This window comes from Salvelinus fontinalis, chromosome 42 (genome assembly GCF_029448725.1).
Source record: "Salvelinus fontinalis isolate EN_2023a chromosome 42, ASM2944872v1, whole genome shotgun sequence".
Classification (NCBI taxonomy): domain Eukaryota; kingdom Metazoa; phylum Chordata; class Actinopteri; order Salmoniformes; family Salmonidae; genus Salvelinus; species Salvelinus fontinalis.
The window spans coordinates 19,123,815-19,195,903 of NC_074706.1; the positions used below are offsets into that span (position 1 = coordinate 19,123,815).

At 43.7% G+C, this 72,089-nt stretch overlaps 3 protein-coding genes and 2 long non-coding RNA genes across 6 annotated transcripts in view; 4 read left to right on the plus strand and 1 right to left on the minus strand.

The window, feature by feature from the left end:
- Window positions 1-3,549: 3,549 nt before the first annotated feature.
- On the minus strand, window positions 3,550-11,645 carry LOC129841424 (uncharacterized). Its single transcript, XR_008757319.1, has 2 exons — window positions 11,560-11,645; window positions 3,550-9,560 (listed from the first exon to the last, which is right to left on the minus strand). It is a non-coding gene; the product is annotated as an uncharacterized LOC129841424 (long non-coding RNA).
- LOC129841417 (zinc finger protein 205-like) lies at window positions 11,646-27,028 on the plus strand. Of its 2 annotated transcripts, none has more exons than XM_055909682.1 (7): window positions 11,646-11,940; window positions 17,217-17,347; window positions 17,538-17,708; window positions 21,243-21,395; window positions 21,765-21,876; window positions 22,397-22,518; window positions 25,816-27,028. In XM_055909682.1, exons 1-7 carry the CDS (start codon window positions 11,646-11,648, stop codon window positions 26,731-26,733), a joined length of 1,902 nt encoding a protein of 633 aa, XP_055765657.1. In that variant the 3' UTR covers window positions 26,734-27,028. The 2 variants fall into 2 exon arrangements, with proteins under 2 accessions (XP_055765657.1, XP_055765658.1); XM_055909683.1 differs by having other exon boundaries at window positions 22,397-22,491.
- Window positions 27,029-30,085: 3,057 nt separating this feature from the next.
- LOC129841427 (uncharacterized) lies at window positions 30,086-33,552 on the plus strand. The gene is made up of 3 exons (XR_008757322.1): window positions 30,086-31,505; window positions 31,793-31,922; window positions 32,116-33,552. It is a non-coding gene; the product is annotated as an uncharacterized LOC129841427 (long non-coding RNA).
- Window positions 33,553-45,350: 11,798 nt separating this feature from the next.
- On the plus strand, window positions 45,351-52,296 carry LOC129841428 (uncharacterized). Its single transcript, XM_055909690.1, has 7 exons — window positions 45,351-45,851; window positions 45,926-46,041; window positions 46,220-46,387; window positions 48,418-48,582; window positions 48,703-48,814; window positions 49,051-49,172; window positions 50,564-52,296. Exons 1-7 carry the CDS (start codon window positions 45,587-45,589, stop codon window positions 51,494-51,496), a joined length of 1,881 nt encoding a protein of 626 aa, XP_055765665.1. The 5' UTR covers window positions 45,351-45,586; the 3' UTR covers window positions 51,497-52,296.
- A 6,347-nt stretch (window positions 52,297-58,643) lies between these two features.
- Window positions 58,644-72,089, plus strand: part of LOC129841445 (neurotrophin receptor-interacting factor homolog) — a 20,437-nt gene continuing 6,991 nt past the window's right edge. The window contains exons 1-3 of the mRNA XM_055909711.1: window positions 58,644-59,155; window positions 68,086-68,216; window positions 68,410-68,583. Of these exons, the coding sequence (XP_055765686.1) occupies window positions 58,861-59,155; window positions 68,086-68,216; window positions 68,410-68,583 (600 nt within the window). The 5' untranslated portion in view covers window positions 58,644-58,860. The remainder of the gene's footprint in view (window positions 59,156-68,085; window positions 68,217-68,409; window positions 68,584-72,089) is intronic.

Here is a 72,089-nt window from a genome sequence, read left to right on the forward strand (position 1 = left end):
CTATACGTCCAAATAGTTTAGTCAGGTTTGTCTGTCTGACAGGTTTGTCTGTCTTATCATAGTGGATTTATATTTACACACATCTCTACAATGCGTCAGACACATTAATGCATTGTTGTACAATTGACTAGGTATCCCTCTTTCCCATCATGATGGGTTTCACAACCATGAAGTCATTCTGTAACCAGGTTGTGGGGTTGGGTAAACGCTCCGATAGAATATTTGCACAAATTTGAGGTTAAATTGAAGCATCCGCCAATTAAAATCATTGACGTAGTTGCACATGATTAAAGGCTGTTAGCTGTTCCCATTACATAATCTTGCACATTTAGTCCTATGCTAATCTCACCAGGTGGCCTTGATTATTTCCTGTAATAATTTGTGTTTTTACAAATTAAAATCGTCAACGTAGTTGGATGTGTTTCAACACTTTTTCTTGGACGTATAACCGCATACTGATAATCATAGCAACTACATCACGTGTATTTGACTTACTGGTCAAATTGCTGTGTAGAGTGACTAGCTCGGTTCGAATCTCACTTGAGATTTTCCCCCCTTTGAAATTCCATTTATTTTGTGTTAAGAAGGGACGTAGCCTACAGCTTGAAATTTAAGATGAATAAATCATATAATAAGGACCTACCTTTTTCTTCAGCCTTGCAGACAAACAATCTGCTATGGCCTAATAATCATATTGCATAGGCTATATTATATGGACTTGTAAATGTAGACCTACGTTTTATATGTATATTTATAATAATCTACTTCGTCACGTTATTTGACTTGACGAGCATTCAAGTGTAATAGAGTAGGATTACAGGTTACACTCTCACTATCATCCAACAGATGGGAGTATTGCAGTTATTTAAAAATAATAATAATAATGTATTGTGAGTCCGGACCCGAACCCACACTTAGCCTACTGTATGTAAAATATTCAAAATCGACAGTCTTAATGGAGGAAGACACTTATCAGTATCAGATGGTGAATTACTTATATTTGACAAAGATATCCAACTCTGATTCTCATATTCTGTAATATAGGAATTCCGATCACGAATATAGCAATAGTCTACATTCATTCACGTCAGATAGTGTCCTCCTTATGCTTTAACGTATTAATGCATATGGGACTTTGTATGGTACAGTTCAATTTACTTCGACAATGTGTGAGAACCCTCATGTGAAATCCATTAATTCAATGTAAAAATGCAGACCGGTACATATGCTACTGGCACCGCTACATAAATAATCGATTCTACTATAGTATAAGCTCTATTACATAGACGTGTAGGCCTACACCTACATATACAATGATATGTGTATTATAATCATCCACTTCGTCACATGTGGAACAGCAGTGAACAGTATTTTCCTTACCGAAAAGGCTTGCAGCGAGGGGTGTTCGAACCCGCGGTTAATATACACTGGCGTTTACTAAACCGCTTCTGCGCTGTTTGCCAACTGGAAAGCAATGATGGTTACCTTACATGACAATTCCATGACACTGATTTTTGCTTCTTTTTTTTCAATGTACATTCAATTTAAATGTTGTACAGACCTCATCTTTTTTTTCGTAAAAGCACAAGGATGTATGTGAAACGGATAAGCAAAAACGTGGGACTTTGACATATATACAAAAATGTTACTTTAGTAAGTCTCCTAGTCAAGGATGCGACGATTATGTAATATTGTCAATCTACATTTGAGACAGACCAAGTGAAGAGGAACAAAAGTGAACCTTCAATTGAGGTTTAAATGTATTCCTCTGGTGGCCAAGTTGTCCTATTTTAAGAAATGCCATTGGTTTGTGGAGAAAAAGTTAAAGGTCTTGATAGGCTGATACGTTTTTTTTTTACAGGAAATAATCACTGCCACCTGGTGAGGTTAGCATAGAGCTAAATGTTCAAGCTTGTGTAATGGGAATCGCTAACATTTAGCTTTGTAAAGTGTTGGTTAACATGTAAACATTTGGTCCCATGTTTCATAAGCTGAAATAAAAGATCCCAGAAGTTTTCCATACACACAAAGCTTTTCTCAACTTTTTTGCACAGATCTGTTTACATCCCCATTAGTGAGCATTTCTCCTTTGCCAAGATAATCCATCTGACAGGTGTGGCATATCAAGAAGCTGATTTAACAGCATGATCGTTACACAGGTGCACCTTGTGCTAGGGGACAATACAAGGCTACTAAAATGCCACAAGTCTCAAGTTGAATGTGCAATTGGCATGCTGACTGCAGGAATGTCCACCAGAGCTGTTGCAGAGAATTAAGTTAATTTCTCTACCATAAGCCGCCTCCGTTTTAGAGAATTTGGCAGTACGTTTAATGGGCCTCACAACCACAGACCATATGTAACCACACGAGCCCAGGACCTCCACATCTGGCTTCTTCACCTGCAGTATCGTCTGAAACTAGCCACCAGGACAGCTGATGAAACTGGGTTTGCACAAACTGTCAGAAACCGTCTCAGGGAAGCTCATCTGCGTGCTTGTCGTCCTCAACAGGGTCTTGACCTGACTGGAGTTCAGCGTCGTAACCAACTATAGTGGGAAAATGCTCACCTTCGATGGCCACTGGAACAGTGGAGAAGTGTGCTCTTCACGGATGAATCCCAGTTTCAACTGTACCGGGCAGATGGCAGACAGCCTGTATGGCATTGTGTGGGCAAGCAGTTTGCCGATGTCAATGTTGTTAACCGAGGTCCCCATAGTGACGGTGGGGTTATTGTATGGGCAGGCATAAGCTACAGACAACGAGCACATTTGCATTTTATCGATGGCAATTTGAATGCACAGAGATACCATGATGAGATCCTGAGGCCCATCGTCGTGCCATTCCTCCGCCGTCATCACCTCATGTTTTAGCATGATAATGCACGGAATCATGTCTCAAGGATCTGTACACAATTCCTGGAAGCTGAAAATGTATCTGATCAACAGATGCAAATCTGTATTTCCAGTCATGTGAAATCTGTAGATTAGGGCCTCATTTATTTCAATTTACATATTTCCTTATATGAACTAACTCAGTTTAGAATATCTACACTGACCAAAAATAAACACAACATGCAACATTTTCTAAGATTTTACTGAGTTAGTTCATATCAGAAAATCAGTCAATTGAAACATTCATTAGGCCCTAATCCCAGTCATGTGAAATCTGTAGAATACAGATGGACACAGATATATTTTCAGCTTCAAACGCAACATGCAACAATTTCAAAGATTTTACTAAGTGTTTTGATTACTTTAAAATGTAGTAACAGGTCCATGTAGAATAAACCACCCTTTACATAACATCATAGAAGCAGTGTTCTGCTAATATAACATTGTGAAACTTTCATTGCTTATCAGCATTTTGTCTGGTAGTAATGGGGCTACCTTGGCAAACATGTCAGAGTGGTCATACCTTCCTGTGTGGTGTCCCATATACAACAGGAGTTCCCTAATCCTGGTTCAAAATACACAGGGTTTCTCCCTCCACATATTGACTGATACCATTCAATAATTTAAAAAAGGCAATACAAGTAAAAATTGTCTAGTAAAATGTTAATGCCAGGTCTTGCTTTATTCAGAGACATCAGTGTCAAGCCTGTCTGTTGGTCTGGACTTCATCACATCATCTTGCAAGTCTCCATGTGCTGACTCCATACGTTTCTGTGAACACATACAGTCACTGTTCTATTACCAATGGCAGTTAGGATAGGTAATATCGGACACACAAACAGGTAGGTACTATGTTGGAGTTTGAACAACTCAGATAAAACCTGCCCAATTATGGTCTCCCCATCAAACGACGGGCTGCCGTCTGGCAAAAGCATCTACAGTCCATCTGTAAAACTAGCAGAGTTGAATCAGAGTTTATTCGTGACAAATGGAATGAAAAGGGTGTTGCAAATACTGGACATTTCTGCTGTACTGTATTATTTGTGCTCACCTTCTGTCCCACATTGTGGATGTGTTGAGTGCCAGGTTTCTCTCCATTCAGAGACGTCAGTATCAAGCCTGTCGGTCAGGACTCCATCACATCTCTCCATGTGCTGCCACCATAGATTAATCTGTGAACACATACACAGTCAGTGTTCTATAACCAAATAGCAGTTAGAATAGGTGATATGACAAACTATGTTGAAGTTTGAACAGGTCAGACTAAACCTACCTAATTCTGGTCTCCCCATCAATGACCGCTGGTGAGCAGGCAAGAGGTGAGAATTGAGGTAAGGTCTTTGCCAGCACCCCGTCTGTGTTTGGTCAGTCACACACAAACAGAGCACTGATTACATTATCAATGGTGGTTATGACTCGAATGGTGGAACCAAGCTGCTCGCTGAAATAGAACGGTAAACATTTGACCAGGTCAAATGTCACCAACCCGATTCAAGCATCCTCCCTGTTCAAGCATCCACCCTGTTCAATTTATAGGAATGCTCACAGCGAGGGGATGTCTGCGTGATGCTGAGGGTCCCCTTGCTGGTCATCTCTATGTTGCATGTTTGGCAGCAAACTGGATATCTCTTGAACAACTGCTGCAAGCAATCCTCATAAACAATGGACTTCCTCATCTTATGAGGTGGTGTTAGGGTTATACAATAGACAGCCAAGTGGTAAATTGCATTTTGTTATAAAGAAATTACAAAGCTTTTTGATAATGCACTTCACAACCAAAATGACTGTACTACTTGTATCTGCTTGACTGGGTAATTCACCTAATAGTTTAACAAACCGTGCATTTTTTATACAACCTTTCATATAAAACACATATTACAGTTGTTGATGAAGCCGTCTGTCATCAGGGCAGTAACTCGGGTCAAGCTAATTCTAGGTCGTCACTAGTTACCACAGCCACAAAGTCAAACACCTCGCCTATTTCTACAATTTATCTTATTAAAATGTGATTTTAAACGTAACCTTAAAATAAGACCAACATACATTTTTAAATGTTACATTCATTTTTGCCATATAACCGATTGTGGATGTGGAAACCCTAATGATATGCTTTATAGATGTAGACTGACTGTAGCTCCAGATTGGATTCAGGCCAGTGACGCCATTGCGGGTTGTTGCTCCTAGTTCATCGTAGTAGTCAGACCCACACATGAGTTAACTATCACCATAGTTGCATTTATTATTTAGTTTTGCCCTTGTAAATAACGTACAGAAGACACTTGTAAATCCGACTTGTCAAATGATAACGTTATATAACCAGCAGTATGAACTATTGTAACTAGCTAGCTATGCTAACAATAGCTAAAACGTTAGCTAGCCTGCCTTGCTTTGTCAAAAGATAGCTACTTAACCAGCAGTAACGTTAGCTAAATTATGCCAGAGGTCATATAACAGTATCTCTGGTTATACTCACCACCACCGAACGTTGCACACCAAGCTAGCGTTACTATACTGGTGGTGCAGAGGGGACTGGCGAACTCCAACCGCCTTTCCGAATACTAGGATCCTTCGGCAGGGCATGCAAACCATATAACTTTGGGTGTGGAGTCATGGTCAATCCACACAGGGCTTTTTAGTCATAAACGGCGGCGATGGGGGAAAAAAAGAGCCCCATTCTGAAAAGCGGATGGGGCGAGTTGCACGTGGAGCTAGGCAAAATTGGGGATGATTTGTTGACATAATTGTAATCCAAAAAAACTTAATTTACTCGTTGTGACGCACTTGGTTCCAAACGTCGTTTTTGACAAGACTGATTGCCCTATTTTCACACTATAATAAATGTTTGTGACTCTTATCAATGCCACATAGGCCATTTAATGGGATTGGTTGATTTCATGGGCGCTCTTTAAGATCTTTTATTAGGCTGATACGGAAATTGTTACAGGAAATAATCAATGTTCACAAGTATGGCCCCTTACAAGTTTAAAGTGTATTTATTACCTGTGTGTATGTACCTGAGGGAGTGTATGTTGGTGTAATCTGTATCACCTCTTCCTTCCAGGAGGAGGAAGGTCCAGAGGTGCTGCTGGTGAAGGAGGGGGGGTGTGAAGAGGGTCTGGGGAACCCTGAGGGGAACATGTCATGGATGACAACCGGACTACACAACCTCCCAAAACCACAGAGGAACGAGTTGAACAGCACAGGACCACACACAGTCTCACTGAGGTGAGCCCACTGTGAACTACTGTCTGAATGGTATTAGGTCAGGGTCTGTATCCACAAAGCTTCTCAGAGCAGGAATGCGGATCTATGATCAGTTTATCCTTTTAGACCATAATGAATATAATTATATGGAAAAATCCTAGATCAGCAATTCTACTCTGAGACGCTTTGTGGATACGGGCCCAGGTATTGACTCAAATTGTCTTAAGTGTGGGACCATGCTTTTGAAATATCCAACCATTAAAGAGTATCAAGTAATCAAATCAACTAACATGTTTGCATAGTACTCATAGCAATCCCTCATTGCCCAATCAGAAGATGCTCATGTCAGATTTCTGGATCCAACATCCTCTCACTCTATCTCTTACAGTTAGTAGACATGGAGGATGGGAAGCCTGATCTGCTGCTAGTCAAAGAGGAGACAATAGAAAACGAACCAGAGAGCATTGATCTGCTGAGTGGACTAAAGATGGGGGAGCAAGGTAAGGGAGAAATACATACAGCCTACATACAGTAATATATCTTCAATGAGAATAGTGATGCACCTGGGAATTTTTGTCTGAATTTTCATCATTCATAAAATGAAATCAATACAACCTATGTTTACATCCAAAAACACATGTTATAATGTATAAACTTGAAACTAGAGTTCTCTACCATGTTTGTAAAGTCTATTTTCTAACCTCTTCCTGCAGGTGGTTGGCTGGAGGCTAATAGTGGAGACTGGGTGGCCAACTTGGATTCCCAGACCTAGACAGGTGCAGCCAGGGACTCTGGGGATGACATCACTGAGCAGGCCAGGACCATAGGCGACATAGTGGAGGTCAGTGGATGGGACAGCGTCCTCAACTTTAAGCTGCGGTACAATACTCTTAACCAGAAACAGACAGTCAAACACAAAACAACATCCAATCTTAGTCTCCATGACAGCAAACTGTCTGAGAACAGGCAGAGGCGTAGATTTGGTCTGCGGGGACAGGGAGGTGTCCGTATGTGGTGGGAGAGAACAGACACAGACTCGGCTAGCAATGCTCCATCCTGCTCCTATAGTTGTGATACAGAGAGACTGATGGCACCTCAGGTTAACCCCCTAGCAGGTTCTGCCTTCCGCCTGCCTTCTATAGGATCTATCAACTGGAACATGGACCCTGCGACAACACAGACACTCCCTGGGCTTCGTCCTTCTCACACTCTCCTAATGTTAAAGCAGACCTCAGACAATGCCAGTGCCTCAACACCAAATGGCTACACAAGCCCATTGACAAATGACAGTAGTAGAGACAGAATCAGTAAAGATGGCAGCGCCTAAGAGAAGCGCTTCCATGTTCATTCTGTGAGAAGTCCTTCAGTTTCCCATAGAGGTGGAGATCCACCAGAGGATGCACACGGTGGAGAAATCATTTAGCTGTGCCAGGCCAGTTTCTCCCACTCGTTCAACCTAAAGAGGCACCATATGGTCCACACGGGGGAGAACCTACAGCTGTCCCCAGTGTGAGGAGGTTCTGCCACCAGCACCAGCTGAAGAGGCACCTGAAGGTCCCCACGGGAGAGGCCATTCACCTGTAAGCATTGCGGGAAGAGGTTCTCAGAGGAGCAACCTCAGGATACACAAACAGAAAATGCACACAGTATAGTGGCATGTAATAAATGACTAGTTAGTGTGTTTGTAGTTCACTCTGTTGGTTTGGGATATAGTAGGGAACTAGATGAGGTGAACTGAGGAAAGAATGAGTATGATGAGGCAGAGTAGATGATATGGTTATGGTTGGTGTGATTCTGTCTGTAAAAATGCTTCACTGATGAAGACTGACAACTATGTCCCTTTAGGTTGATACTGGTGTTTTATAGTGAGATAATGATAGTGCCTTAATTCACTTGACAAAATAGATAAGATCCATGTTATTTTGAACCCAAAATATTCTAAAATTAATTTGATCAAAGCGAGGGTACCAGCTTTACAGAAAAGGTAAAGTGTTACCATAGTGAGAAGTTATTCTACTTGTATTGTACAAAACGATACATAACAAGTACTATACTTCATGTTATGTGACTGTCAATTTTTTTGAAATTAAATAAAAACTGTGCTGACTGATTTGGTTATATTTGTATCATTGCAGGGACTGAGTTTTCCTTATCTCAGTCAAACCAAATAATTATATTTCATTCTTGAATCAAAAGATATGGACATTTTTATAATAAACTCCAATGGGTTCATATTGTTAGGTATTTTAGAGACAGGTTTGACTGTGGTTACCATTTATAATATAATGTCATGTTTCTGTGTGTACAGTAAAGAGTTTCTTATATAAACCTTTATATGCTCTTCTGCTCAATTTGTGTTTATAGTCTGCAGTCCATGACGACCTGCTGATTTGTGGTGTTGCTGGCTGGAGAGACTGGACCTCTGAAGTGGCTGGTCACAAACCCTGGCCCTGGATCAAGAGCTGTCACTCTTCCTTCCTGATTCAGAATCAGGACGGAACCACGAGGGACAAAGACTCCACAATCACGCAGAACACAACCAGTAGACAGGTGGACTAAACAACCTCAGTCCTGGTGGACATCAGAGAGACAGAGGCTCCAGTCAGGGATCCAGTCTGCAGCCCAGACCCTTCTCTTCACAGTTTCAGTGCAGTGAGGGAGCACATCCTGTGGCTGATAGAGACCCTAATGTTCCTATGATACAAACAGCACAGTATCGATGATGAACAGAGCATGTCACCCTGGGCTTCAGCCTTCACAGAGAGTGACGAAAGCCCCCCCCCCTGGTGGTAGTCCATCAGAAAGTATGTCTTCTACTTCAGGGTCTTGTATACTACCTGGTGACTGGGTTCATAGAAGACCTGGGCCTGGGTCTAGCCTTCCTCAGTTACCTCATGGTTACCCCACCAATACAGACAGGGTCAGGATGGGTGTTCTCCACAAGAGGTACTTAGCCTATAACACAGCACACAATCCCAACAACGCCCAAACAACGGCTAGAGGTCAAGGAGGTAGCTCAAATGTGGCTCCTGCTTCTACCTCCTCTGGTGTCATTGGGTAACAACGTGGGAGGCCAAGCATGAGGACGGACACAGAGTCGTAAGTCGTATGCCTGCCCCACGTGTGGGAAGCGCTTTGCTGAGGCGAACTATGTGAAGAAGCACCAGAGGGTCCACACTGGGGTGAAACCTTTTAGCTGTACCCAGTGTCACATGCACTTCGCCCACGCTGGTGACCTGAGGTGGCACCAGAGGGTCCACACAGGGGGGGAAACCCTACAGCTGCCCCCAGTGTGAGAAGAGGTTCTCCCGTCAGTACCAGCTGAATGTGCACCTGAAGATCCACACGGGAGAGACGCCGTTCGCCTATACTCACTGCTGGAAGAGGTTCTCAGAGAGGGGCTACCTCAGGATACACCAGCAGAAAAGACATCCACTCTATAGCTTCTGATGTTAAGATCAAACCCTGAGAGTAACAGATTTCAGTGTTGAATATTGCATCCAGACATTTTTTGATACACACGGTATAAGGCACATACAGTGCCTTCAGAAAGTATTCATACCCCTTGACTTATTCCATATTTTGTTTAACACAGCCTGAATTCAAAATGTATTAAATATTTTTAATACAAAATCTCACCCCGTCTACACACAATACCCCATAATGACAAAGTGAACATGTTTTTAGAAATGTTTGCAAATGTATTAAATTAAATATATAACTATCAAATTTACATAAGTATTCACACCCGGGTCAATACATGTTAGAACCACCTTTGGCAACGATTACAGCTGTGAATCTTTCTGGGTATGTCTCTAAGAGCTTGCCACACCTGGATTGTACAATATTTGCACATTCTTTTTTAAATTCTTCAAGCTCTATCAAGTTGGTTGTTGATCATTGCTAGACAGACATTTTCAAGTCTTGGATTAGATGATCAATCCTATTTTAGTAAAACTATCTAGGCCACTCAGGAACATTCAATGTCATCTTGGTAAGCTACTCCATTGTAAATTATATTGTGTGTATTTGGCCTTGTTTTAGGTTATTGTCCTGCTGACAGGTGAATTTGTCTCCCAGTGTTTGTTGGAAGGCAGACTGAACCAGGTTTTTCCCTCTTGGATTTTGCCTGTGCTTAGCTCTATTCCGTTTCTTTTTTATCCCTAGTCCTTGCCGACGACAAGCATATACTTAGCACAATGCAGCCACCACCATGCTTGAATTAATGAAAATTGGTACTCAGTGATGTGTTGTGTTAGATATGCCCCAAACATAACGCTTTGTATTCAGGACAAAGTTGTTAGTAGTTTTACTTTGGTGCCTTATTCCAAACAGGATGCATGTTTTGGAATATTTGTATTCTGTACAGGCTTCCTTCTTTTCACTCTGTCATTTAGGTTAGTATTGTGGAGTAATTACAATGTTGTTGATCCATCCTCAGTTATTACTCTTCCAGCCATTAAACTCTGTAAATGTTTTAAAATCCCCATTCGCCACATGGTGAAATTCCTTGGCAGTTTCTTTCCTCTCCGGCAACTGAGTTAGGAAGGACACATAGTTTTGTAGTGACGGTGTATTGATACACCATTCAAAGTGTAATTAATAACTTCCCCATGCTCAAAGGGATATTCAATGTATATTTTGTTCACCCATCTACCAATAAGTTATCTTCGTTGCAAGGCATTGGAAAACATCCCTGGTCTTTGTGGTTGAATTTGTGGTTGAAATTCACTGCTCGACTGAGGGACCTTACAGATAATTGTATGTATTGGGTACAGAAACGAGGTAGTTATAGTTTACAATTGGCTCATTCATCCCCCTCCTCTCCCCTGTAACTATTCCCCAGGTCGTTGCTGCAAATGAGAACGTGTTCTCAGTCAACTTACCTGGTAAAATAACGGTAAAATAAATAAAATAAATTCAAAAATCATGTTGAACATGATTGCACACAGAGTGAGTCCATGCAACCTATGTGACTTGTTATGCACATTTTAACTCCTGAACTTATTTAGGCTTGCCTTAACAAAGGGGTTGAATACTTATTGACTTTAGACATTTCAGCTTTTAATTTAATTCATTTGTAAAAAAATATATTTTATAAAAACCCAATTCCACTTTGACATTATGGGGTATTGTGTGTAGGCCAGTGAAATGTTTTTATTAATTAAAACATTTATACTTACAACAAATTGTGGAGAAAGTCAAGGGGTGTGAATACTTTATGAAGGCACTGTATTTGTTGGGTGGTTATGCAATACCTTTTTTGTAAACGAAATGTGCAATTCACTCTCCGACCTGTGTCAGGCGGCAATACACAACACGTCTAGTCTGCCGTAAAACCACACGAAGAAAAATAAGTAAACGGAAGTGAACAGTGACCAAGAACGACTTAGCGTTTTTATAGTTATTTCGACATTTATTAACTCAATAAGACAAATTTAATTGCATAGCAAAACATACTTACCACAGGCAGTCTTTAATTCGCGTTAGAGACAGGACTTGGTTGATGTGTGTTATTTAGGTAACGCTAACTGCTAAGGTTAACTAACAATGGCTAACTGTAATGGTAACGTTATGGTTTTTCACACGCAAATAGCCTCCATCATGGAGGTGCTAGCGAATGCAGCTGTGGCAGAGATCTGTAAACTCGTAGACGACGACTATGCAGTGTGTCGTTTGGAAATAACACAAAGCCAGAAAGAAAACAGGACATTGCGGAGGAAACTACAGCTACTAGAACTGAAGGTGTCACGGGAGCGCGCAGAGAGGACAATGCGAGAGCGCGTCCTCGGCAGTCGTCCCAGAAGTGTCAAGATCCTCGACCGATACAGAGGAATTGCAAGAGGTACATTTAGCCCCGTTCCACTCTGCGCATGTGTTTGGATAGTATGCAATAAGTCCTCTGATGTGATTACTTGGAAGTCTTGCAAGAAGTGTTGGTTTATATCCTTGCCAATTCTAGACAGTGTCAAAACTGACCGAGGTGAAATTTGTTTAATATCGGGTATTCGGTGTATATTTGGTTTTCTCTCGTCAATAGCTACCAAGCATGAGATAATACGATTTCGGATTAAACAAAGCGTGCCATAACTAAGAAAATACTATATTCTGAATCAGGATGGAGAAAAATCCACCCCTTTTTTCGTTGTTGAATTATTTATTATTTTGGGGTTTCAGTCTTCAATAGCTCTTAAATAGCATTCACTGTTCAGCTATTAGTGCCTTCAGAAAGTATTCACACCCCTTGACTATTTCCACATTTGGTTTTGTTACAGCCTGAATTTAAAATGTATTATATGTAGATTTTGTGTCACTGGCCCACACACAATACCCCATACTGTCAAAAGAGGATTTTGTTTTGTTGAAATTAATAAAAAACGAAAAGCTGAAATGTCTTGAGTCAATAAGTATTCAACCCCTTTGTTATGGTAAGCCTAAATAAGTTCAGGAGTACAAATGTGCTTATCAAGTCACATTAGTTGCATGGACTCACTCTGTGTGCAATAAGTGTTCAACATGGTTTTTGAATGAATACCTCATCTTTATACCCCACAAACAATTATCAGTAAGGTCCCTCAGTTGAGCAGTGAATTTCAAACACAGATTCAACCACAAAGACCAGGGATGTTTTCCAATGCCTTGCAAAGAAGGGCACCTTGACAGAGCTTGAATAATAAAAAATTAAGTGTAAATATTGTACAATCCAGGTGTGCAAAGCTCTTAGAGACTTACCCAGAAAGACTCACAGCTGTAAGTAATCACTGCCAAAGGTGATATGTATTGACTCAGGGGTGTGAATACTTATGTAAATGAGTTATTTCTGTATTTCATTTTCAATACATTTCATTAGAAACATTGGACATTCTGATGTAATACATTTGATTGTAAACATAAACATTGGGTGCCTGGAGAAGAGAGGATTCCCCATTATTGCATTTTTATAACAAGCCAATGTGATCACATCACACCAGAGAAGCTCTCGCCAAAATCAAGGAGCCACCCAATCACCTAGTCTGTTAGGTGGTCTTTTGTTCCTCTTTGGCCTCCCTTTGGGTGTCTGACCCAAGGCAGGGTGAGTAACAGTCTATGCTTGGCCTTGTTGCAATATGCTACCCCCACTAGACTGAACTCCATCTGGTGCCGCAGACCCACTCACAAAATAAGTGGTATCAGAAGCAAGCTCTGCGTCCTTCTCACTGTTTTGATCGTCCATGAACAGGTTGGGTAGATCCAGATCGGAGTCGTGGAGGCCTGCATCCAGATCAGGCGACAAGACCGCTGCAGGTTGCCACGCTTCGGCGTGTGTGAACACCCAGCTGTTGTCTAGAGTCGTGCGGCTTGAGTTTGTCGTGATGAACAACATTCACCTTTGTTCTCGTACTCTTTTGGAGCCGGTAAACCAAGTCGTCCAGCTGTCCCAGTATGAAGTAAGAATCCTCATAGGATGGTTGGAACTTCCTAACTTTGTCCCGCAACCGCTTTGTTCCTTTAATTAAGTACCATACTGTGTCACCGTTATAGTGTGTCCTCGCAACATTCTTGTCATACTGCTTTTGGCACGCTCCTCAGACTGACCCTGCATTTCCCTTTCAATCTGGTGAGCAAATTCCAATCTGTCTCGTAGATGTACAACATACTGTGGATGGGTCTTGGCGTGGTCATGATCGCGTGGCAAGCCAGCCACCAGGTTGATGGGTTCTGTTACTTCTCTTCCAAAGAAAATCATGTTCGGAGTGAACCCTGTTGAGCTGTGCTTTGTTGCTCTATAGGCTAACCTTTATTTAACTAGGCAAGTCAGTTAAGAACAAAATTCTTATTTACAAAGACGGCGTACCCCGGCCAAACCCTAACCCAGACAACGCTGTGCCAATTGTGCGCCTCCCTATGGGACTCCCAATCACGGCCGGTTGTGATACAGCCTGGAATCGAACCAGGGTCTGTAGTGACGCCTCTGGCACTGAGATGCAGTGCCTTAGACCGCTGTGCCACATTATTTGGAAGACTTCAGACTCAAAATTGGAGCCTTGATCGCTGTGGAGTGTCTGTGGTGCTCGACACACCCATTCAGCTGTCAGATCTTCAGCCACTGTCACGGCTTGATCGTTGGGCAGAGGGTAGGCTTCCACCCACTTTTGTGAAATAGTCTTCAACCACCAATATGTATCGATTGTAGCATTCTGTCTCGTTCATTGGGCCCATGAGATCAATGGCGATCCTCTCCATAGGTACTCTCACGCGGACAGTGCCCTTAGGTGCTTGGGGTTTCCTCGAAGGTCTGGCTTTAGCGGCACAGTTGGTACATGTATCTTGTCTGCAAGATGTGTGCGTTCCATGCCAAAGTGACCGCCTACTGGGACATCATGCATCTGCTTCATGATGTCCGTCCGGAATACACGAGTTAGGAGCATCTGTGGGTAAAACACTGCGCCTTCGGTACAGTAGATGCGCCATAAGAGAATGCCGTCCTTGACATACAGTCTCTTCCACTGGTTCCAATAGGCCTCAGTCGCTGGCCCGAAAGGCGACACAGCCCCCCACGATGGCTGTTCCTGTCCTTCCTCGAGCCATCTCTTGACGGGGCCCATGTCAGAGTCTGCCATCTGAGCTTGACGTAATTCCTCAGTAGTCCATCCATGGAACAGAAGTGTCACTTGCGTCGGTGAGGCTAATCTTTTCCACGTCCGACATTTCATCTTCCCTGTCCCGATGACCCGACTCCACGTCGAAGGCAGCCCCAGAATCTCCAGGGAGTGTAGGCTGGGGTCTTCTTCTACCCCCACTGAGCAGCGCTCCGTAGAAGTAGCTTCCACAGCGTAATCAGCTATACTGGGGCTGCGGTCAATCAATCAATCAATCAAGTTTATTTTATATAGCCCTTCGTACATCAGCTAATATCTCGAAGTGCTGTACAGAAACCCAGCCTAAAACCCCAAACAGCTAGTAATGCAGGTGTAGAAGCACGGTGGCTAGGAAAAACTCCCTAGAAAGGCCAAAACCTAGGAAGAAACCTAGAGAGGAACCAGGCTATGAGGGTCAGACTGCACTTGTACCTGAAACGGTCATTGTTCTGGATAGGGTCCTGTAAGTGCAAGGGCAAGTCTGGCAGCAGGGCCTCCTGGACAGGAGGTCAGCATTTGTGGTGGCGTCCTGGATGATATATGACCTTGAAGTTATACTCCAAGCTTCTCGAGCCACCTCGCCAGTTGACCTTCTGGTTCCTTCATCTTATGAGCCACCGAAGGCTGCTGTGGTCGGTTCGCATAATGAAGGGTCTTCTGAGCAGGTATTGACGAAAGTGTGTAGTGAACTCCACTACTGCCAGTAGCTCCCTCCGTGTGGTACAATAGTTTTGCTCTGTGGAAGACAGCCGCTGGCTCCCATACACTAGTATGCTTTCATTGCCGTCCTGCATTTCGGACAAGACGCCTCCAATGCGGAAGTTGCTGGCGTCTGTATCGAGGATGAGGTTGCCACTGTTGAGTGGATAGCCCAAGACGGGCGTGGTGGTGAGTAACTTCTTTCATTTTTTGGATGCCTCCTGGGACTCTGGCGTCCACCAGAAATGAGCATGCTTCTTTGTAAGCTCATGAAGGGGCTTGGCTGCAGCAGCAAAATCTTTTACAAAATCGTAGGTAGTACGAGACCAGGCCAACAAACTGACGGACTTCTTAAACTCTGGTAGGCTGCTCCATTTCTTGGACTTTCAGAATTTTCTGGGTATCTGTGGTGATGCCGTGTTCAGAAACAATGTGTCCAAGGTAGGTTACTTGTCGGCGGGAAGAGACAGCACTTGGAGGGTTTCAATTTCAGGTTGGTTTGGCTTAGCCGATTGAACACTTGTGCCAGGCGTTGGAGCATCTCTGTGACATCCCTTCCCAGGATGATGATGTCATCTAGATATACTAGGCAGGTCTCACATTGCATTCCCGGCCAGGACGCGGTCCATTAGACATTGAAACGTCGCTGGTGCGTTGCAGAGCCCAAAATGCATCACATTCCACTCAGAGGCCCTTCCTGCTGCAGAAAGCGGCCGCCTTACCGTCGCTGAGAATAAGCTCTACCTGCCAGTAACCTGACGCTAAGTCCAAAGTGCTAAACCATTTGGCCGCCAACAGGGTATCTAGAGTGTCTTGGATACGAGGAAGTGGATATGCATCCTTAACAGTACGCTAATTTAGAGCCCTGTAGTTCACACATAGACGGTATGTCTGCTCCTTTTTGCGTACCATAACTAATCGGTGAAACCCAGCTGCCGTGGCTTGGAGAGGCTACTCCAGTTTCAAGACTTTGCTGGATCTGCTGGTCTGCATTGAGCTGTTTTTCCAATGTCCATTCAGAAAGTACAAGTGAGGAGGGACAAATAATAGAACTGAAATGAGCATAACATTGCAAAAATGTAAGCCAGTCATGATGATCAACCAGTGCGAGGAATGAAGACCGGTGCCAGTTTTACATTACTTTCCTCTTATTAAAGCAAACGTAGCTCGATTGAATCTTGTAGGCTAATATTTTTCGTATCATTATTTCTCTCTCTCATTACGGAGTCATCTTTGGACAACATGATCTTGCATTGACACTGCCTGCTCACAAGGAAATTACAGCCGCAGGCATTGTCTTATGTCGGAGTTCATTGGATTCCGCCATCTGACGTGAGACAATGCGTAGCAGGTTTATCGTTATTGTTTTTAAAATTCAAATTCAATATTGCGCCAAATGTGCGCACTCCATGTTCCATAACTTGTCATGGAAAATGAATGTTTCCAACAACCAATCAGCAACTGCGCGGTAAATCCGTCTGCATAATGAATGTTGAGATTGTCCGAAAGCTTTGGAAAATGACAGGCGTGAAATGTTAGCTACGAAGACTGGTACCCAGACTAGCTCCTAAACAAAGTGTGTCATGAATATTGGGAGGATGGAGAAAAATCCACTTTTTGGGGCAGGCTTGGCACACTTTGTTGAAGAGCTATTGAAGATTGAAATCCCCCCCAAAATTAAAAGGTATGGACTTCGTCTAACTCGCGAGTTCTGCAACCAAATTGCAAACGCAGAAAGGGGTCTATACTGTGGAGCAGATAGTAGCTAACCTAACCACCTATTTTCCCCCAATCACTCTTTCAGGTGAAGGACATCTCACTGAAGGCCACAGGAGCTTTGTGAAGCCAGCAGGACACAATACATGGAGAGATGACCAACCAATCACTGTTGATGAGGGGAATGGAACCTCAACCCAGCAAGTTATCATAATAGAGGTTAATGTAATAGTGTTGCATGAAATATTACAGTTACTTTGTAAATCAAATGTGTCCCCAGATATTCACTTGCTTACATGTACTGTACGTCCTCATTTATCTGCCATAGGGGAGTTCCTTACGACTTCCTTACGACATTCTTATCCAATTCAAACATTGTACCGATAATAACCTCTTCTCTTCTTGTCAGTCTGCAGATGCAGAGGCTGCAAGTCCTGGAGTCAAGCAGGAGAGGACTGAAGCAGAGAAGGACCCACGGCACAGCAAAGACATCCAGACTGGAGGGTCTGGAGCACCTCCTGTAGCCACGGAGAACCCCACCACCGCCCCCCAGCCCAGGACCCGACACAGCATCACGGAGGTCAGTGGAACGCAGAACGCCGTTCTCAAGTCAGCGACAGACACCAAGACTTTAACTGTAACACACAGGCTCTTACACACAGGATCTGACCACAGATCAGAACCAGAGAGATTGGGGGAGCGGAGACTGGGCTGTCCTCCTGCCCCCGGCTCAGACTATTTACCGGTATTTCACCAAAGCCAGAGGACGGTTCATTCAAGTGGGCTTGGGGAATCGTTAGACACTGGCAGTGATGATCCGTCTTGTTCTTACTCTACAGAGCTGGACCCTGGCAACATGCCCTTGGGTTTAGAGATACAGACTGATCTGTCTAGAGGGGACTGGAACCGTTACAGTAGTAGTGTATACTCTGATGGGTGCCTTGATAAGAAAGGGGAGGGTCTGGTCGTAGATGAAGTGACTATGAAAGTGGAGGGTGATGTTCCTCCCACATGGAATGCAGATAATCACCTAGGAGACAGACACTCACAGGGCAGAGATTTCTTAGATTACAGGGAAAGCTTAGAGACAAATCCAAATGTCACGACCCACTCTCCTTTACACTTGTTCAGGGATCACGACCCAGTGTCCACATCGATGGGCCCTTCCGATTTACACAGCCACGTCCTTTTCCATCAGGTTTTGAACTCAAACGACAGGGCTAGAGCCCAGGCTCAGGGAGGGGGAGCCACGTCAGGCAATAGTAAAGAGAAACGGTTCAGCTGTACCCAGTGTCACATGCGCTTCACCGAAGCTGGCACCCTGAAGAGGCACCAGAGAGTCCACACAGGGGAGAAACCCTACAACTGCCCCCAGTGTGAGAAGAGGTTCTCCCGCCAGGACCATCTGAAGATGCACCTGAAGATCCACACGGGAGAGAGGCCGTTTGCCTGTACGCACTGCGGGAAGAGGTTTTCAGAGAGGAGCTACCTCAAGATACACCTGCAGAAAAACCATTCCACTCTATAACATAGAAAGTAATCATTCCACTCGATAGCTTCTGACGTTTAGATTAAACCCTGTATTAAAAATAGACTCAGCAAAATGATGTACAGTGCCTTCGGAAAGTATTGTAACAGACTTTTTATTTTTGACTTTACTTTTTTCCACATTTTGTTAGGTTACAGCCTTATTCTGAAATTTATTAAATCGTTTTTTTCCCTCATCAATCTACACACAATACCCCATAATGACAAAGCAAAAACAGGTTGACATTTTTGCTAATTTATTAAAAACAAAAATATGACATTTACATAAGTATTCAGACCCTTTACTCAGTACTTTGTTGAAGCACCTTTAGCAGCAATTACAGCGTCATGTCTTTTTAGGTATGACTCTACAAGCTTGCCACACCTGTATTTTGGGAGTTCTCCCATTATTCTCTGCAGATCCTCTCAAGCTCTGTCAGGTTGGATGGGGAGTGTTGATGCACAGCTATTTTCAGGTCTCTACAGAGATGTTCGATCGGGTTCAAGTCCGGGCTCTGGCTGGGCCACTCAAGGACATTCAGAGACTTGTCCCGCTGTACTGTGTGGAAGGTGAACCTTCCGCTCTGGAGCAGGTTTTCATCAAGAATCTTTCTGTACTTTGCTCCATTCATCTTTGCCTCAATCCTGACTAGTCTCCCAGTACCTGCCACTGAAAGAAAAATAACACAGCATGATGCTGCCACCACCATGCTTCACTGTAGGGATGGTGCCAAGTCTCCTCCAGATATGAGGCTTGGCATTGAGGCCAAAGAGTTGAATCTTGGTTTCATCAGACTAGAGAATCTTTGTTTCTCATGGTCTGAGAGTCTTTAGGTGCCTTTTGGCAAACTCCAAGCGGGCTGTCATGTGCCTTTTACTAAGGAGTGGTTTCCGTCTGGCCACTCTATCATAAAGGCCTGATTGGTGGAGTGCTGCAGAGATGGGGGAACCTTCCAGATGGACATCCATCTCCACAGAGGAACTCTGGAGCTCTGTCAGAGTGACCATCGGGTTCTTGGTCACCTCTCTGACCAAGGCCCTCCTCCACCAATTGTTCAGTTTGGCCGGGCGGCCAGCTCTAGGAAGAGTCTTGATGGTTCCAAACTTCTTCCATTTGAGAATGAGGAGGCCACTGTGTTCTTGGGGACCTTCAATGCTGCAGGCATTTTTTGGTACCCTTCCCCAGATCTGTGTCTGTCTCTGAGCTCTATGGCTTGGTTTTTGTTCTGACATGCACTGTCAACTGTGGAACCTTATATAGACAGGTCTGTGCCTTTCCAAATCATGTCCAATCAATTGCATTTACTACAGGTGGACTCCAATCAAGTTGTAGAAACATCTCAAAGATGATCAATAGAAACAGGATGCACCTGAGCTCAATTTTGAGTCTCATAGCAAATAGTCTGAATACTAGTGTAATTAGTGATTTAAAAAAAATATATATATATTGTCATTAGGGGGTATTATGTGTAGATTGCTGAGAATTTGTATTTATTTAATACATAGAATAAGGCTGTGACTTAACAAAATGTGGAAAAGTCAAGGGGTTTGAATACTTTCCGAAGGCACTGTAGATGCACAAAGTAAACCGCAGTAGCGGGTCAATTTCCACAACAACTAAGTGTGTTGAAATGCAAGGCCCAGACATTGTGGAATATATAAGTCATATTTAGAGGGCAGCAGGTAGCCTGGCGTTTAAGAACTTTGGGCCAGTAACCGAAAGGTGGCTGGTTCGAATCCCTGAGCAGACTAGGTGTGAAATCTGTCTCTGCCCTTGAGCAATTTCTCATTTCTCCTGTAAGTCGCTCTGGATAAGTGTCTGCTAAATGACATAAACATGTAAAGGTAAAATGACAAACATTATAGGAGGAAAAGTCTGTTACATATTGTGTTTGTACTGTGTAGGCTATATGATGTTCACAAATGCCTATTTCATTACTTCCATTCAACTCCTTTTTTATCCAAGCACACGTTTAATGAGAAAAAGAATGCAGTTCATCAACTTCATGCAGATTTTTTTGTTCACACGTGTATGTGTGGTTTTCATATGGTGTATTTAAAACTTGTTTGTTTAATAAACACAAAATGGGACTTTTAATTCCAAGACTTTCATTGCGACTCTTTAGTATACATCAAATCTCACCCTATTCTGCATACACCCGACAGTAGTTTTATCTTTATAATCAATATACACTTACTAAATATACCTACACATACCCACACACTAACAAACCCCTACTGTACACGTCAAAATAGTTTAGTCAGGTTTGTCTGACTTTTTGTCTGACTTATCATAGCTGACTTATTTTTACCCACAACATAATATTTATATCCACCATGATGGGTTTAACAATAATGAAGTCATTCTGTTACTACAGTATAGGACTCAAACGTAGGGGTGTGGGTTAACACTCCATGTTGAAAGTGTGTTTATCTGTGTGTGTGTGTGTGTGTGTGTGTGTGTGTGTGTGTGTGTGTGTGTGTGTGTGTGTGTGTGTGTGTGTGTGTGTGTGTGTGTGTGTGTGTGTGTGTATACGTACCTGAGGGAGTGTGTGGCTGTGTAATATGTATCACCTGTCTCTTCCAGGAGGAGGAGGTGCTGCTGGTGAAGGAGGAGGAGTGTGAGGAGGGTCTGGGGAACCCTGAGGGGACCATGGTCATGGAGGACAACCAGACTACACCTCCTGAACCCACAGAGGAACCAGCTGAGCAGCACAGGACAAAACACAGTCTCACTGAGGTGAGCCCACTGTAAACTACTGTCTGAATGGTATTAGGTCAGAGTAGGAGGACTGATCTAGGATCAGTTTTGCCTTTTAGATCATAATGAATAAAACTATATGGAAGGATCCTAGATCAGCACTCTTTGTGGGTACGGGGCCAGGTTTTTATGAATTCTGTGTAAAGTGTGCGACTATGCCTTTGAATTATCAAACCATTAAAGAGTGTAAATTAATCAAATCAATTAATACGTTTGCATCGTATCAAATGAACTAAAAGTTGCATAGTACTCATAAATCCCTCATTGCCCAATCAGAATATGCTCCATAGCAGGATGCTCATATCAGATTTCTTGATCCAACATCCTCTCATTCTGTATCTCTTACAGTCAGTAGACATGGAGGATGGGAAGCCTGATCTGCTGCTAGTCAAAGAGGAGACAATAGAAGACGGACCAGAGAGCATTGACCTGCTGAGTGGACTAAAGATGGGGGAGCAAGGTAAGGGAGAAATGCATATAGCCCATTGTCTTCCGACAGGTAGCATCGCTTCTATGCAAGGCCCATCCCTCATAAGTGCTGGAGGAATCGTCTCACTATCTGGGCGGCAGGTAGCCTAGTAGTTAGAGTGTTGGGCAAGTAACCGAAAGGTTGGTGGATTGAATCCCTGAGCTGACAAGGTAAACATCTGTCGTTCTGCCCCTGAACAAGGCAGTTAACCCACTGTTCCTAGGCCGTCATTGTAAATAAGAATTTGTTCTTAACTGACTTGCTTAGTTAAATAAAGGTTAAATAAAAAATCAGACGTAAAACAATGCATATAGTCTACATACAGTAATAGATCTTCAAAAGGAATAGTGATGCACCTGGCTATTTTCTCCTCAGTCATAAAATCAATAGAACGTATGTTTACATTAAAAAAACACATTATAATGTCTGAACTTGACCAGTTAATTGACCAAAATAAAATGAGTTTTCCCTGTCATGTTTGTAAAGTGTATTTTCTAACCTCTTCCTGCAGGTGGTTGGTTGGAGGCTAATAGAGGAGACTGGGCGGCCAGCTTGCATTCCCAGACCGGTGCAGCCAAGAGCCCAGGGGACGACATCACTGAGCAGGTCAGGACCAGAGGTGACATTGTGGAGGTCAGTGGATAGGACAGCGTCTTGAACTCTGGGCTGGGGAACAATACTGTTAACCAAAACCAGAAACGGACAGTCAAATACAAAACAACAACCGATCTTAGACTCCATGACAACAGACTGGTTGTGACCAGGACAAGGGGTAGATTTGGTCTCCAGGAACAGGGAGGTGTCCGTATGCAGCGAAAGAAAACAGACACAGACTCGGCTAGCGATGCTCCGTCCTGCTCCTATAGTTGTGATTCAGAGAGACTGATGGCACCTCAGGTTAACCCCCAAACAGGTGCTGCCTTCAGCCTGCCTTCTATAGGATCTATCAACTGGAACATGGACCCTGTGACAACACAGACACTCCCTTCATCCTCCTCACACTCTCCTAATGGTAAACCAGACAGACAATGCCAGTGCCTCAACACTAAATGGCTACACAAGCCCATTCACAAATGACTGTAGAAGTAATGCTATCAGTAGATCCGGTGGCAAAGATAAGCACTTCCCGTGTTCATTCTGTGGGAAAGCCTTCAGTTTCCCAAACAGGCGGAGATCCACCAGAGGACGCACACGTGGGCGAAATCGTTCAGCTGTCACTTGTGCCAGGCCAGTGTTTCACACTCGTCCTGATGTGGCGGGGGAGAAATCCTACAGCTGCACCCCAGTGTGCGAAGAGGTTCTCCTGCCAGCACCAGCTGAAGAAGCACCCGAAGGTCCACACGGGAGAGTGGCTGTTCGCACTGCGAGAAGAGGTTCTCAGAAAAGAGCTACCTCAGGATACACCAGCAGAAAATGCACATGGCCCATGTATAGTGACCATGTATAGTTAGTTTGTAGTTAATTCTGTTGCTTGTGGATGTATAGGGAACTGGACGAGGTGAACTGAGGAAAGAATGTGTATGATGAGGTAGTGATGGTGTCTGTAAGAATGTTTCACTTATTAAGTGTCATTTTTACTTGACATAAAGTAAAGATGACAAAGATGTGTGTAATGTTAAATCTTTTCCAAAGGATTCTAAATGGTATTTTATTAAAGCGAAGGTACAGAAAAGTTTACGTAATATTGAGAATGTACTCAGGTTGTCTCTCGTTTATAGAGGCACGGACCAGTTTCCCTTTTTATAAAAAATTATTTATTAGACGAAAGAGCAAAGAATCAATGGGTCTGTATAGGAGCAGATCAGGTTCACATTATTTAGGTAAAATGCTTCATGCATATAGAGTTCTAGTAGCTATTATAGCTCATATAGTTATTCAGGTCTAAGAAACAGTGACAAAGACCAAATCTGAAACCAAAAACAGAACACAATGTAAGAAATACAGCATGGCTACAATGACTGGTTTAAAGATGAAAATGCAATTGGTTAAGCATGAAACGCACTGAGAATCTCACCGCAGATACACTTCCGATAGGTACTTATCACAGTGGGAGGCCGTTCCTTCTCTTGCTAGAACAAAAGCGTTACCTGATGTATGACGACCCGGTAGCGACGAACCTGCCGTTTCTACTTGTAGAATTGTAATGCTCGTCATTGGCCAACAACTTGACTTTGAGCCAATCCGAGAGCACGAACTGGGGGAGCTAAAATGTGTGACAACAAAAGGAGGAAAAAAATATGGCATATTCTCTACATCCATGGTTAAATGTCATGAGCCAGACTTCATATGCAATGTAAGCTATAGGATGGTAGCTAGCTAAGAGCACAGACGCAATGCGGTTGAGGCTTATTTATAAAACCCTCTTAAGCCTCTCTCCCCCCTATCTGAGATATCTACTGCAGCCCTCATCCTCCACATACAACACACATTCTGCCAGTCACATTCTGTTAAAGGTCACCAAAGCTCACACATCCCTGGGTCGCTCGTCTTATCAGTTCGCTGCAGAAAAACACTCAAACTGGACAGTTGTATCTCAATCTCTTCATTCAAATACTCAATCCATGGACACTCTTACTGACAGTTGTGGCAGCTTTTCGTGATGTAGCTAGTATTGACATAATTAAATCACAATGGGCTAGTTTCCATGAAACAGCTGCCTGTGTTAGTGCAGTGTCCTTAGCTAGCCATGTTGTGCTAGCTTGCGAATATGCTAATGTTAACTAGATAGTTAAACATTTGGCCATGGGCTGGTACTGGTAGTATGAGATTATGGAGAGTGAATTTTAAAAAATTGTTATCGTACTAGGTAGTTATCTTGTTGTGGCCGTCTGGCTAGTATCAACAAGGGCTTTCTACAACAACAACAATAATCAACATTAGCACAGCTAGTTAGCAAACATCTAGACCATAACTAAACACAGACAGACATCCGTAACCAAGCAATGCTACAGCCACCTTCTGATTTGGAGAATTGAAACAGGGCTGAGTGGCAGACGACATCAAGGTCTTTGCTGTGTGAATACAAAATAGAATTGACTGTCGACACTGTTCAGAGGCACTGTCGGCAGGCGAACGTTTGACAATCCCTATCAGTGAGCTTTTACAAAAATCAATACAATCAGCAGAAGTAACATAACGTTTCTTATTTGTAACCCACACGGAAGGACTCAAAAGGGCTGGTTACACACACCTGCTATCAGTCTTCCCTTTTGAGAGAAATGGCGCATGTCATTTATTTCATTTACAAAAAGTGACAGTAACTAATTTGCATTACAATAGTCAATGTAATGTCCAAAACAGTTCTTCAAAACAGCAACGCAGGTTCTCACACAAACACTATATTCCCGTCTGTCAGTTGTAGCTCAGGGTGAAGCAAGCATACCGGACCAATGACCATCGTCTAACTGCACGCAACACTGCTTGAATAACCCGCTGTTAGCAAAGCGTGGACAGTGTTGACCAAGCCATACTGTTTACCTTTAACCTTCCTGTACCAGGTAGGGGCAGGGTCTGACCCCAAACTTCTATGTGGTCACATTAACATAGTGAGAAAATATATTTTACTTGTCATGTATCGTTTTGTGCGATAAAAGTACTGTACTGCAAAGTTATGTGAGCATATAGCTATTTTGTTGAAATGAAATACAACATTGACACTGCTGACTTGATTTTTTATTTTTGTATTTTTAGGGACTGAGTTAACCTTATCTCAGTCGAACCAAAACATTATACTTCATTCTTAAATCAACACATATGGAATTGTTTTAATAATAAACTCCAATGGCTCCATATTGTTAGGTACTTACATCACAGTATTAGAGATGAGCTTGACTGTGGTTAACAGTTTATAATATCATGTAGTATTTCTGTGTGTACATCAGAGTTTCTTATCTAAACCTTTACGCTTTTCTGTACAATCATTTTTTGCAGTCTGCAGTCGAAGAAGACCTGCTGATATCCAGTGTTACTGGTGGGAGAGAGTGGACCTCTGAAGCGGCTGATCACAAACCCTGGCCCCGGATCAGGATCCTGGACCAGGAGCCTTCGCTCTTCCTTTCTGAGTCGGAATCAGGACCCAAACGCGAGGTTAAGAGACTCCACCACCACACAGAACACAACCAGTGGACAGGTGGACTGAACAACCTCAGCCCTGGTGGTCAGAGTGACAGAGGCTCCAGTCAGGGATCCAGTCTGCAACCCAGATCCTTCTCTTCACTGTCTCAGTGCAGGGATGGAGCAGGTCCTGGGGCTGATAGAGATCGACCCTCATGTTCCTATGATACAAACACCACAGTATCCATGATGAACAGAGCAGGTCACCCTGGGCTTCAGCCTTCACAGAGAGTGGTGGGAAACCCCCCTGGCGGTAGTCTATCAGGAAGTCTGTCTTCTTCAGGGTCTCATCTAATGCCTGGTGACTGGGTTCATAGAAGGCCTGGACCTGGGTCTAGTCTTCCTCAGCTGCCTCATGGTAACCCCACGAATACAGACAGGGTCAGGATTAGCGTTCACCATGAGAGGTACCTAGCCAATAACACAGCACACAATCCCAACAACACCCAAACAATGGCTAGAGGTCAAGGAGGTAGCTCTAAATTGGCTCCTACTTCTACCTCATCTGGTGTCATTGGGTCACAACGTGGGAGGCCGAGCATTAAGACGGACGCAGACAAGCCGTACGCCTGCCCCACGTGTGGGAAGCGCTTCGCTCATGCAAACTATGTGAAGCAGCACCAGACTGTTCACACCAAGGAGAGGCCCTTCATGTGCAAGCTGTGTTACAAGAGCTTCTCCTTCCAGAGTAACCTTATCAAACATAGGAGTGTCCACAATGGGGAGAAATCATAGTAGTGTGGCTTGAGATGTACACAGGATATCTGGGAACCATTATTTAGCTGAAATAGTTATCATGTGAAGTGTCTTGGGCTAAGAGGGTTTTTTGGATTACTAAGTCCCTCAGCGCTGTTCAATGTATGTCCTGGAGGGCCAAAACCCTTCTGGTTTTCATCTTCTCCTAATAAGGGACTAATTCAGACCTAGAACACCAGGTGAGTGCAATTAACTACCAGGATTGAACAATAGTTTTGTACAAAAAAATAGGTGAGCAAATCTGTTAATAAATGAGAAATCATGTTGTCCTTTTTGATGTGTTGATTTTGTATTTGCTTGTTTATCATTTAGAATTCAAATTGGCCTTAGTCTCCTTGGCTTCCTTCGAACCTATAGGTGTCTGTCCTTGCCACCGATTGGATCTAGCCAACCATTCTTTTTAGGTCATTTACGGTAATTTTACTAAACAAGTCTGCTTTGAGCTTGAAAGATACTGATCATGGCCTTTTCTCAATTGGTTTTGAGGATAACCTTTGTCTTCTCTCCTCCGGCCTCCTTTTGAATAAGGTCAAAGGTAATCGAGGAGAGGGAATGTGGACGAGAATGCGCTTGAATGAAATGAGACTGCTTCTCCATATTCGCGGGTCATGAGGCAAATAATGTTTAAGGCTGGATCCCAAAATAAATGTGTAAAGTGATAATTAAGTTAGTTGTGCAAGATAAAACATAAGTAGCATATTTGTTTTTAAACATCTGCATGCTTTTCTCCACCAACAAAACAAAAGCTGATTCAAAGGTGGCATGGTAGATTTCAAAAAGACTATCAAGGAGGGGAGGACACTTCCTTTCGACTACTAATGAATTCATATCTCCTCGACCACTTATCCTAGGACGGAAGGCGCACCTGGGTGGATGGTGGTTGGAAGAGCGCGCTTGTTTGAAATGGAAAAGCGTTGTGGTAGCTTTTGATGCTGTTGAAGACTAAGCAGCGGCTTTATAAGTGGGATGCACTGTTGAGCGCTACATCCCGAGGGGTTCGTGCTGATTATTCGGAGATTGTGACAGCCGGTTAAATGGCGTCCCTTGACAAGGCACAAGGCAAGAACAATATGTATGACAGAAGAAGTGCAGTATTATCAGAAGGAGACGTATACTTGGAATACGGAGGAGGAATGGAGGGAAAAAGAGAGGTAGAGGAGGTCTAAGAGAGAGGGAGGAATATGGTGAGCTTGAGTTGGTTAAAAATGGCGAGGAAAAGGGAGAGAGTTTGTTAAAAAATAATGATATAAAGTGTAAGCAGAGTGAGCTGAAGACAGGAGGATAAATAGAAGTGAATGAGGTCAAAGGTGGTAGGTGTGGTGAAGTTCTCGGAGCCCGAGGCTTGCACTTAGGGTCAGGATAAAGAAGAGTCTGTGACAGTAAGAGTGAAGTTTTTGGGAAAAGTGGACCCTTGCCTTTTGGCTGATCCATTTGTGGTTTCAGGGTGGGTGAAAATAGAGTTGGGTGCTGTGGAATCGATGAGGGTAACCATCTTGTGATAATTGTTTGTGTTTCTGCTGGTCAGAGGGAGAAGGCGCTCGCCGTTAAACAAATGGGGGCAAGAAATGTGAATTGTTTTGCTCTCAAGAAAAGGGCACCATTGAAAGGAGTGATTACTGGGGTAGCAGTAAATGTAAAAGTTGACCAACTGAAGGGGAAGATTCCCCGTGGTTGTGATGCTCGTCGCACAGACAAGGTGGCGTGAGTGATGAAACAGAAGAGTCATCTTTTGAGTTTTGATGTTGTCTTTGGCCGACAAAGTGATGTTAGGATATATAAGTTATTCTGTACAAGCTTTTGTGCCAAATACATTACGTTGTTACAGGTGTCAAGCTTATGGGCATGTGGCAGCAGTGTGTAGGAGGGAGGTTCCTAGGTGTGAGAAGTGTGCAGAAGGGCATGAGACAAAGGAATTTGTAGCATTGGGGAAAGTAGTGGTATGTGTTAATTGTAGGAGTGCCCATCAAATCAAACTTTATTTGCCACATGCGCCGAATACAACAAGGGTAGACTTTACCGTGAAATGCTTGCTTACAAGTCCTTAACTCTTTAGCGGGATCATTTTCATCAACATCCGCTGAATTGCAGAGCGCCAAATAAAAAACAAATTTGCAATTTTTTTTTAATTTCATGAAATCACAAGTGCAATATACAAAAACACAATTTACCTTGTTGTTAATCCACCTGTCGTGTCAGATTTTGAAAATATGCTTTACAGCGAAAGCAATCCAAGCGTTTGTGTGAGTTTATCGATCAGTAGACAAAACATTACAAACAGCTAGAAGCAAAGTAGCTTGGTCACGAAAGTCAGAAAAGCAATACAATTAATCGCTTACCTTTGATGATCTTCAGATGTTTGCACCCACGAGACTCCCAGTTACACAATAAATGTTCCTTTTAAAGATTTTAAAGATAAAGATTATTTTTATATCCTAAAACCTCTATTTGATTGGCATGTTATGTTCAGTAATCGACACGCTCGTGCAGGTCATGAAGGGCAGACAAATTCCAAATAGTATCCGTAAAGTTCGTAGAAACATGTCAAAAGTTTTTTATAATCAATCCTCAGGTTTTTTATTTATTTATTATTTATTTATTTTTTATTTATTTTTCTCCCCTTTTCTCCCCAATTTTCGTGGTATCCAATCGCTAGTAATTACTATCTTGTCTCATCGCTACAACTCCCGTACGGGCTCGGGAGAGACGAAGGTCGAAAGCCACGCGTCCTCCGAAGCACAACCCAACCAAGCCGCACTGCTTCTTAACACAGCGCGCCTCCAACCCGGAAGCCAGCCGCACCAATGTGTCGGAGGAAACACCGTGCACCTGGCCCCCTTCGTTAGCGCGCACTGCGCCCGGCCCGCCACAGGAGTCGTTGGAGCGCGATGAGACAAGGATATCCCTACCGGCCAAACCCTCCCTAACCCGGACGACGCTAGCCCAATTGTGCGTCGCCCCACGGACCTCCCGGTCGCGGCCGGCTGCGACAGAGCCTGGGCGCAAACCCAGAGACTCTGGTGGCGCAGTGCCCTAGACCACTGCGCCACCCGGGAGGCCCCTCCTCAGGTTGTTTTTAACATAAATAATCGATAATATTTCAACCGGACGGTAAACTATTCAATACAAGAGAGAAGGAAAATGACGAGCTACCACTTTCGCGCGCATGAACTAATCAAAGGACATCTGGCAGTCCACTGACGCGATTTGATAAATCTCGCTCATTTTTCAGAATAAAAGCTTGAAACTATGTCTAAAGACTGTCCACACCCTGTGGAAGCCATTGGAGAATCTGGTTGATATCCCTTTAAATGGAGGAAAGACAGGTAATGGAACAGGGATTTTTCAAAATAAGAGGCACTTCCTGGTTGGATTTCCTCAGGTTTTCGCCTGCAAAATCAGTTCTGTTATACTCACAGACAATATTTTGACCGTTTTGGAAACTTTAGAGTGTTTTCTATCCTAATCTGTCAATTATATGCACATTCTAGCATCTGGGCCTGAGAAATAGGCCGTTTACTTTGGGAACGTTATTTTTCCAAACATAAAAATACTGCCCCCTAGCTTCAAGAGGTAGCCCTTAAGCAACAGTCCAGTTCAAGAAGAAGAACATATTTACCAAGTAGGCTAAAATCAGATCAGAAATGTCCCGTGCGAGAGAGGCAGGTTGAGGTTTCCAGGGTTAGAGTAGTGTAGAAGTTGTCTTATGCTGAGGCAGTGAAGAAAGTAGGGGAAGATGAGTCAAGTGGGAGGGATCCTGAGAGGAGTGGTGTGAATAGTAGATCTGTACCAGTACAGAAAGATAAACCAACAAGTGATATGTTTCAGTAATGTTTTTGTTTTTTGCATTTATAGCAATGATTATCAACTGTACTGCAGGGGTGGAACGTAAGTCTCAGAAAATTGAGGTTGTGGTGGCAGCTGCAGAGAGATAGTTGTGTGTGCGAGATTTGACATCAGAAAAGTTACAGGGTGTGTGGTATCCTATCCTTTCATTTTTCTATTGTGTTATTGGCTGTACGTTTGTTTATCCCATGCCTAACTCAGTGTTGTTGTTTTTGTCGAACTGTATAAGTGAGTTGCAAAGTATAATTGAGTTGTACTCCAGTCTAGTAGGTGGCGGCAATGCAACATTTATTGGATGCCAACCGCAGTTAAACCTCGAAGACGAAGACCACTTATCGGTTTCTGGTCCACGGAGGACATACTTCTTTTTCTCCCTCAAATGCGGAAAGGCCCATGAATAGGAGGTTTGATGTGTAACGTAATAAGCAATACCGTATTTCAAAGAACAGCGCGCATAGACTTTTTATTTATCCGCCAACCAATAACATATGTGTAAACGCAAGTAAACAATGACCAATAACAATTTCCACGTTAGCATTTTTGTTGATATTTAGACTTTTATTAACATCCTGGAACTCAAAACTGCACAACATCACTCCATGTAGAATTTAAATCGCGTTGGAGTCCGAATTTACTTGATAGATGTTATCTAGGTAACGTTAGCTAACTGTATGGATTTTCACACTCAAATAGCCTCCATCGTGGAGCTGCTAGCGAATTCAGCCGTGGCAGAGATCTGTAAATTCGTAGACGACAACTATGCAGTGTTTAGTTTGGAAATAACTCAAAGCCAGAAAGAAAACAGGGGATTATGGAGGAAATTACAGATACTGGAACTTGTGGCACGAGAGCGCGTCCTCACCAGTCGTCCCACAAGATCTTCGACCGATACAGAGGAATGGCAAGAGGTACATTTTTCAGAAGGCGGATGCTGTGGGTCATGTCTAGAAGGCATGTTATGCCGCTAATGTCAAAAGTTGCGTCGGTGAGAATTTGTGGATTTTAGCAAATACTTTTCCTAACCTTAACCTAATTATAATAACCTGCTACGTGAAGTATCCAAAGCTACGTAAAGTCCGCTAACCTGATACGAAAAGTTACTTCTGACATTAGCTGCATCCTACCTAGTCAAAATCGACGCTATGTGGACAGTACATAATTGAACCACCCCCTTTCCCCCCAATAACACTTTTAGGTGAAGGACATCTCACTTGAGGCCACAGGAGCTTTGTGAAACCAGCGTGACACGCATGTGGAGAGATGACCAACCCATATCTATAGATGAGGGGAGTGGAACCTCAACCCAGCATGTTATTGTGATAGAGGTTAGTGTCATAGTGATACATAGAAAATTACTGTACATCAAATGTGGCTCGTTTATTTCAGAAAGGCTCCCCTCAGCTATTCATTTTCTTACATGTTCATCCTTATTTATCTGCCATAGGGGTGCTTGTGAGACTTCCCAGTGACATTGTTATACAATTCAAATCATGTACAGATAATAACCTCTCGTGTCAGTCTGCAGAGACTGCAGGTCCTGGGGCCAAGCAGGAGAGGACCTAAGACACAACAGAGACATCCAGACTAGAGCAGCGGCTGGAGTGATGCCCCCTGTAGCCCTCCCCACCGTCACCATGCCCCAGACCAGGACCCAACGCAACATCAGTGATGTCAGTGGAACGCTGAACACCGTCCTCATGTCAGAGACGTACACCAAGACTTTAACTGTAACACAAAGGCTCTTACACACAGGATCTTCCCACAAATCAGACTCAGAGAGGCTGGGTCTGATCCTGGCTCAGAATATTTACAGGTATTTCAGCAGAGCCAGAGGACGGTTCATTCCTGTGGGGATAGTGATGCATTAGACGTTGTCTGTCTTGTTCTTACGCTACAGAGATGGACCCTGGCAACATATCCTTGGATTTAGACACAGACTGATCTGTCTAGAGGGAACTGGAACCTGTACAGTAGTAGTGTATACTCTGAAGGGTGCCTAGATAGGAAAGGGCAGGGAAAGCGGAAGGCGACATTCCTCCTACATGGAATGCAGAGATTTCTTAGATTACAGGGAAAGTTTAGAGACAAATCCAAATATTCACGACCCACTCCCCTTTCCACATGTTCAAGAATTGCGACCCAGTTTCCTCATCGATGGGGCCTTCCGATTCAAACGTCCTTTTCGATCAGGTATTGAACTCAAAGGGCCAGATCGCGGGGATGGGGAGCAAAATCAGTCAATAGTAAAGAGAAATGGTTCCTCTGCATGTTCTGTAACAAATGTTTCAGTTGCCCCCAGAAGGTGGAGATCCACCAGAGGGTCTACACAGGGGTGAAACCCTTCAGCTGCCCCCAGAAGGTGGAGATCCACCAGAGGGACTACACAGGGGTGAAACCCTTCAGCTGCCCCCAAAAGGTGGAGATCCACCAGAGGGTGGATTCTCTCGACAGCACCAGCTGAACATGCACATGAAGGTCCACAGGGGAGAGAAGCCATTTGCCTGTACACACTGCAGGAAGAGGTTCTCAGAGAAGAGCTACCTAAGGACACACCAGCAGAAAACAATCCCATTCTAGAACATAGAAAGAAACCATTCCACTCGATAGCTTCTCACATTTAGATCAAACCCTGCATTAAAGACAAAGATGAATTGTGATTGTTGTCAGCAGAAAACATCCACAGATGCATTTGGAATTATGAGAGTAAAATATTTCAGTGTTGAATATTCCTGAGTAAAATATTGCATCCAGACACTGTGTGATATATAAGACATACAGTGCCTTCAGAAAGTATTCACACCCCTTGACTTTTTCCACATTTTGTTGTTACAGCCTGATTTTAAAATTTATTAAATAGATTGTTTTTCACTGGCCTACACGCAATACCCCATAATGTCAAAGTGGAATTATGTTTTTAGAAATGTTTACAAATAATAAATAAATGAAAAGCTGAAATGTCTTGAGTCAAGTATTCAACCCCTTTGTCATGGCAAGTCTAAATACTTTTGGGGGTAAAAATGTGCTTAACAAGTCACATAAGTTGCATGGACTCACTCTGTGTACAATAATAGTGTTTAACATGATTTTTGAATGACTATCTTATCTCTGTACGCCACACATATAATTATCTATAAGGTCCCTCAGATTGAGCAGTGAACTTCAAACACAGATTCAACCACTAAGACCGGGGAGGTATTTCAATGCCTTGCAAAGAAGGGCACCTATTGGTAAAAAAAGAAGACATTGGATATCCCTTTGAGCATGGTGAAGTTATTAATTACACTTTGGATGGTGTATCAATACAAAGAGACAGGCGTCCTTTCTTACTCAGTTGCCGGAGAGGAAGGAAACTGCTCAGGGATTTCACTATGAGGCCAACGGTGACTTTAAAACAGAGTTTAATAGCTGTGATAGGAGACAATTGAGGATGGATCAACAACATTGTAGTTACTACACAATACTAATCTAATTGACAGAGTGAAAATAAGGAAGACTACAGAATAAAAAATATTCCACAATATGCATCCTGTTTGCAACACAGCCCGCTACCAAAACCTGCGGGCTCTGCTTCACTGCAGCCAACGTGAGTAAAACATTTAAATGTGTTAACACTTGCAAGGCTGCAGGACCAGACGGGATCCCCGCCGCGTCCCCAGAGCATGCGCAGACCAGCTGGCTGGTGTGTTTACGGACATATTCAATAAAATCCTTATCCCAGTCTGCTGTTCCTACATGCTTCAAGAGGGCCACCATTGTTCCTGTTCCCAAGAAAGCTACGGTAACTGAGCTAAATGACTACCGCCCCATAGCACTACTTCCTTCATCATGAAGTGCTTTGAAAGACTAGTCAAGGACCGTATCACTTCCACCCTACCTGACACCCTAGACCCACTCCAATTTGCTTACCGCCCCAATAGGTCCACAGACGACGCAATCACACTGCCCTAACCCATCTGGACAAGAGGAATACCTTTGTAAGAATGCTGTTCATCGACTACAGCTCAGCATTTAACACCATACTACCCTCCAAACTCGTCAATAAGCTCGAGACCCTAGGTCTCGACCTCGCCCTGTGCAACTGGGTCCTGGACTTCCTGACGGGCCGCCCCCAGATGGTGAGGGTAGGTAACAACATCTCCACCCCGCTGATCCTCAACACTGGGGCCCCACAAGGGTGCGTTCTCAGCCCTCTCCTGTACTCCCTGTTCACCCATGACTGTGTGGCCATGCACGCCTCCAACTCAATCATCAAGTTTGCAGACGACACTACAGTGGTAGGATTGATTACCAACAATGACGAGACGGCCTACAGGGAGGAAGTGAGGGCCCACGGAGTGTGGTGTCAGGAAAATAACCTCACACTCGATGTCAACAAAACAAAGGAGATGATCGTGGACTTCAGGAAACAGCAGAGGGAGCAGCCCCCTATCCACATCGACGGGACAGTAGAGGAGAAGGTGGAAAGTTTTAAATTCCTTTGCGTACACATCACGGACAAACTGAAATGGTCCACCCTCACAGACAGCGTGGTGAAGAAGGCGCAGCAGTGCCTCTTCAACCTCAGGAGGCTGAAGAAATTCGGCTTGTCACCAAAAACACTCACAAACTTTTACAGATGCACAATCGAGAGCATCCTGTCGGGCTGTATTACCGCCTGGTACAGCAACTGCTCCGCCCATAACAGTAAGACTCTCCAGAGGATAGTGAGGTCTCCACAACGCTTCACCGGGGGAAAACTACCTGCCCTCCAGGACACCTGCACCACCCGATGTCACAGGAAGGCCAAAAAGATCATCAAGGACAACAACCACCCGAGCCACTGCCTGTTCACCCCGCTAACATCCAGAAGGCGAGGTCAGTACAGGTGCATCAAAGCGGGGACCGAGAGACTGAAAAACAGCTTCTATCTCAAGGCCATCAGACTGTTAAACAGCCATCACTAACATTGAGTGGCTGCTGCCAACATACTGACTCAACTCTAGCCACTTTAATAATGGAAAAATTGAGGTAATAAATGTATCACTAGCCACTTTAAACAATGCTACCTTATATAATGTTTACATACCCTACATTACTCATCTCATTTGTATATACTGTACTCTATACCATCTACTGCATCTTGCCTATGCCGTTCTGTACCATCACTCATTCATATATTTTTATGTACATATTCTTATTCACTCCTTTACACTTGTGTGTATAAGGTAGTTGTTGTGAAATTGTTAGGTTAGATTACTTGTTAGATATTACTGCATGGTCGGAACTAGAATCACAAGCATTTCGCTACACTCGCATTAACATCTGCTAACCATGTGTATGTGACAAATAACATTTGATTTGAACAAGGCCCTGAAGTAATACTGCAAAACATTTTGCAAAGCAATTTACTTTTTGTCCTGAATACAACACCATATGTTTGGGGAAAATACAATATATTACTGAGTAGTGTACCATTCAAATTCCTCCCAAAGGTGTTCGATGGGGTTGAGGTAATAGATCTTCAATGGGAATAGTGATTTATTTATTTTTATTTTACCGTTATTTTACCAGGTAAGTTGACTGAGAACACATTCTCATTTGCAGCAACGACCTGGGGAATAGTTACAGGGGAGAGGAGGGGGAAGAATGAGCCAATTGTAAACTGGGGATTATTAGGTGACCATGATGGTTTGAGGGTCAGATTGGGAATTTAGCCAGGACACCGGGGTTAACACCCCTACTCTTACGATAAGTGCCATGGGATCTTTAATGACCTCAGAGAGTCAGGACACCCGTTTAACGTCCCATCCGAAAGACGGCACCCTACACAGGGCAGTGTCCCCAATCACTGCCCTGGGGAATTGGGATATTTTTTAGACCAGAGGAAAGAGTGCCACCTACTGGCCCTCCAACACCACTTCCAGCAGCATCTGGTCTCCCATCCAGGGACTGACCAGGACCAACCCTGCTTAGCTTCAGAAGCAAGCCAGCAGTGGTATGCAGGGTGGTATGCTGCTGGCACAAGTGATGCGCCTGGCTATAGTTTTTTTTCATTCAAAAAAGGAAATCAATACAATTTATGTGTAAAATACAAAAACACAATGTATAAACTTGACAAAAAAGAAAAAAATTCAGTATATAGAGTTTTCTGCCATGTTTATAATGTCTATTTTATAACCTCTTTCTGCAGGTGGTTGGCTGGAGGCTAACAGAGGAGACTGGGTGGACATCTTGGATTCCCAGATCCAGACCGGTGCAGCCAAAGGCCCAGGGGACAACATCACTGGGCAGGCCAGGACCAGAGGTGACATAGTGAAGGTCAGTGGATGGGACAGCGTCGTCAACTCTGGTCTGGGGGACAATGTCAACCACAACCAGAAACAGACAGTGGAACACAAAATAACATCCAGATTTAGTCTCCTTGACGACAGATTGGCTGTGACCACAACGAAGCGTAGATTTGGTCTGCGGGGACGAGGAGTTGTCCGTATGCGGCAGAAGAGAACAGACACAGACTCGGCTAGCGATGCTCCGTTCTGCTCCTATAGTTGTGCATCAGAGAGACTGATGGCACCTCTCGTTAACCCCATAACAGGTGCTGCCTTCAGCCTGTCTTCTATAGGATCTATCAACTGGAACATGGACCCTGCAACAACACAGACACTCCCTGGCCTTCGTCCTCCTCACATTCTCCTAATGTTAAACCAGACCTTAGACAATGCCAGTGCCCCAACACTAAATGTCTACACAAGCCCATTGACAAATGACAGTAGTAGAGATGCTATCAGCAGATCAGGTGTCAAAGACAAGCACTTCCCACATTCGTTCTGTGGGAAAGCCTTCAGTTTCCCCAAACAGGTGGAGATCCACCAGAGGATGCACACGGGGGAGAAACCTTCCGGCTGCCATCTTTGCCGGGTGAGTTTCTCCCAGTTTTCCAACCTGAAGAGGCACCAGAGGGTCCACACAGGGGAGAAACCCTACAGCTGCCCCCAAGGTCACATGCGCTTCACCCAAGCTAGCAGCCTGAAGAGGCACCTGAAGGTCCAAACGGGAGAAAGGCTGTTCGCCTGTACGCACTGCGGGAAGAGGTTTTCAGAGAGGAGCTACCTCAGGATACACCAGCAGAAAAACCATTCCACTCTAAAAAATAGAAACAATTCCACTTGATATATTTTTACATTTAGATCAAACCCTGCATTTAAGACAATGATTAATTTTCATTGTTGTCAGCAGAATAGATTCACAGATGCATTTGGAATAACGAGGTTAACAGATTTCAGTGTTGAATATTCCTGGGTAGAATATTGCATCCTGACATTGTGTGATACATTGTATAATACTGTATGATATACTATATAACCCAAAAGTTTGGGGTCACTTAGAAATGTCCTTGTTTTTAAAAGAAAAGCACATTTTTTGTACGTTAAAATAACATAAAATGTATCAGAAATACAGTGTAGATATTGTTAATGTTGTAAATGACTTGTAGCTGGAAACTGCTGTTTTTTAATGGAATATTATCTACATAGGCGTACAGAGGCCCATTATCAGCAACCATCACTCCTGTGTTCCAATGGCGTGTTGTGTTAGCTAATACAAGTTTATCATTTTAAAAGGCTAATTGCTCATTAGAAAACCCTTTTACAATTATGTTAGTACAGCTGAAAACGGTTGTGCTGATTAAAGAAGCAATAAAACTGGCCTTCTTTAGACAAGTTGAGTATCTGGAGCATCAGCATTTGTGGGTTCGATTACAGGCTCAAAATGGCCAGAAACAAATAACTTTCTTCTGAACCTCGTCAGTCTATTCTTGTTCTGAGAAATGAAGGCTATTCCATGCGAGAAATTTCCAAGAAACTGAAAATCTCGTACAACGCTGTGTACTGCTCGCTTCACAGAACAGTGCAAACTGTCTCTAACCAGAGTAGAAAAAGGAGTGGGAGGCCCCAGTGTACAACTGAGCAAGAGGACAAGTACATTAGTGTCTAGTTTGAGAAACAGACGCCTCACAAGTCCTCAACTGACAGCTTCATTAAATACTACCCGCAAAACACCAGTCTCAACGTCAACAGTGAAGAAGTGACTCCGGGATGCTGGCCTTCTAGGCAGAGTTGCAAAGGAAAAGCCATATCTCAGACTGGCCAATAATAATATAAAATATTAAGATGGGCAAAAGAATACAGACACAGGACAGAGGAAGATTGGAAAAAAGTGTTATGGACAGCCAAATCTAAATTTGAGGCGTTCGGATCACAAAGAAGAACATTTGTGAGATGCAGAAAAAATGAAAAGATGCTGGATGAGTGCTTGACGCCATCTGTCAAGCATGGTGGAGGCAATGTGATGGTCTGGAGGTGCTTTGGTGGTGGTAAAGTGGGAGATTTGTACAGGTTAAAAGGGATCTTGAAGAAGGAAGGCTATCACTCCATTTTGCAACGCCATGCCATACCCTGTGGGCGGCACTTAATTGGAGCCCAATTAAGCACAGCTCCAAACTATGCAATAACTATTTAGGGAAGAATCGGTCAGCTGGTATTCTGTCTAAAATGGAGTGGCCAGCACACTCGCCGGATCTCAACTCTATTAAGCTGTTGTGGGAGCAGCTTGACCGTGTGATACGTAAGAAGTGCCCATCAAGCCAATCAAACTTGTGGGAGGTGCTTCAGGAAGCATGGGGTGAAATCTCTTTATGGAAAATGGAAAACAAGGACATTTCTAAGTGACCCCAAACGTTTGAACGGTAGTGTATAAGCCCAAATGTTTGTTACATATTGTGTTTGTACTGTGTAAGCTATATGATGTTCACAAATTCCTATTCCATTATGGAACGACCTAATTTTTTTCACAAACTTTTAATGAGAAAATGAATGCAGTTCATCAAGTTCATGCCGATTTGTTGTTGAGACGTGTGTGTGTGCTTTTTATAGGGTGTATTTGACACTTGTTTATGTTTAATAAACACAAAATGGGACTTTTCATTCTAATACTTTCATTTTGACTCTTCAGTATTCATCACATCTGATCTCACCATATTCTGCGTACACCAATACAACCTACAAAGGGCCCGATTCAATGAAATCCACTTTAGCCAACATCTGCATAGCTGATGTTTTGACAGTGTCGGAGGTTGAACTGGGGGTAGCACTGTCAAATCCACAAGCGGCTCCAGGCATTATACCTAAAGCGGACATTGCCATTGGCTGCACGGAGTCGCATTAAGAGAAATCCCATGCAGCCTTCTTTACAAGTTTGAACACTGGAATTTGAGATGTAATCTATACCTCGATTAGGCTGACAGAAATCCTCATTATTTTGTTGAATGATAATCCATTTCAGTGTCACTATTTCTATACACTTTCTCATGCTGAACTTCTAACGCGAGTGGGACGGGTGTGGCTTCGTGAAAATAACCACGAGCAGCTGGTCACCGATTTGACAGCGCCAACGCAATTCCACAGCCAAAACAGCTATGCAGGTATCGGCTATAGCCGGTTAACGATGGATCGTATTGAATCCAAGCCTTAATATACCTACACATGCCCACACACTAACAAACACCAGTAAACACCACTAAATAGTTTAGTCAGGTTTGTCTGTTGATGACTTTTGACTCATCATAGCTGACTTATTTACCCACAACATCATATTTATGTCCACCATGATGAGTTTAACAATAATGAAGTCATTCTGTAACTACAGTATAGGACTCAAACGTAGTGGGGATGGGTAAACACTTCGGGGCCAAACATTAGAAAAAGTAGAAGTTCAAGGTTCAGTTTAAACATCAGCCAATTAAAATCATTGATGTAGTGGCACATGATCAAAAGCTACATGTTAGCTGTTCCCATTGCATAACCTTGCACATTTAGCCCTATGATAACCTCACCAGGTGGCCTTTACTATTTCCTGTAACAAATTCCGTATCAGCCAATTCAAATCATCGAAGTAGTTAGACGAGTTTCTACACTTGTTCACGGAAGCGTCCTTAAGAGAATTAAGAGAAGTACAACAGCACATGCTGAAAATCAATGCAACTACATCAAGTGTATTTAACTGACTGGTCAAATTGCTCTCTGTGTCGAGAGCTCCATGCAGTTGTCGCAGACAAGGGTTCGAATCTCAGTTTTTTTTCACCCCCTTTGAAATGTAGAATTAAATGTATTGTGTGTTGAAGGGACGTAGCCAACAGCTTGAAAATGAAAATGAAGAATGAATTTAATAAGGAGCTACCTCTTTCTTCAGCCTTGTAGACAAACACACTGTAAAAATGCTTCACTAGTGAAGAGTGACAAACTTTGTCCCTTTAGGTTGATACTGGTGTTTTAGTCAGTTAACGATAATGCATAAAATTATGTTTTCTTGACATGTAGTAGTGAAGATGTGTGTAATGTTGAACCTTTTCCAAAGTATTCTAAAATAAATGTTATCAAAGTTAGGGTACCAGATTTACAGAAAAGGTCAAGTGTTACCATAGTGAGAAAAGTTATTGGACCTGTCACATGTATCGCAATAAAAGTATTGAACTTCAAAGTTGAGTGTAAGACCATTTTGTTAAAATGAAATACAAAATTGACTCTGTGTTGACTGACTTGGTTATTTTTGTATCATTGCAGGGACTGAGTTTCCCTTATCTCAGTCGAACCAAAACATACTTAATTCTTGAATCAATACATATGGAACGCTTTTATAATAACCTCCAATGGCTCCATATTGTTTACAGTGTTAGAGATGGGCTTGACTGAGGTTAATTTTTTATAATAAAATTTCATGTTTCTGTGTGTACAGCAAAGAGTTTCTTATTTAAAACGTTATGATTTTCTGTTCAATTTGTGTTTACAGTCTGCAGTCCATGAGGACCTACTGATATCCGGTGTTGCTGACGGGAGAGACTTGACCTCTAAGGTGGCTGGTCACAAACCCTGGCCCCGGATCAGAACCCTGGATCAGGAGCCGTCGCGCTTCCTTCCCAAGTCGGAACCAGGACCCAACCAAGAGGGACAGACTCTCCACCACCACCATCACATAGAACACAACCAGTGGACAGGGGGACTGAACAACCTCAGTCCTGGTGGTCATCAGAGAGACCGAGGCTCCAGTCAGGGATCCAGTCTGCAGCCCAGACCCTTCTCTTCAGTCTCAGTGCAGGGATGGAGCAGGGCCTGGGGCTGATAGAGATAGACCCTCCTGTTCCTATGATACAAACACCACACTGGTCAACAGAGCAGGTCACCCTGGGCTTCAGCCTTCACAGAGAGTGGTGGGAGACCCCCCTGGTGGTAGTCTATCAGCAAGTCTGTCTTCTCCTTCAGAATCTTGTTTAATGCCTAGTGAATGGGTTCATAAAGGTCTGGGTCTAGACTTCCTCAGTTACCTCATGGTTGCCCCACCAATACAGACAGGGTCAGGACTGGTGTTCACCACAAGAGGTGCCTAACTTACTCTCTAAACAGATTCTCTCCCACTGGATCTCCCTGGCATAGAGCAGCAAGGGTTAACTACTGTAGCGCCGTACGTCCCAACTCCACCAGGGTTCTGGCAGGGTCTTGGGTTGTTTAAAGGGTTGACTGTAGGAGATATTTGTGCTGTGGTGAGTTGGGCATCACCACACACTTTTGTGAAATTTTATCGCTTGGATGTCACTGCTCCCACTTTAGCCCACAGTGTGTTTACTGCGGGGACAGTGGACTGAAAGTTGGCTGACTGAAAGGGAAGGTAACGTGATGACTATAACTACTGTTCCCTGAAGGAGGGAAACGAGGTACGACACCCGTTTGGCCCTGCACCGCCTGTTACTGGGCTCGTTGAAGAGCAGTATAAAATTTAAGGAATGGATTGAGCCTCACGCTTTTCACCTGTGGAAGGCGGGGCTTCCAGCTAGGCGTGGATTTCTTTGGCTTTCATTGGATTTTAGATCCTTCAACCATAGTATGTTATACCTCGTTTCCCTCCTTCAGGGAACAGTAGTTATAAAGTTACGTTAAGAGTACAGTTGAAGTCGGAAATTTACATACACTTAGGTTGGAGTCATTAAAACTTGTTTTTCAACCACTCCACAATTTCTTGTTAACAAGCTATAGTTTTGGCAAATCTACTTGCATGACAAGTTATTTTTCCAACAATTGTTTACAGGCAGATTATTTCACATATAATTCGCTGTATCACTTTTCCAACGGGTCAGAAGTTTACATACACTAAGTTGACTGTGCCTTTAAACAGCTTGGGAAATTATTTAGAAGCTTTAGAAGAAAATGGCTTTAGAAGCTTCTGACATCATTTGAGTCAATTGGAGGTGTACCTGTGGATGTATTTCAAGTCCTACCTTCAAACTCAGTGCCTCTTTGATTGACATCATGGGAAAATCAAAAGAAATCAGCCAAGACATCAGAAAAAAATGTGTAGACCTCCACAAGTCTGGTTCATCCTTGGGAGCAATTTCCAAATGCCGGAAGGTACCACGTTCATCTGTATAAACAATAGTACGCAAGTATAAACACCATGGGATCACGCAGCCGTCATACCGCTCAGAAAGGAGACGTGTTCTGTCTCCTAGAGATGAAAGTACTTTGGTGCGAAAAGTGCAAATCAATCCCAGAACAACAGCAAAGGACCTTGTGAAGATGCTGGAGGAAACAGGTACAAAAGTATCTCTATCCACAGTCAAACGAGTACTATATCGACATGCAGTTGAAGTCGGAAGTTTACATACACCTTAGCCAAATACATTTAAATTCAGTTTTTCACAATTTATGACATTTAGTCCTAGTAAAAATTCCCTGTCTTAGGTCAGTTAGGATCACCACTTTATTTTAAGAATGTGAAATGTCAGAATAATTGCAGAGAGAATGATTTCTTTCAGCTTTTATTTCATTCATCACATTCCCAGTGGGTCAGAAGTTTTGGCCCATTCCTCCTGACAGAGCTGGTGTAACTGAGTCAGGTTTGTAGGCCTCCTTGCTTGCACACGCTTTTTTCAGTTCTGCCCACACATTTTCTATAGGAATGAGGTCAGTGTTTGTGATAGCCACTCCAATACCTTGATTTTGTTGTCCTTAAGCCATTTTGCCACAACTTTGGAAGTATGCTTGGGGTCATTGTCCATTTGGAAGACCCATTTGCAACCAAGCTTTAACTTCCTGACTGATGTCTTGAGATGTTGCTTCAATATATCCACAGTATTTTCCTGCCTCATGATGCCATCTATTTTGTGAAGTGCACCAGTCCCTCCTGCAGCAAAGCACCCCTATAACATGATGCTGCCACTCCCGTGCTTCACAGTTGGGATGGTGTTCTTTGGCTTGCAAGTCTCCCCCATTTTCCTCCAAACATAACGATGAACATTATGGTCAACAGTTCTATTTTTGTTTCATCAGACCAGAGGACAATTCTCCAAAAAGTACGATCTTTGTCCCCATGTGCAGTTGCAAACCGTAGTCTGGCTTTTTTATGGCGGTTTTGGAGCAGTGGCTTCTTCCTTGCTGAGCGGCCTTTTAGGTTACAGTTGAAGTCGGAAGTTTACATACACTTAAGTTGGAGTCATTAAGACTCGTTTTTCAACCACTCCACAAATTTCTTGTTAACAAACTATAGTTTTGGCAAGTCGGTTAGGGCATTGTGGAGCGATGGGTAACGATGCTTCGTGGGCGACCGTTGTTGATGTGTGCAGAGGGTCCCTGGTTCGCGCCCGTGTCGGGGCAAGGGGACGGCGTAAAGTTTATACTGTTACACATGACACAAGTAATTTTTCCAACAACTGCTTACAGACAGATTATTTAAGTTATTTAGTTTTTTAACTTATAATTCACTTCATCACAATTCCAGTGGGTCCAGTTTAGCCCTGACCTCAATCCAATAGAAAATGTGTGGGCAGAACTGAAAAAGCACGTGTGAGCAAGGAGGCCGAAAAACCTGACTTAGTTACACCAGCTCTGTCAGGAGGAATGGGCTACAATTCACCCAACTTATTATGGGAAGCTTGTGGAAGGCTCCCCGAAAAGTTTGACCCAAGTTAAACATTTTAAAGGCAATGCTACCAAATACTAATTGAGTGTATGTAAACTTCTGACTCAATGGGAATGTGATGAAAGAAATAAAAGCTGAAATAAATCATTCTCTCTACTATTATTCTGACATTTCACATTCTTAAAATAAAGTGGTGATCCTAACTGACCTAAAACAGATCATTTTTACTCGGATTAAATGTCAGGAATATGAATAACTAAGTTTAAATGTATTTTGCTAAGCTGTATGTAAACTTCCGACTTCAACTGGATATGCTATTCTGTTAGGTCCTATTTTCCAAACCCGCTACGGAGCTTTAGGTGCCAATGATTCGGACATGTTGCAGCAGTGTGTAGAAAGGAGATCCCACGATTTGAGAAATGTTCAGGAGGGCATAGTCAGGGGAAGTGTAAAGTTGGGATAGAGAAAGCACTGTGTGTCAACTGTGCAGCTGGGGATCAGAAGAGCCATGTGAGAGAAAGACAGGTTGAGATTACCACAGTTCAAGTAGGGCAGAAAGTTTCCTATGCTGAGGCAGTAAAGCAAATAGAGGATAGCCCAAGGGTGAGTGATTTGACTGGGAGCCCCTGTTCTCCTGAAGTAGGATCTGGTAGGGCTAAAGTTGTGGGATAGGGGTGGTTGGTTTTTGGGTTATAGTGGTGTATATGTGTAGGGTTAAATGGTGGCCCGATTTACTTTTTTACTTTGCTTTAACTATTTTATGTGACAAAATGTGCAATTCACACTCCGACCTGTGACAGGCAGCAATATGCAACACAGCGTCTAGTCTGCCGGAAAATCACACAAAGACGTGACCAAGAAGAATTTCCAAGTTAGCGTATTTATTGTTGTTATTGAAACCTTTATTAACACTCTTGAACTCAAAATAGGACTAATTTAACTGCACAGCGTCACATATTTACCCCATGTAGTGTTTAATTCGCGTTGGAGACAGGACTTGGTTGATACATGTTATCTAGGTAACGCTAGCTGCTAACGTTAGCTAACAATGGCTAACTGTATTGTTTTTCACACTCAAATAGCCTCCATCATGGAGGTGTTAGCGAATGCAGCTGTGGCAGAGATTTGTAAACTCGTAGACGACGACTATGCAGTGTTTCGTTTGGAAATAACTCAAAGCCAGAAAGAAAACAGGGCATTGCGGAGGAAACTACTGGAACTGAAGGTGGCACGGGAACGCGCAGAGAGGACAATGCGAGAGCGCGTCCTCGCCAGTCGTCCCAGTAGTGTCAGATACAGAGCACTGGCAAGAGGTACTTTACATTTAGCAGAAGGCCGAGACTTGAGCTTTTACAGTATCTAACCATCACTTTTTCCCCACTCTCAGGTGAAGGCCACAGGAGTTTTGTGAAGCCAGCGGGACACAATACTTGGAGAAATGACCAACCAATCACTGTTGATGAGGGGAGTGGAACCTCAACCCGGCACTGTATTGTGATAGAGGTTAGTGTTGCATAAAGAATGACAGTTACTTTGTAAATCAAATGTCCCTGTTTTTTTCAGTAAGGCTCCCCTCAGCTATTCACGTGCTTACATGTACAGTACATCCTCATTTACCTGCCATAGGGGAGCTTGTGAGACTTCTCTGCGAAGTACTGGTAATTACCTCTTCTTGTGTCAGTCTGCAGAGGCTTCAGTTCCAGGGATCAAGCAGGAGAGGTCTGAAGGAGAGGAGGACCCACGGCACAGCAAAAACATCCAGACTGGAGCGGCTGGAGTGCCCCCTATAGCCACGGAGAACCCCACCACCACCCCAGCGCAGCCCAGGTCCCATCACAGCATCACGGAGGTCAGTGGAACGCCGAACGCCGTCCTCAAGTCAGAGACAGACACCAAGATCTTAACTGTACACACAGGATCTGACCACAGATCAGACCCAGAGAGACTAGGGCTTGGGAGACTGGGCTGTCGTCCTGCTCCCAGCTCAGAGTATTTACCGGTATTTCACCAGAGGACGGTTTATTCCTGTGGGGATGGTGATGGTGACGCATTCGACACTGGCGGGGATGATCCGTCTTGTTCTTACACTACAGAGATGGACCCTGGCAACATATCCTTGGGTTTAGAGACACAGACTGATCTGTCCAGAGGGGACTGGAACCGGTACAGTAGTAGTGTATACTCTGAAGGGTGCCTAGATAAGAAAGGGGAGGTTATAGTGGTAGATGAGGTGAAAGTGGAGGGTGACGTTCCTCCCACATGGAATGCAGATCGTCACCTAGGAGACAGACACTCACAGGGCAGAGATTTCTTAGATTACAGGGAAAGGTTAGAGACAGATCCAAATGTCGCCACCAACTCCATTTTACACACGTTCAGGGATTGTGATCCAGAGTCCACGTCAATGGGGCATTCCGGTTCACACGGCCTCGTCCTTTTCGATCAGGTATTGAACTCAAACGACAGGGCTAGAGCTCAGGGAGGGGGAGACACATCAGGCAATAGTAAAGAGAAACGGTTCCTCTGCACTTTCTGTAACAAAGGCTTCAGCTGCCCCCAGAAGGTGGAGATCCACCAGAGGGTCCACACAGGGGAGAAACCATTCAGCTGCCCCCAGTGTCACATGTGCTTCGCCCAGGCCTGCAGCCTGAAGAGGCACCAGAGGGTCCACACAGGGGAGAAACCCTACAGCTGCCCCCAGTGTGAGAAGAGGTTCTCTCGCCAGCACCAGCTGAAGACTCACCTGAAGGTCCACACGGGTGAAAGGCCATTTGCCTGTACGCACTGCGGGAAGAGGTTCTCAGAGAGAAGATGCCTAAGGATACACCAGCAGAAAAACCATTCCACTCTATAACATAGAAAGCAACCATTCCACTCGATGGCTTCTGATGTTTAGATTTAACCCTGCATTAAAGGTAGACTCAGCGAGATGATGAAAAGCACAAAGTAAAAACAGCAGTAATGGGTCAATTTCCGCAACAAGAACGTTGAAGCGAGAGGCTAAACTTCTCTGTGGTTTTGGTCCCGCAGCTGAGCGCAGGTACTCTTTGTGACTAGGTGAGACCAAAGTCTTGCATCGCACTCATCGCACTCATCGCACTCATCGCAATATCTGTGGTGCTGCTCCTGGAAACCTCATAATACTGAGTCTTCCTTTAAAGACGAAGGTTTATTTTCATTGTTGTCAGCAGAAAAGATCCACAGATGCATTTGGAATAACGAGAGTAAAAGATTTCAGTGTTGAATATTCCTGAGTAAAATATTGCTTGCAGACATTGTGTGATAATAAGCATAAAAAGTCTATTACATATTCTGTTGGTACTGTGTAGGCTATATGATGTTAGGAAATGCCTATTACATTACTTCCATTCAACTACTATTTTTTTCCCAAGACACTTTTAATGAGAAAATTAATGCATCATTTTAGTTAAGACGTATTTGTGGTTTTCATATGATGTATTTAAAACTTGTTTAATAAACACAAAATGGGACTTTTCATTCTAAGACTTTCATTTAGACTCTCTTTAGTACACATCACATCTGATCTCACCGTATTCTGCATAAAAACGACAGCACTTTATAACCGATATACACTTGCTAAATATACCTACACATACCCACACACTAACAAACACTTACTGTACACGTCAAAATAGTTTAGTCAGGTTTATCTGACTCTATAGCTGACTCATATTTACCGACAACATCATATTCATGTCCACCATGATGGGTTTAACAATAATGAAGTCCTTCTGTAACTACAGTATAGGACTCAAACGTAGTGGGGATTTGTAAACACTTCATGTTAAAAGTGTGTTTATCTGTGTGTACGTACCTGAGGGAGTGTATGTCTGTGTAATCTGTATCACCCTCTTCCAGGAGGAGGAGGGTCCAGAGGTGCTGCTGGTGAAGGAGGAGGGGTGTGAGGAGGGTCTGGGGAACTCTGAGGGGACCATGATCATGGAGGACAACCAGACTACACCACCTCCTGAACCCACAGAGGAACCAGCTGAGCAGCACAGGACAAAACACAGTCTCACTGAGGTACGGATAAAGGCCAGGTCTTGATTAATCACTCATTGGTCCAATCAGAAGATGCTCCATAGCAGGGTGCTCATATCAGATGTCTTGATCCAACATCCTCTCACTCTGTATCTCTTACAGTCAGTAGATATGGAGGATGGGAAGAATGATCTGCTGCTGGTCAAAGAGGAGACAATAGAAGATGAACCAGAGAGCATTGATCTGCTGAGTGGATTAAAGATGGGGGAGCAAGGTAAGGGAGAAATACATATAGCCTACATACAGTAATATGGGAATAGTGATGCGCCTGGCTATTGTTTTATTTCTAATTTTCCTTATTCCTAAACTGAAATCAGTACAACTTATGTTTACATACAAAAACACACATTATAATGTATTAATTTGACCAGGTAATTGACAAAAGAAAATCCATAGGTAGAGTTATCCATGCCATGTTTGTAAAGTCTATTTTCTAAACTCTTCCTGCAGGTGGTTGGCTGGAGACTGATAGTGGAGACTGGGCGGCCATCTTGGATTACCAGACGGGTGCAGCCAAGGGCCCAGGGGACGACATCACAGAGCAGGCCAGGACCAAAGGCGACATAGTGGAGGTCAGTGGATGGGACAGCGTCCTCAACTCTGGGCTGGGGAACACAGAAACAGACAGTCGAACACAAAACAACAACTGAACTCCATAACAACAGACTGGATGAGACCAGGGCGAGATGTAGATTTGGTCCACGGGGACGGGGAGGTGTGCATATGCAGGGGGAGAGAACAGACACTGACTCAGCTAGCGATGCTCCATCCTGCTTCTATAGTTGTGATTCAGAGAGACTGATTGCACCTCAGGTTAACCCCCTAACAGGTGCTGCCTTCAGCCTGCCTACTATAGGATCTATCAACTGGAACATGGACCCTGCGAGAACACAGACAATCCCTGGCCTTCATCCTCCTCACACTCTCCTAATGTTAAACCAGACCTCAGACAAGCTACACAAGCCCATTGACAAATTACAGTAGTAGTGATGCTATCAGCAGATGTATTGGCAAGGAGAAGCGTTTCATGTGTTCGTTGTGTGGGAAAGCCTTCAGTTTCCCCAAACAGGTGGAGATCCACCAGAAGATGCACACGGGGGAGACATTGTTGGGGTGCCACCGGTCCTGGGCCAGTTTCTCAGACACATCCAACCTGAAGAGGCACCAGACAGTCCAGACAGGGGAGAAATCCTACAGCTGCCCCCAGTTTGAGAAGAGCTTCTCCCACCAGCACCAGCTGAAGGTCCACACAGAAGAGAGGCTGTTCGCCTGTACACACTGTGGGAAGAGGTTCTCAGAGAGGAGCTACCTCAAGATACACCAGCAGAAAATGCACACAGCCCCCGTGTAATATAATGTAGTACTAGTTAGTTAGTTTGTAGTTAATTATGTTGGTTTAGGATGTAGTAGGGAACTGGATGAGGTGAACTGAGGAAATAATGTGTGTGATGAGACAGAGTAGATGATATGGTGAATGGTTGGTGTGATGGTGTCTGTAAAAATGCTTCACTGATGAAGAGTGACAACCTTGTCCTGTTTGATACTATATATTATATTATATTATTATAGTGAAATAATGATCGTGTCTTATTACATTTTCCCTTAAAAGTATTTAAAAATGCATTCTATCAGTGAAGGTACCAGATTTAACTTCACGTTATGAGTGTGTGACCATTTTGTTGAACTGAATTACAAAATTGACTATTTTTTAAATAATTGCTGCGACTGAGTTTCCCTTATCTCAGTGGAACCAAAACATTATATATCATTTTTTTATCAACACATATGGATGTTTTTTTTATAATAAACTCCAACGGCGCCATATTGTCAGGTACTTGAATCCCATTGTTAGAGATGGGCTTGACTGTGGTTAACATTTTATAATATAATGTCATGTTTCTGTGTGTACAGCAAAGTTTCTTATATAAAACTTTATACTTTTCTATTCAATTTGTGTTTAAAGTCTGCAGTCCATGAGGACCTGCTGATATCCGGTGTTGCTGGCTGGAAATACTGGACCTCTGAGGTGGCTGGTCACAAACCCTGGCCCCGGATCAGAACCATGGATCAGGAGGCATCGCTCTTCCTTCCAGAGTCGGAACAAGGACTGAACCACGAGGGACGGAGACTCCACCACCACACAGAACACAACCAGTGGACAGGTGGACTGAACAACCCCAGTCCTGGTGGTCATCAGAGAGACAGATGCTCCAGTCAGGGATCTAGTCTGCAGCCCAGACCCTTCTCTTCACAGTCTCAGTGCAGGGATGGAGCAGGTCCTGGGGCTGATAGAGATCGACCCTCCTGTTCCTATGATACAAACACCACAGTATCCATGATAAACAGAGCAGGTCACCCTGGGCTTCAGCCTTCACAGAGAGGGGTGGGAGACCCCCCTGGCGGTAGTCTATCAGGAAGTCTGTCTTCTTCAGGGTCTCGTCTAATGCCTGGTGACTGGGTTCATAGAAGACCTGGGTCTAGCCTTCCTCAGTTACCTCATGGTTACCCCACCAATACAGACAGGGTCAGGATGGGTGTTCACCACAAGAAGTACCTAACCTATAACACAGCACACAATCCCAACAACACCCAAACAATGGCTAGAGGTCAAGGAGGGAGCTCAAAGACTAACCACCTGAAGGTGTTGGCTCCTGCTTCTACCACCTCTGGTGTCATTGGGTCACAACGTAAGAGGCCAAGCAATAGGACGGACGCCGACAAGCTGTTCTCCTGCTCCACGTGTGGGAAGCGATTTGCTGAGGCGAGCTATGTGAAGGAGCACCAGACCGTTCACACCAAGGAGAGGCCCTTCAAGTGCAAACTATGTTACAAGAGCTTCTCCTTCCGGAGTAGCCTTATCAGACATAGGAGTGTCCACAAAGGGGATAAATCGTAGCAGTGTGGCTTGAGATGTACACTGGGGATATCTGTGAACTCTCCCCCTTGATGTGAATAAACCATGGCTTTGCCTGAGAGTTCCATCCCCAGGAGTTTCCAGCCATGCAGACAGCGCTCTGATCCGGTGCTGATCTGGCCTTAATGAAGGCTTAGCATCCAGAGCTACCTTTGAACTGTCACCTGGAATAAAGGGGGGAGTCTCACAGCCGTCAGCCCCACACTGACTTTAACATTCACTACGTACTACAGCCTACAATTCCCACCCGAACCATTCTTTAGCTGACATACTATAGTTATCATGTGAAGTGTCCTGGAGTAGGAGCAGTGGTGTTCTGGAGGGTGTACGCAGGTGGCCGTATACCCACTTATTTTTTAGTGGGCAATGAGTATAATCGCATCTTAATCCCCACGAAGTCTATCAAAGTAGTGCAGTGGAGGTATAGACTGTGTCAAAAAAGCTGATGGAGCAGATCTAGAATGTTTATCTTACAATGTTGATTATTTATTCACATTTTCGCAATGTGCACACGGTGGTAGGATCCAAAATGCAATTTGTGGGGAAAAAACTTGGCTACTTCAAAATGTTGTACATATTCCCCCCATTTTAGGGGCCAAAAATTATTGGGACAAATTCACTTATGTATATTAAAGTGATCAAAAATGTTGTATTTGGTCCCATATTCCTTGCAAGCAATGATTACACCAAGCTTGTGACTACAAATTTGTTGGATGCATTTTCTGTTTGTTTTGGTTATTTCAGATGATTTTATGCCCAATAGAAATAAATGGTGAATAATGTATTGTCATTTTGGAGTTACTTTTATCGTAAATAAGAATATATGTTTTCTAAAAACTTCCTCATTAATGTGGATGCTACCATGATTACAGATAGTCCTAAATAAATTGTGAATAATGAATGATGAGAAATGTACAGACGCACAAATATCCTACCCCCCCATAAAATGCTAACCTCCCATGTTATTGTAATGGTGAGAGGTTAGCATGTCTAGCGGGTATGATATTTGTGTGTCTAACTTTCTCATTCATTATTCAGGATTCATTCAGGATTATCCTTGATCCCCTTTTTATCTATGTTTTGTGTAGGCCTACGTTATTTTAACAAGCTCCTGTTTTGGATGTGTGTAAAAACCTCACCATGTAGGCTACATGTGTCCATATGCCCATCGTGAAACGAGAGATGAGATATGCTGGTAACCCATGTATATAGAAAGTATTTCCTGTAACAATTGCTTGTTTTCCGTTATGCTTAAAATTTGTTTTCCGATATGCTTAAAAACCAAGCCCTCTGTAGGCTACCCTTATGCGTATAGTGTCACGACTTCCGCCAAAGTCGGTCCCTCTCCCTGTTCGGGCGGCGTTCGGCGGTCAACGTCACCGGCTTTCTACTCACCGCCGATCCACTTTTCATTTTCCATTTGTTTTGTCTTTGTTTTACACACCTGATTTCAATCCCACAATTACTGTTTCATTATTTAACCCTCTGTTCCCCCATGGGTTTTTGTGAGTGATTGTTTATTATATTTGCGGTCTGTCATGGTGTGCGTGTATTTGTTTCTTTGTATTTTGACATTTTGAATAAAAGTACATTAATTACTCATATCTGCTGTCCTGCGCCTGACTCTCTACACCAGCCACACATAGGACCCTTTACATATAGGCTATAACGAAGGCTGCTTCAACAGCAATACGTTGTCTTTTTTATCCTGTCGATTTGATTATATCATGCTTCTGATATACACTGCTCAAAAAAATAAAGGGAACACTTAAACAACACAATGTAACTCCAAGTCAATCACACTTCTGTGAAATCAAACTGTCCACTTAGGAAGAAACACTGATTGACAATAAATGTCACATGCTGTTGTGCAAATGGAATAGACAAAAGGTGGAAATTATAGGCAATTAGTAAGACACCCCCAAAAAAGGAGTGATTTGCAGGTGGTACCTCCGCCTTTGTGCAAGGAGGTGCACCGCCAGAGCCCTGCAAAATGACCTCCAGCAGGCCACAAATGTGCATTTCTCTGCTCAAACCGTCAGAAACAGACTCCATGAGGGTGGTATGGAGGGCTGTGCGGCCCCACAAAGAAATGCCACCCCACACCATGACTGACCCATCGCCAAACCGGTCATGCTGGAGGATGTTGCAGGCAGCAGAACGTTCTCCACGGCGTCTCCAGACTCTGTCACGTCTGTCACATGTGCTCATGTGCTCAGTGTGAACCTGCTTTCATCTGTGAAGAGCACAAGGGCGCCAGTGGCGAATTTGCCAATCTTGGTGTTCTCTGGCAAATGCCAAACGTCCTGCACGGTGTTGGGCTGTAAGCACAACCCCCACCTGTGGACGTCGGGCCCTCATACCACCCTCATGGAGTCTGTTTCTGACCATTTGAGAAGACACATGCACATTTGTGGCCTGCTGGAGGTTATTTTGCAGGGCGCTGGCAGTGCACCTCCTTGCACAAAGGCGGAGGTAGCGGTCCTGCTGCTGGGTTGTTGCCCTCCTATGGCCTCCTCCACGTCTCCTGATGTACTGGCCTGTCTCCTGGTAGCGCCTCCATGCTCTGGACACTACGCTGACAGACACAGCAAACCTTCTTGCCACATCTCACATTGATGTGCCATCCTGGATGAGCTGCACTACCTGAGCCACTTGTGTGGGTTGTAGACTCCGTCTCATGCTACCACTAGAGTGAGAGCACCGCCAGCATTCAAAAGTGACCAAAACTTCAGCCAGGAAGCATAGGAACTGAGAAGTGGTCTGTGGTCACCACCTGCAGAATCACTCCTTTATTGGGGCTGTCTTGCTAATTGCCTATAGTTTCCACCTTTTGTCTATTCCATTTGCACAACAGCATGTGGAATTTATTGTCAATCAGTGTTGCTTCCTAAGTGGACAGTTTGATTTCACAGAAGTGTGATTGACTTGGAGTTACATTATGTTGTTTAAGTGTTCCCTTTATTTTTTTGAGCAGTGTAATAGTAGGACCTATATGCAAATAGCCATTGCCATATATGGATCTGTGCCATTCACTTTGAACTGGACTGTGTTTAAACTACTGTGGGAGCGGTCTAAAGTAGAAGAGCTTGTTTTGAAATCAAAGTGAAAGCTGCATGTAGCCACGTGTGCATATTTGTTCATATTCTTTGCTAGTTAGTGAGTTATTAGCCCAGTTATAACTAATTTCTAGTCAACAATGGGGAGGGGTTGCTTCAAACAAGAGCACAACGTGTGCATTTCTAGCCATCTTTGAAAAGCGAGTCAGGTAAAAGAGTTTTGTGTTGTATTTTGAGACAGTCTTGAATAAGCTAAGTAGCCAATAGGCAGAGGGTAGAATCATTTGTCTGATTCTCTGTAATAATGGTATGGGAATAATAATGCATTTTATTTTGTAAGGTGGTTTCTTGCATCAAACACAACATTTTCAGTCACCTCCTTGTCGTAAAGGACAAGTGGATAAACAGGTTGATGTCACAGACCCTGCATGTTTTTTTTTCTTCAAAAGTCTCATGGAATGTAGGCATTGAACACAACACATTGGCTGCTACTGTAGGCTGAATGATAGAACAGCTATTTCCATGTTAAAATGTTATGAGATGCGTTTTTCTCCGTTGTTTTTGATGGTAGGCCACTCTGGCCGGCCTACATTATGATCAAATAGCCACAGTAGCCTACTTGGCCACTGCTAAAAATTTAATTTAAAGCAGGTACAGCCTTAGTGTTCACAGTAAATATATTATTATTGAGAAAAATAGTTGCAGAAATGTTTTGTTTTTGTTTTTCATAATTTGATTAAAAACCAAACTTATTAGAATTATTAATCCTCCTGGCTTTATAATGAGAATGTCTAGCTCGCATGCCATGGAATTTAGGAGCAGACTGCTATTTCTGGAGAAGTGTGAATGTGATCTGTAAGATGGTTCCATTACATTTGGGAGCAGTAGAACGGTGAGTGGACATTCTCTTTATGTTTGACCTTTGTCAAGCTTCTGTGAAAAGTTTGGATGTGCGTAAAACCCTCCTTTGTCTGCGCTATGTTAATAATGCATGCCCAGAGGGAGCAATTATGTTGCTTGTAGGCCTAACTATTTAGACATAGCCTATTTTTAAAAAGTCGTTGTGATTAGAATTTGATTGAAAGTTTTCACTCATTTTAGACCTTATCAATAGTGAACTTAATCTGGCTTATTGACATTGTTTGTCATGTCCATAGCTCAGCCATAATGCATTTTACTGTAGGCCTATATCAGTGCGAATGCTCTGGTTAATTTAGTCAGGCAGCTAAGTCTCCTATTCTACAACCCAACCCAATTTTTTTCCTGGTCCTTTCGAGTCAGACCCAGTAACTGCTACAGCCCAAGGATGCCAGTAAGCAGAGACACAGACACAAGACACAGCAAGACACTTCCCCCCCAACTTGTTGCAGAAGGATCGGTTGCATGCTATAAGGGACAGGTCCGAGGTCCTCCGCCGCAGTACAGCTCATTCACTGCCAGCTGCTGTGGCTCACCGTCAAGGGGATGCTGCAGATGTACACCCTGCAGCCCAACTCCACTCTCACCATGTTTAAAACTGCTCATCAGCGTCACCATTAGCATGAGCCGTCTACAACGCCCTCACCATCAGCGTCGGAGTCGCCATTAGCCCGGGTCTCAGATCCCTCAGCTGTTAAGATTCAGCCTGCTCCTACCTTGGAGCTCAAGGTAGTAGTGGGGCCTACTACACCCTCTCCTACCATGGAACCTCAGCTTTCCCCAGGGCCAGAGGGGCTGCCTGAGCTCACCCTGGGGGAGCACCATACCACTGTCCAACTGACTCCCTCTGTGGCATCCCTCATAGTGGTTCCAGTGCCTTCTCCAGGGATGGAGGAGCTGCCAGAGCTCCCACCCTGAGGGAGAACTCCTACTCCTACTCCAGTATACACCTCAGATTGTCAGTTGGTCCAGAATGCGGTAGCCCTGCCTGCAGCTGCTGTAGGCAACAAGTCTGGCCGTGCCACTCAGACCTCTCCGGTCCCTGTCTGGTGGGATCTGCTAAGTCCCACCTTCGATGTCCAGCCTGCTTCTGTCTAAAGACATCTCCCTGCTCCTCCCTGGGGGCCCCCTCCAGTCTCTGCTGCAGTGGTTCGGTCCATGTCTGCTGTCCAGGCCCTGTCAGCCCCTGGCTGATGGGACCTGCCGGTCCCAGCCTTGGTGTTCTTGCTAGCCCCTCCTGACCGAGGTGTTCAGTGTCCTGTCATAGGAAACATCTCACCCTCTGTCCTACTTGGTCCTCAGTCTACAGCCCCAGTAGGTCCAGAGCATCATAGCCCTCAGTTCCCTGATCACCTAGTGTCTTCACAGTTTCCTGCTATGCTAGGTCCCCAGTCTCCTATCCCAGTAGGCCCACGGCTGTCTGTCCCAATAGGTTAACTCCCCGTAGCTCACAGTCTGTAGCCCAGTCAGGCCCCAAGTTACAAGCTCGGTCAGGCCCCAAGTCACTAGCTTTGGGCACTCAGTTTCTTCACAACCCAGGGTCTAGTTCTCTACCATCTTTGAGTATTTAGCAGGTAGCCTAGTGGTTAGAGCAGTGGGCAAGTAACCGGAAGGTTGCTGGATCAAATCCCCGAGCTGACAAGGTAAAAATCTGTTGTTCTACCCGAGCAAGGCAGTTAACCCACTGTTCCCCAGGCGCCGAAGACGTGGATGTCAGTTAAGGCAGCCCCCCGCACCTCTCTGATTCAGAGGGGTTGGTTTAAATGCGGAGGACACATTTCAGTTGAATACATTCAGTTGGACAACTGACTAGGTATCCCCCTTTATCTCCCTCTCTTTCAGGTGTGCAGCTGTCTTTGGTCAGGAGATCTCGCATCCTGATGGCTCCCCTCTTCCAGAACCGTCTCACAGCCTGCACTGACCCCCACCATGTCACACACCCTGGTCAAATCAAATCAAATGTATTTATATAGCCCTTCTTACATCAGCTGATATCTCAAAGTGCTGTACAGAAACCCAGCCTAAAACCCCAAACAGCAAGCAATGCAGGTGTAGAAGCATGGTGGCTAGGAAAAACTCCCTAGAAAGGCCAAAACCTAGGAAGAAACCTAGAGAGGAACCAGGCTATGAGGGGTGGCCAGTCCTCTTCTGGCTGTGCCGTGTGGGGATTATAACAGAACATGTCCAAGATGTTCAAATGTTCATAAATGACCAGCATGGTCAAATAATAATAATCACAGTAGTTGTCGAGGGTGCAGCAAGTCAGCACCTCAGGAGTAAATGTCAGTTGGCTTTTCATAGCCGATCATTAAGAGTATCTCTACAGCTCCTGCTGTCTCTAGAGAGTTGACAACAGCAGGTCTGGGACAGGTAGCACGTCCGGTGAACAGGTCAGGGTTCCATAGCCGCAGGCAGAACGGTTGAAACTGGAGCAGCAGCACGGCCAGGTGGACTGGGGACAGCAAGGAGTCATCATGCCAGGTAGTCCTGAGGCATGGTCCTAGGGCTCAGGTCCTCCGAGAGAGAATGTATGTACCCATTGATTCTTGAATAATATAACTTAGATTTGCCTCATGAGCTTAGTTCAACCGTCTAATCCCATCAGAACCCAAAATATACAATTGTTTTACTCCAATATTTGGAGACAAAGTAAATGTAAACAAGCACTATATAGCCTCAACATGGTTAAAACTAGAATTTTGATATAGATTTTATTTTATATTAAATACATCAGTTAAGAACAAATTCTTATTTACAATGACGACCTACCCCGGCCAAACCCGGATGACGCTGTGCCAATTATGCGCTGCCCTATGGGACTCCCAATTACGGTCGGATGTGATGGAGCCTGGATTCGAACAAGGAATTGTAGTGATGCCTCTTGCCCTGAGATGTAGTGCCTTAGACCGCTGCGCCTTAGTGGCTGGTCAGTCCTTGCAATCTTAGCTTTGTCTATGAATTTGAGAGCAGTTACATTTTCCCAACCCTATCCCTAAGCTTTTTACAGAAACAGGAGAGGGGACTTCCCTTATTGTTTCAAACACTGATTGGCGCTTTAATGTGTAACGTAATAAGCAGTACCTTATTTGGATTTCAAACAGCTCGCATACGTTTTTCATTTCACCACGCCCTTTGAGCTATGACCCCACCCAATAAGCTCCTTTCTCTTCAGTGTAAACGGAAGTGAACAGTGACCAAGAACAAGTCCCACGTTAGTGTTTTTATTTTTGTTACATAGACGTTTATTAACACACTGGAACAAAACATATTCATATTTTAACTGCAAGCCGTTTAATTCGTGTTGGAGACAGCACTTGCTTGATAGATGTATTCTAAGTAACGCTAGCTAGCTGCTAACATTAGCTAACAATGCCAATGGATAACTTTAACGGTATGGGCTTTCACACTCAAATAGCCTCCATTATGGAGATGCTAGCGAATGCAGCCGTTGCAGAGATATGTACACTCGTAGACAACGACTATGCAGTGTTTCGTTTGGAAATAACTCAAAGCCAGAAAGAAAACAGGGCATTGCGGAGGAAACTACAGCTACTGGACCTGAAGGTGGCACGGGAACGCGCAGAGAGGACCATTCGAGAGCGCACCCTCGCAAGTCGAACCAGTAATGTCAAGATTCTTGACCGGTACAGAGGAATGGCAAGAGGTACATTTTGCAGAAGGCAGGGGCTGTCGCCCCGTTCTTCTCTTCATATAGCTCAGTGCCTGTTGCCCGGTTCTCCTCTGCACATGTGTTCAGATGTGTTAACCAGAATTTGGTCTTGGTCAGTTTTTGGAGAGTATGCAATAATTCCCCAGATTACTACATGACCAAAAGTATGTGGACACCTGCTTGTGTAACATCTTATTTCCAAAATCATGGGCATTAATATGTTGGTCCCCCTTTGCCTCATGAGCTTAGTTCAACTGTCTAACCCAATCAGAACCCAAAATATACAATTGTTTTATTCCAATACTTGTAAACAAAGTAAATGTAAACAAACACGATATAGCCTCAAAACATGGTTAAAACTAGAATTGTGATATAATGGATGGTCAGTCCTTGCATCCATAGCAAAAGTGGTTACATTTTTCCAACCCCTTTCCTCAGCTTGACATGGCCCTGTGTAGGGTGCCGTCTTACAGATGGGACGTTAAACGGGTGTCCTATCTGTGGTCACTAAAGATCCCATGGCACTTATCGTAAGAGTAGGGGTGTAGCTATACCCCAGGTCGTGCTGTAAATGAGAATGTGTTCTCAGTCAACTTACCTGGTAAAATAAGGGTTTAATAAATAAATAAAAAATAACAGCCTCCACTTTTCTGCGAAAGCTTTCCACTAGATGTTCAAACATTGCTGAGGGGACTTGCATCACATTCAGCCACAAGAGCATTAATTAGATCGGGTACTGATGTTGGGCGAGTAGGCCTGGTTCACAGTCGGCGTTCCGATTCATCCCGAAGGTGTTTGATGAGGTTGAGGTCAGGGCTCTGTGCAGACCAGTCAAGTTCTTCCACACCGATCTCGACAAACCATTTCTATATGGACCTCGCTTTGTGCACAGGGGCATTGTCATGCTGAAACTTGAAAGGGCCTATCCACAAAGTTGGAAGCACATAATCGTCTAGAATGTTATTGTTAAATAAAATAAAATGTTATTTGTCACATGCGCCGAATACAACAGGTGTAGACCTTACAGTGAAATGCTTACTTACAAGCCCTTAACCGACAATGCAGTTTTAAGAAAAATACGTGTTAAGAAAGTATTTACTAAAATAAACTGAAGTACAAAAAATAGAAGAAAAATACAAAATAATTAAAGAGCAACAATAAAATAACAATGGTGAGGCTATATACAGGGGGGGCTGGTACAGAGTCAATGTGTGGGGGCACAAGTTAGTCGAGGTAATTGAGGTACTGTAATATGTACATGTAGGTAGAGATAACGTGACTATGCATAGATAATAAACAGAGTGTAGCAGCAGTGTAAAATGGGGGGGACAATAGAAATAGTCTGGGTGGCCATTTGAATGGCTATTCAGGAGTCTTATGGCTTCAGGGTAGCAGCTGTTAAGAAGCCTTTTGGACCTAGACTTGGCGCTCCGGTACCGCTTGCCCTGCGGTAGCAGAGAGAACAGTCTTTGACTAGGGTGGCTGGAGTCTGGCAATTTTTAAGGTCTTCCTCTGACACCGCCTGGTATAGAGGTCCTGGCCCCAGTGATGTACTGGCATGAAGTTTGGCCCCAGTGATGTACTACGCTCTGTAGGGCCTTGCGGTGGGAGGCCGAGCAGTTGCCATACCAGGCGGTGATGCAACCAGTCACAGATTACCGACCATTTCGAATCCCTCCATACCTTCTCCGCTATGCTATCTGGTTTCAGAGCTGGTCATGGGTGCACCTCAGCCACGCTCAAGGTCCTAAACGATATCCTAACCGCCATCGATAAGAAACAATACTGTGCAGCCGTATTCATTGACCTGGCCAAGGCTTTCGACTCTGTCAATCACCACATCCTCATCGGCAGACTCGATAGCCTTGGTTTCTCAAATGATTGCCTCGCCTGGTTCACCAACTACTTCTCTGATAGAGTTCAGTGTGTCAAATCGGAGGGCCTGTTGTCCGGGCCTCTGGCAGTCTCTATGGGGGTGCCACAGGGTTAAATTCTTGGACCAACTCTCTTCTCTGTATACATCAATGATGTCACTCTTGCTGCTGGTGAGTCTCTGATCCACCTCTACGCAGACTAAACCATTCTGTATACTTCTGGCCCTTCTTTGGACACTGTGTTAACAACACTCCAGACGAGCTTCAATGCCATACAACTCTCCTTCCGTGGCCTCCAATTGCTCTTAAATGCAAGTAAAACTAAATGCATGCTCTTCAACCGTTCGCTGCCTGCACCTGCCCGCCCGTCCAACATTACTACTCTGGACGGTTCTGACTTAGAATATGTGGACAACTACAAATACCTAGGTGTCTGGTTAGACTGTAAACTCTCCTTCCAAACTCACATCAAACATCTCCAATCCAAAGTTAAATCTAGAATTGGCTTCCTATTTCGCAACAAAGCATCCTTCACTCATGCTGCCAAACATACCCTTGTAAAACTGACCATCCTACCGATCCTCGACTTCGGCGATGTCATTTACAAAATAGTCTCCAATACCCTACTCAATAAATTGGATGAAGTCTATCACAGTGCCATCCGTTTTGTCACCAAAGCCCCATATACTACCCAGCACTGCGACCTGTACGCTCTCGTTGGCTGGCCCTCGCTTCATACTCGTCGCCAAACCCACTGGCTCCAGGTCATCTACAAGACCCTGCTAGGTAAAGCCCCCCCTTATCTCAGTTCGCTGGTCACCAGAGCAGCACCCACCTGTAGCACGCGCTCCAGCAGATATATCTCTCTGGTCACCCCCAAAACCAATTCTTCCTTTGGCCGCCTCTCCTTCCAGTTCTCTGCTGCCAATGACTGGAACGAACTACAAAAATCTCTGAAATTGGAAACACTTATCTCCCTCACTAGCTTTAAGCACCAGCTGTCAGAGCAGCTCACAGATTACTGCACCTGTACATAGCCCATCTATAATTTAGCCCAAACAACTACCTCTCCCGCTACCGTATTTATTTATTTATTTTGCTCCTTTGCACCCCATTATTTCTATCTCTACTTTGCACATTCTTCCACTGCAAATCTACCATTCCAGTGTTTTACTTGCTATATTGTATTTACTTCGCCACCATGGCCTTTTTTTGCCTTTACCTCCCTTATCTCACCTCATTTCCTCACATTGTATATAGACTTATATTTCTACTGTATTATTGACTGTATGTTTGTTTTACTCCATGTGTAACTCTGTGTTGTTGTATGCGTCGAACTGCTTTGCTTTATCTTGACCAGGTCGCAATTGTAAATGAGAAATTGTTCTCAACTTGCCTACCTGGTTAAATAAAGGTGAAATAAAATAAAATACATGTAAATGATGGTTCAGCTGTATAACTTTTAGAGGATCTGAGGACCCATGCCAAAATATTTGCAGTCTCCTGAGGGGGAATAGGCGTTGTCGTGCCAGCATTTTCCTGGCATCCGCCAACCCAGATTCGTCCATCGGACTGCCAGATGGTGAAGCATGATTCATCACTCCAAAGAACGCGTTTCCACTGCTCCAGAGTCCAATGGCTGTGAGCTTTTCACCACTCCAGCAGACGCTTGGCATTGTGCATGGTGATCTTAGGCTTGTGTGCGGCTGCGCGGCAATGGAAACCCATTTCATGAAGCTCCCGACGAACAGTTCTTATGCTGACGTTGCTTCCAGAGGCAGTTTGGAACGCGGTAGTGAGTGTGGCAACCGAAGGACAGACGATTTTTACGTGCTTCAGCGGTCCCGTTGTGTGTCCTTGTATGACCTTAGCGGCTGAGCCGTTGTTGCTCCTAGACGTTTCCTGTTCACAATAACAGCACTTACAGTTGACCGGGGCAGCTCTAACAGGGCAGAAATTTGACGAACTGACTTGTTGGAAAGGTGGCATCGTATGACGTTGCCACGTTGAAAGTCACTGAGCCATTCTACTGCCAATGTTTGCCATGGAGATTACATGGGTGTGTGCTTGATGTTGTACACCTGTCAGCAATGGGTGTGGCTGAAATAGCAGAGTCCACTAATTTGAAGGGGTGTCCACATACTTTTATATATACAGTACCAGTCAAAAGTTTTGACACACCTACTCATTCAAGGGTTTTTCTTAATTTTTTACTATTTTCTACATTGTAGAATAATAGTGAAGACATCAAAACTATGAAATAACACATGAATCATGTAGTAACCAAAGAAATGTTAAACAAATCAAAATAGATTTTAGATTTTAGATTCTTCTAAGTAGCCACCCTTTGTCTTTGACAGCTTTGCACACTCTCAACCAGCTTCACCTGCAATGATTTTCCAACCATCTTGAAGGAGTTCCCACATATGCTGAGCACTTGTTGGCTGCTTTTCCTTTACTCTGCGGTCCAACTCATCCCAAACCATCTCATTTGGGTTGAGGTTGGGTGATTGTGGAGACCAGGTCATCTGATGCAGCACTCCATCAATCTCCTTCTTGATCAAATAGCCCTTCCACAGCCTGGAGGTGTGTTGGGTCATTGTCCTGTTGAAAACCAAATTATAGTCCCGCTAAGCACAAACCAGATGGGATGGCGTATCGCTGCAGAATGCTGTGGTAGCCATGCTGGTTAAGTGTGCCTTGAATTCTAAATAAATCACTGACAGTGTCACCAGCAAAGCACCCCCACACCATCACATGCGGAGACATCCGTTCACCAACTCTGCATCTCACAAAGCCACAGCGATCAAATTTGGACTCTTCAGACCAAAGAACAGATTTCCACTGGTCTAATGTCCTTTGCTCATGTCTTGGCCCAAACAAGTCTCTTCTTCTTATTGGTGTCCTTTAGTAGTGGTTTCTTTGCAGCAATTCGACCATGAAGGCCTGATTCACGCAGTCTCCTCTGAACAGTTGATATTGAGATGTGTCTGTTACTAGAACTCTGTGAAGCATTTATTTGGGCTGCAAATACTTATTTATTTTTTTACCCATTTTTCCTCTCAATTTCGTGGTATCCAATTGGTAGTTACAGTCTTGTCTCATCGCTGCAACTCCTGTACAGACTTGGGAGAGGCGAAGGTCGAGAGCCGTGCGTCCTCCGAAACACAACCCAACCAAGCTGCACTGCTTCTTGACACAATGCCCGCTTAATCCGGAAGCCAGCCACACCAATGTGTGTGAGGAAATGAGGAAACACCGTACACCTGGCGACCGTGTCAGCGTGCATGCGCCCGGCCCGCCATAGGAGTCGCTAGAGCGTGATGGGACAAGGACATCCCTGCCGGCCAAACCTTCCCCTAACCCGGACAACGCTGGGCCAATTGTTTGCCACCCCATGGGTCTCCCGGTCGCGGTTGGCTGCGACAGAGCTGGACACGAACCAGGATCTTTAGTGGCACTGCGACACTTGGGAGGCCCGGGGGTTGCAATTTCTGAGGCTGGTAACTCTAATGAACTTGTCCTTTGCAGCAGAGGTAACTCTGGGTCTTCCTTTCCTGTGGCGGTCCTCGTGAGAGCCAGTTTCATCATAGCGCTTGATGGTTTTTGCGACTGCACTTGACTGACCTTTGTGTCTTAAGGTAATGAGACACAAAGAAACTGTCGTTTCTCATTGCTTATTTGAGCTGTTCTTGCGATAATATGGATTTGGTCTTTTAACAAATAGGGCTATCTTCTGTATACCACCCCTACCTTGTCACAGCACAACTGATTGGCTCAAACACATTAACTTCTTCTTATGGCTGGGGGCAGTATTGAGTAGCTTGGATGAATAAGGTGCCCAGAGTAAACGGCCTGCTACTCAGTCCCAGTTGCTAATATATGCATATTATTAGTATATTTGAATAGAAAACACTCTGAAGTTTCTAAAACTGTTTGAATGATGTCTGTGAGTATAACAGAACTCATATGGCAGGCAAAAACCTGAGAAAAAATCCAACCAGGAAGTGGGAAATCTGAGCGTGGTCATTTTTCAACTCATTCCCTATTGAAGATACAGTGTGATATTGGTCATGTTGCATTTCCTAAAGCTTCCACTTGATGTCAACAGTCTTTAGAAACTTGTTTGAGGCTTCTACTGTAAAGGAGGGGCTCATAAGGTGTCTTTGAGTCAGTGGTCTGGCAGAGTGCCACAGGCTCGTGACGCTCTTTCACGTGAGAGGTAGCTCGCGTTCCATCGCATTTCTACAGACAGGAATTCTCCAGTTGGAACATTATTGAAGATTTATGTTGAAAACATCCTAAAGATTGATTCTATACATCGTTTGACATGTTTCTACGGACTGTAACGGAACTTTTTGACATTTCGTCTGCTCCTAGTGTACACGCTTCGTGACTTTGGATTTGTTTACAAAACGCGCTAACAAAAGTAGCTATTTGGACATAAATGATGGACATTATCGAACAAAACATACATTTATTGTGGAACTGGGATTCTTGAGAGTGCATTCTGATGAAGATCATCAAAGGTAAGTGAATATTTATCATGTTATTTCTGACTTCTGTTGACTGCACAATATGACGGATATCTTTTTGGCTGGTTTGGGCTCTGAGCGCCGTACTCAGATTATTGCATGGTTTGCATTTTCCGTAAAGCTTTTTTAAAATCTGACACAGCGGTTGCATTAAGGAGAAGTGGATCTAAAATTCCATGTATAACACTTGTATCTTTGATCAACGTTTATTATGAGTATTTCTGGAAATTGATGTGGCTCTCTGCAAAATCACTGGATGTTTTTGGAACTACTGAACATAACGCGCCAATGTATACTGAGATGTTTTGATATAAATATGAACTTTACCGAACAAAACATACATGTATTGTGTAACATGAAGTCCTATGAGTGTCATCTGATGAAGATCATCAAAGGTTAGTGATTCATTTTATCTCTATTTCTGCTTTTTGTGACTCCTGTCTTTGGCTGGAAAAATGGCTGTGTTTTTCTGTGACTTGGCAGTGACCTAACGCAATCGTTTGTGGTGCTTTCGCTGTAAAGCCTTTTTGAAATCGGACACTGTGGTGGGATTAACAACAAGATTACCTTTAAAATGGTATAAGATCCTTGTATGTTGGAGGAATTTTAATGATGAGATTTCTGTTGTTTGAATTTGGCGCCCTGCACTTTCACTGGCTGTCATATCAATCCCGTTTCTTAGCCATAAGAAGATTAAAAAAAACACTTCAACTTGGCCCAGTAAAATGGCTCTTTGGCTAACTTTGCTACAGCCTATGTGAACGAGCGTCAGCATTCTAGCTAACAACTGCTTCATCCAAAATAGATATTGTACAAAGATCACAACCAAATATAATGTTGGTGACTGTTCAAGCAATAATCAAAACAACACTGTAAGTCAGGGGTCGAGAACCTATGGCTCCGAGCCAGGTGTGGCTCTTTTGATGATTGCATCTGGCTCGCAGATAAAACAAAATATTCTCACTTTTTTTTTCTTTTTTTAAATTTTTAATTTTATCCCCTTTTCTCCCCAATTTTCGTGGTATCCAATCGCGCGAACCCAGAGACTCTGGTGGTGCAGCTAGCACTGCGATGCAGTGCTCTAGACCACTGCGCCACCCGGGAGGCCTATTCTCACTTGTTTTAATCCATCCATCGATTTTTCACTGCCCATGTCCTGTTCAGGGCTGCAGGAGCAATTGTCCATTATTTTATTGTTTTACCTGAGCATAACACAAAAACAAAAGGACTTATTAGCTACTCTGTTTACGATTTTGTGTCATGGAGGACTGATTGGGCTCACAATTGCTTCGAGATGAAAAATAAATGCTGCTCTTAGAATAGCATGTTTTAAGCACAACTGAAAAGTGCTATTTGCATGTGAAAAATGTATGCCATATGATGCATTTGCTATAGGCCTATTGTTTACGTTTTTGTTGGTGACACTTTGATACTTTGATCATTTGCAGCTGTCTATCAAAAGTGTGCGAGTTTGAGCATACTGTATTAGCGAGCTGTTGGCTAGAGTGCACGTGCCACGATCAGAGTTTGTTATTTAATACAACAGTTCGTGACAAAACTATCGGCAGAGTTGAAAATGGGATGGAAACACATTGAACATTCAATTTTTATTCGGTGTATTGAAACTTAAGCGAAAGACGTGTCATCGTGCACTGATTTTTATGTGAAACGAGTCCGTTTGGTGGAAACACACCCCTGGTGGTAAAATGAGCATACTTTCTTAATGCAGATTTGAGAATATTCACATGAAAATCTGTCACCAATTGGATGGAAACGTATCTATTGAGAAAACAGAAAGGTCTCAAATCATTTTCATGGTAGACCTTCAAGGTCATGGTAGACCTTACTCAATCCCCTCTCATTCGGCCCCACTTCACAGTAGAAGCATCAGACAAGGTTCTAAAGACTGTTGACATCTAGTGGAAGCCTTAGGAAGTGCAAAATGACCCATATCCCATTGTGTATTTGATAGGTGATGAGTTGAAAACCTACAAACCTCAGATTTCCCACTTCCTGGTTGGATTTTTTCTCAGGTTTTTGCCTGCCATATGAGTTATGTTATACTCACAGACATCATTCAAACAGTTTTAGAAACTTCAGAGTGTTTTCTATCCAAACAGACTAATACTATGCATATATTAGCAACTGGGACTGAGGAGCAGGCAGTTTACTCTGGGCACCTCTGGGCACCTTTTCATCCAAGCTACTCAATACTGCCCCTGCAGCCATAAGAGGTTTTAAGTATAAAGCAGTTGATTTGAGATGACACATACATTATATTAAGCAGGACATTCATATGAGCCTTATAATCCAAAAGTAGTTTGAAATGCATTCATAAGATATATGTAAATATATTTTGGGGGGGCGGCGTTCTATGACAACTCCTCCGTGTTCTGCAACCAAATTGCGCATATCGCCCTCGTGCAGCAATATTTGCAAACACAGAAAGGGGTCTATACCTTTGAGTAGACAATAGCTAACCTAACAACCTATTTTCCCCCAATCACTTTCTCAGGTGAAGGACATCTCACTGGAGGCCACAGGCGCTTTGAGAAGCCAGCAGGACACAATACATGGAGAGATGACCAACCAATCACTGTTGATGAGGGGAGTGGAACCTTAACCAAGCACGTGATAGAGGATAGGGTAACATTGTTGCATTAATAATTACAGTTACTTTGTAAATCAAATGTGGCTGATTTATTTCAGAAAGGCTCCACTCAGCTATTCATTTGCTTACATGTACATCTGCCATAGGGGAGCTTGTGAGACTTCCCTAGGACATTGTTATCCAATTGTACTCATGTACCAGTAATAACCTCCTCTCTTCTTGTGTCAGTCTGCAGATGTAGAGACTGCAGGTCCTGGGGTCAAGCTGGAAAGGTCTGAAGGAGAGGAAGCTCCACTGCACAGTAGAGACATCCAAACTGGAGTGGCTGGAGCGACCCCTGTAGCCACAGAGGACCCCACCACCGCCCCAGTGCAGCCCAGGACCCGACGCAGCATGACGGAGGTCAGTGGAACGCAGATTGCCATCCTCAAGTCAGAAACAGACACCCAAGGCTTTAACTGTAACACACAGGCTCTTACACACAGGATCTGACCACAGATCAGACTCAGAGAGACTGGGTCTGGGGAGACTGGGCTGTCCTGGTATTTCACCAGAGCCAGAGAACGGTTCATTCCCATGGGGATGGTGATGGTGACACGTTAGAAACTGGTGGTGGTGATCCTGCTTGTTCTTACACTACAGAGATGGACCCTGGCAACATGCCCTTAGGTTTAGACACACAGACTGATTTAGAGGGGACTGGAACCGGTACAGTAGTAGTGTATACTCTGAACGGTGCCAAGATAAGAAAGGGGAGGGTCTGGTCGTAGATGAAGTGACTGTGACGTTCCTACAACATGGAATGCAGATAATCACCTAGGTGACGGACACTCACAGGGCAGAGATTTCTTAGATTACAGGGAAAGCTTAGAGAAATGTTTACGACCCACTCCCCTTCAAACACGTTGAGGGATCGCGACCCAGTGTCCACGCTGATGGGGCCTTCCGATTCATGCGGCCATGTCCTTTTCGATCAGGTATTGGACTCAAGCGACATGCCTAGAGCTCAGGCTCAGGGAGTCGGAGCCACATCAGGCAATCGTAAAGAGAACGGGTCTTCTGCATGTTCTGTAACAAAGGCTTCAGCTGCCCCCAGAAGGTGGAGATCCACAAGAGGGTCCATACGGGAGAAACCCTACAGCTGTACACACTGTCACATGCGATTCGTTGAAGCTGGCACCCTGAAGAAGTATCAGAGGGTCCACACAGGGATGAAACGCTACAGCTGCCCCCACTGTGAGAAGCGGTTCTGCCACCAGCACCATCTGAAGAGGGACCTGAAGGTCCACACAGGAGAATGGTCGTTCGCCTGTACGCTAAGGGAATGGAAAATAAGTCTGGAAACAAAGCAGATTGGCAAACATTTAATAAATTGACAAATCATGTAACTAAACTAAACAAAAAGAAGAAGAAACTATACAATGGAACAAAGATAAATTATATAAAGAATTACAATAAAAAGCTTTGGAGTTCTTAAATGAAATTCTAGGCATTAAAGCTAACTCGGCTCCATCCTTCATTGAGGCTGATGGCTCATTCATAACAAAACCCTTTGATATTGCCAACCACTTTAATAACTTTTTTGTTGACAAGATTAGCATGACATGCAAACAAGAAATGCTGAGCCTTCATATTCATGCATAACACACCAAATTATGAAAGACAAGCGCTGTAGCTTTGAATCCCGCAAAGTTAGTGTGGAAGAGATTTGTTTTTTTTATGTGCGATCTATAAATAAGGACAAACCACCTGGAACTGACTACCTGGATGGTAAATTACTGAGATTTGTTGCGGAATATATTGCGACTCCTATTTTCCAGATATTCAATCTAAGCCTAGAAGACAGAGTGTGCCCTCAGGCCTGGAGGGAGGCAAAGGTCATTCCGCTGCCCAAAGATAGCAAAGCACCTTCAATCAAATACAATGTTATTTTACAGAAAACAAATTAACAACAGACTTTCAGCATGCTTATAGGGAAGGGCACTCAACATACTCGGCACTGACACGACTGATGATTGGCTGAAAGAAATTGTTAAGAAGATTGTGGGAGTTGTTATGTTAGACTTTGATATCATTGATCATAACATATTGCTGAAAAAACGTAGGTGTTATGGATTAATATCCTCTGCCTTATCATGGATGGACAGTTACCAATCCAATAGAACACAGAGGGTTTTCTTTAATGGAAGCCTCTCTAATGCAAATTTGAATTTGTGTGGTGTACCGCAGGGCAGCCGGCTTGGACCATTATTGTTTTCTGTGTTTACTAAATGATCTTCCACTGACTTTGAATAAAGCCATGTACAATGACGACTCAACAGTATACACTGCGGGTGTAAAATAAATAACTGACACCCTTAACATAGAGCTCCAGTCAGTTTTAGAATGGGTAACTAGCAATAGTCTGGTGCTAAATATCTCAAAAAACGAAAGCCCTAATTTCCGGAAAAAATCACTGGCTCAACCCTAAAACTCATTTGGATCTATTATTGAATAATGTGGCAATTGAGCAAGTTGAAGAGACTAAACTGCTGGGTATCACTCTAGATAGCAAGCTATCATGGTCAAAACATATAGACTCAATAGTTACTAAAATGGGAAGGCGTTACTCTGCTTTCTTGATATCGCAGTCAACCAGACAGGTCCTACAGGTCCAAGTTTTGTCGCACCTAGACTACTTTCCTGTTGTGTGGTCAGGTGCAGCAAAGAAGAACATAGGCAAATTGCAGTTGGTCCAAAACAGAGCAGCAGGTATTGCACTTAGATGTACACAGAGGGCGAATGTCAAAGTTGAGGAGAGATTGACTACATCACTGTTGGTCTTTGTGCAAGGTGTTGATGCGTTGAAGGTACCGAACTATCTGTTCAAGCAGTTGGCACACAGTGCGGACACTTATCGGTATCACACAAGACATGCAACCGGAGGTCTCTTCACAGTCTCCAGGTCTGTGAAGATTATCTATATTATGTATTTTATTTGTTGTGTTTCCTGCTTGGACCCCAGGAAGAGTCACCGCTGCCTTGACAGCAGCTCATTGAGGATCCTAATAAAATACGAAATAAAAAAATAAACCGCAGTAGTGTGTCCTTTTCTGCAACAACTAAGAGCGTTGAAGCTCAGACATTGTGTGATATATATATATATATATAAAAGCCTAAAAAGTCTAACATATTGTGTTTGTAGTGTGTAAGTTATATGATGATCACAAATGCCTATTTCCATTCAACTACTTAATGTTTTTACAAGATGCTTTTAATGAGAAAATTCATGTAGTTTATCAAGTTCATGCAGAATTGTAGTTGAGACATGTATGTGGTTTTCAGATGGTGTATTCAAAACTTGTTTATGTTTAATAAACACAAAATGGGACTTTTCATTCTAAGACTTCCATTGACAGTCTCTTTAGTATACATCACATCTGATCTCACCCTATTCTGCATACACCCGACAGTAGTTTTATCTTTATAATCAATATACACTTACTAAATATACCTACACATACCCACACACTAACAAACACCTACTGTACACCTCAAAATAGTTTAGTCAGGTTTTATCTGATGATGACTTTTGACTTATCATAGCTGACTTATTTACCCACAACATCATATTTACACTGAGTGCACAATACATTAGGAACCACATCCTAATATTGAGTTTCACCCCCTTTTGCCCTATTAACAAATCAAATCAAATACATTTTTATTGGTCACATACACATGGTTAGCAGATGTTATTGCGAGTGTAGCGAAATGCTTGTGCTTTTAGTTCTGACAGTGCAGTAATATCTAACAAGTAATCTAACAATTCCCCAACAACTACCTAATACACACAAATCTAAGTAAAGTGATGGAAAAACGGCATCTACAAGCATTCCACAGGGATGCTGGCCCATGTTGACTCCAAT

Coding starts and splice junctions, on each gene's coding strand:
- LOC129841417 (XM_055909682.1), top strand. CDS start 11,646: ATGGCTAACTGTAATGGTAACGTTATGGTTTTTCACACGCAAATAGCC. Junction 17,348..17,537: donor AGCAAGTTATCATAATAGAG/GTTAATGTAATA, acceptor TCTTCTTGTCAG/TCTGCAGATGCAGAGGCTGC. Junction 17,709..21,242: donor CCCGACACAGCATCACGGAG/GTCAGTGGAACG, acceptor TGTCTCTTCCAG/GAGGAGGAGGTGCTGCTGGT.
- LOC129841428 (XM_055909690.1), top strand. CDS start 45,587: ATGGCTAACTGTATTGTTTTTCACACTCAAATAGCCTCCATCATGGAG. Junction 45,852..45,925: donor ATACAGAGCACTGGCAAGAG/GTACTTTACATT, acceptor CCCCACTCTCAG/GTGAAGGCCACAGGAGTTTT. Junction 49,173..50,563: donor CCAAAGGCGACATAGTGGAG/GTCAGTGGATGG, acceptor TTGTGTTTAAAG/TCTGCAGTCCATGAGGACCT.